The sequence below is a fragment of the Corylus avellana genome, chromosome ca4, assembly GCF_901000735.1.
Source record: "Corylus avellana chromosome ca4, CavTom2PMs-1.0".
In the NCBI taxonomy this organism is placed as follows: domain Eukaryota; kingdom Viridiplantae; phylum Streptophyta; class Magnoliopsida; order Fagales; family Betulaceae; genus Corylus; species Corylus avellana.
Window position 1 is genome coordinate 2,906,991 of NC_081544.1, and position 64,043 is coordinate 2,971,033.

General features: G+C 36.5%; 3 protein-coding genes across 3 annotated transcripts; all 3 read right to left on the reverse strand.

Moving 5' to 3' along the window:
• Positions 1-4,204: 4,204 nt before the first annotated feature.
• Positions 4,205-23,150, reverse strand: LOC132179553 (DNA repair protein REV1). Its single transcript, XM_059592291.1, has 24 exons — positions 22,896-23,150; positions 22,205-22,349; positions 21,708-21,823; positions 21,524-21,600; positions 20,811-21,328; positions 20,477-20,614; positions 20,150-20,282; positions 19,966-20,054; positions 19,697-19,747; positions 19,406-19,612; positions 17,705-17,824; positions 16,139-16,231; positions 15,490-15,549; positions 15,292-15,378; positions 14,979-15,062; positions 14,790-14,862; positions 14,117-14,185; positions 13,797-13,898; positions 11,617-11,901; positions 11,444-11,517; positions 9,858-10,435; positions 8,565-8,625; positions 6,668-6,836; positions 4,205-5,640 (listed from the first exon to the last, which is right to left on the reverse strand). Exons 1-23 carry the CDS (start codon positions 23,123-23,125, stop codon positions 6,783-6,785), a joined length of 3,444 nt encoding a protein of 1,147 aa, XP_059448274.1. The 5' UTR covers positions 23,126-23,150; the 3' UTR covers positions 4,205-5,640; positions 6,668-6,782.
• A 5,351-nt stretch (positions 23,151-28,501) lies between these two features.
• Positions 28,502-34,186, reverse strand: LOC132179333 (geranylgeranyl transferase type-2 subunit beta 1-like). The gene is made up of 10 exons (XM_059592037.1): positions 33,998-34,186; positions 33,535-33,588; positions 33,233-33,383; positions 31,623-31,739; positions 31,184-31,250; positions 30,920-31,068; positions 29,530-29,663; positions 29,306-29,404; positions 29,094-29,169; positions 28,502-28,724 (listed from the first exon to the last, which is right to left on the reverse strand). Exons 2-10 carry the CDS (start codon positions 33,586-33,588, stop codon positions 28,630-28,632), a joined length of 942 nt encoding a protein of 313 aa, XP_059448020.1. The 5' UTR covers positions 33,998-34,186; the 3' UTR covers positions 28,502-28,629.
• A 2,318-nt stretch (positions 34,187-36,504) lies between these two features.
• LOC132177257 (F-box protein CPR1-like) lies at positions 36,505-37,395 on the reverse strand. The gene has a single exon (XM_059589507.1). The coding sequence runs from the start codon at positions 37,393-37,395 to the stop codon at positions 36,505-36,507; it is 891 nt and encodes a 296-aa protein (XP_059445490.1).
• Positions 37,396-64,043: the final 26,648 nt, after the last annotated feature.

Genomic DNA, 64,043 nt, shown 5'->3' on the forward strand with positions numbered 1-64,043 from the left:
CTATATTTTATAACTCTTTTCATTAAAAATAATTTTATGATGCAATATATTTCTTAGTTTAGATACCATTCAATTTTTTAAAAAATTTTCAGACAATTATATATATTTAAAGTTGGAATTATCCTTTCTACTAGCTCATTATATGCACTTTGTAGAAACAAATTGTGCCAATAATAATAATTTTTTTATAATCTGTCTCTTTAATTATCTCATGTACGAAATATTTTATAGTTTATATAAAGCATATTTTTATATAAGTATTTGAATGTTTAGTTATAAATCAATTGTTAAAAAGTAAATATTTTTTTAAGAATTATTCATGGGCCCCCTTATGTAAACGTTATAGTTTCATCCATATTCCAAGGAAGCCCTCCACATGCATGCTGTAGAAGAGCAAGAAAAAGAAAGAAATGATGAACAAGCTCTATAACTGTTATACAGCTCGATGATGTTGCACTAAAAATCAGTTTCTAGATCAGCATTTAAAAAAAAAAAACTTAAATGGTAATCCAAAAGCTGATTTCACTGCTACGTCTTTTCAATTGTATGACAATCATATCGTACAAAAATCTACTAAATAGAATTACTCATAATATATGAAAAATGACATTAATTGAAGGCAAATATAAGAGAATGAATATTGATACTTCATTTCTATTCTATTTCTCTATTTTGTTGTTAGCTGTGGGGCTTCAAGGTGTTGGGATGGCTTGGAGCAAATTAATTAGAGAGGATCCAATGCAATGGGAGGCAATTATAATAAAATAAATAGCTTAATTTCCTTTGACTTTGGGCATTACTTGTTGGCTAGTGCTAGAAGGTTGTTTATCCATAGCTTCGAATTCGAACTTGGAAAAACGTAAACCCACCCCTGGCCTTTGGACAATTGAAACAATATTGTTGGGAGCCAAGTCAATTTGTTTGGGAGTTTTTTAGGCATATATGCTCAAGTTGCTTTCTTGACGCTTAAAGTCTCTTCAATATATATTCCCTATACGCCAAGGGCTTTATATATATATAATAATAAATTGACCTTTGCCACATTCTTTAGTTTTGCGTCCTAAATGCAAGCACAGGAGCCATCTCCCGTCTCACTCTCTCTCCTGAAAAATAGAAGATAATTCTATAATTTTTTAATTACCAAAATATAGATACCAAACTGACGTGGATTGAGTTCATATATTAGAGATGATAGAAACAATTAATTAAGAAAAATGGTATACAAGTACCAATGAATGAGCTTTATATCACTTTGATACTTGTCTCTTTGTAAAAGAAATATTGGTACCCATAGAACCTCTCATTCCGTAAACCATCGTTGTTCTTAATATAGATGAGATTTTATCCCACATCTCTTGATTACAAGACGATCATAAATTTCATTAACAAAGTAATTAATTGATTGAATGAATTCTTTTCTTATTGGCCTTCGAGGAAATAGCATAGATAAATAATGTTGTAGACTCATCTAGGTCTCACACAAATTCAATGGTAGATTCATCCACTCACGTACAGTACAAAGATGGTTGAAAGAATGAATTTTATCATTTCTCGTAAATAATTGTTACGCGTAATAATTTTCTCCATCTCTTTGCCGCGCCACATCCATCATCCATGCTTATTGTTATTAGGTCCATATATATATATATATGCTTTGGACTCAATGTTACCCTATGTGTAAACTCGCGCGTATGAAATTTGGTTGATAGAAATTGTTGCCATCCTATTCCAGAAAGGAGACTTGCCCATTTGCATTTAACTTCAAATCCTTACAATGTTGAGGATGCAATCCCTTTTTGTTCTTGGTTGACATCATGACATGCATGCACTTATTATGATAACAAAAGAAAAATATGGGCTACATTGTTACACTGATGAACACAATCCACTGAAGAAAAAAAAAATTAAACAAAAAAAATAAAAATAAAAATAGAGGCTGTATATATATATATATATATATAGAGAGAGAGAGAGAGAGAGAGAGAGAGAGAGAGATTGACTGAGACCAAAGCTGAAGCAATAATATTCATCATGACTTTGTTGAATAAAGCCTCTTTGTTTCCTGCAAAACTGATGAGCCTTTGCTTAGTGGCCGCTTCCCCCACGGCTGGGTCCAGAATAATCTTTGCTTATAATTAAACCACCCATCGTTGAAGAATAAGATTGATCTTTGAGAAGTCTCAAGCCGTCGACATGGGTGGAATGAGAGAGCAAGAGGATGATGATGAAGATGATGAAGAAAATGATGTTGAAAGCGAATGCAAGAGAATGTCCCTTCATTGCCTTCTTCATCATAATCTCTCGGAATCTTTAGGGTTTTGAAAATGGTAGGGAGGAAGTGAAAGGGGAATCGAATATATATAAGGGTGCTGGGGAATTGTATGTGTTTTGTTCTTTTGACTTTGGGTTATAGTGGGGTAGTTGGAGGGGGAGCTACGGTGTTTACTCGGAGATTTTTAGTTTGGTGTTTGAAAACGTAAAGCACAAGGGTCTGACCATTGAAATGCTTGGGTAGTTATATGTATGTGATAAAATATTGGAATATTTTAAGTCAATTGATCGTGAAAAGGTGAGTTAGTGGGGTTTTGTTAGGCTACAGAAATCCTTTTTTTTTTTTAATGTCTAATATTTGATATTCACCTTTGTTTAGCTCTCTATCCCTCTCTGCTCGTGTCAAACAAATAGTTAATTAGATGCCCTTTTCTCCGACTGCCTACTTTTTATGGCCAAATACAATGAAGTTTCTCTCCTTTTCCCATTATGAGGAAGACTATGGTTTGTTCAAATGAGTTTACCTTGCCTCTAGTGAAAAGATAGTTGAAGATTCTCCTGTGTAAAAATAAACGGTACAAATTGCCTCTAATTAAAAAAAAAGTAACTAAAATTCCCCTCCAATCTTGTAATCTCCGTTTATTTATTTATTTTTTTTTTACTGGGGGCAAACAAAACTATGTTCAAACACAAGTGCCCCTCCTTTTCCCCCTCCCCCCATTTGAATAGTAAAAAGAAAAAAGTCACCTCCTCAAGCTCATGTGTAAGGTGCAAATGACATTTTATCATGGAAAATTTTGGTCGGTTCCTACTTGAGATTAACAACATATTCTTGGTGGGTCGTCTCTAGCTATAAAATTGATCAACACTGCAACTTGTTAGAATATACCGAAAATATAATTTTTCCGTATATTCTAACACAACTCACTAAATCCATTACCATCAAACTATTGGTATTTTAATGGAAACTCAACAAAAACAAAAAAGATCCTCTGCAATCCCTCAAAAAACAAGACAACCTAAAAGTCAGACTAGACCTACCCAAGCAAAACTAAAAGATAATCTCAAAAAAAAAAAAAAAAACCCAAGACTCAGCTGGAGTGTATTTTTATACAATGCTGCTATCATTTGAAAATGTCATAATCTTTGCTCTAGGAGTTTTAGGGTCAATTCACGTGACGTGTCCCAGATGCCAAAAGATTAACAGAGGAAGGGCTCTTTGTCTCGTGCCTAATTTTTGAAGTCGTCTCGTTGGGATTGGGCCAAATTCGGCGGTCTATTTAGGCTAAAGGTTTCAAACTCCCAGTATCAGCAAACCCTAACAAGGGGAATGTTTTGAAGGAAATTCACAAAATCAATCTTTCCGTATCTCCATAAGAAAGCGATCCCTCTTTCTTCTCTGTTCTGGTCGAGCATTAAAAAGTCCATATTTCCACACTTCAACACCTGCGGCTTCACCCCGATATTGAAACAATTGATTATTGAAAAACTTGAGACAAATCAACTTCCTTTCTCCAAATTATGTTACGGCATTTATTTCTAGCAGGCATCAAAACACTAATAAGTCAAATGGATACACGAGGAATTAATTTATATGATAAAGACTTTCAAATTTTACAGAAGTAACCATGGTATATACAAGTCAAATACATGAAAGGAACACAGCTTTAAAATCAAGAGATGCCCAATTCATAAGAAGAATAGGACTAGGAGCCAAAATTTTTTTTTTTTTTTTTTTTGTATGAAAAAAATAGCTTTTACTTTAGAGCCAACAAGTGCATTCTTTAGTTTTTCACATTTCAAAGTCATGTTTGGCTGCAAAAATACTATATTTTGTTTTACATAGTTTAATCATACAAAAACTAGTTTTCTATAATGACAGGTAGAGTCTCTGCTTTCCCAAGTCCTTGAGACAATCAAGGATGACGATATATATTCAAAAAAATATGACCATTGACAAACTCAACCTTGTTTTAAACAAAACGTATGCAATATGCTAAAAAACTAGTAATGCTATACTGTATTAAACGAAATGAAGTTGCTGTATACTGATGAAGCAAATGAATCCAAAGAAACTGATCAGAAAGAATGTGAAAAAACAAAGTAATGTTGCACACGGTCGGGTTGTTGTTTGAGTATTCCAGGAATGGCCTCGATAACCAACAGACACAGAATTCTCTTATATTTGTGCATCAACTCATACTAGTGACCGCTTGCAAACCACATTGCGCATTGAGCTGTGTTGCTTCTGATTGTCATGCTCAATGAGTGAACATGGAAAACACCTAGAAAGCTAATGCAGCATAAGTTACCCCATCATGAAGTAATGGCAAAGCAATCTTTCAACCGCAGCAGCACCAATTCAGGCCACGACATTCCATCACAAGTATTGTAAACACCAATTGTACATCAATCAAATGACTCACTGAGAGCGAGCAGTTGAAAGTCCGTTTGTTTAGTTGACATCTTAAATGCTTCACATCAGGAATGAAAAAAGCTGCCTTTAGAATGAGCATTATGAGAGAAGACATTGCCCCCAGGCCCAGCTGAACTAGATGCAAATGATACCCTAAACCCAAACTTCCAATTGATTGCATCCAGAACAAGCAGTGAGATCCCTAACCAAAGCAATCACCCAGTTAATGAGAACAAGTGGAGGTGAAGAAACTATCGAGTACCCAATTCCACCTCTAACGTTGAAATTCATTTAGTACCTGCACACCACTCTACAAATATTCAGCCCACCCAAACCAAGCTTGAATTTTCAGCCATGACAATCATATATCAAACACACGAATATTCAAACTTCAATACAGGTTGTAGACTTGGAGTGGGAGAGGCGGTGGTTACCGGAATTGAGTTTCAAAGACTTCCACTGCCATGCATTTCAACACCAATAGAACTGCAAGCCTCAAAAACCAGATAAAAATAAACACCTCAGGCAAACCAAGATGTTTCTCAATTAATGCACGTTATGAAGGAGATGATCCAGAATTTCCGGTGATGCAGAACATGTCTTTACTTAAATACTCACGTGTAAGAGCAATGACAAACTTGCAACTGTTTTCAAGATCTCGGTAAAAGAATCTTATGTGGGAAGTCCCTTCCCAGGGTAGTTTAAGTGTAGGCACCCATCACTAATTTAGTCAGGCTTCCATCTTTGTCAGCAAATTCAACAAGTCAAATGTATTTATGAGTTAGGTCGTGCGCCTGTCAAAATTTGGTTTGCCTTGGTTGTGTAGTTATCAAGCTGAAAGTCGAGACTAATATGGCTTGTTTTGTAAACGAACTTGTGCTACAACTCTCACTGATCCAGCTCATAGATTCGCAAGCATAACTATTACATATAGGCCTTCTATGCGTGGCTTCCTGTCATCCAGATTCAATAATCATTACACTTGGATTATTCTTTTCCCATAAACCAATAGAAACAAAAAGCAATCCTACACATGGTAATTTAAATTTCAATGCATATGAAGGAAGAGCCTAAAGATCATAAATTTGTATTATTTTAAACAATCATGCCTTCAAAGGTCGAGTAAAATCAACTATTAGGTCTTTTGAATTTTAAATACACACCACTAAAAAATTGACATGAGCTATGATTGATTAATTTTAACAACTGAGCCAATCTAGCAAGCGTATCAACTTTGACGAACAGAACTCGAACATGAATTTTTGGCTGGAGCTTAGCTCGAGGTCTCTGGATTTTGACTGGTCAAATGGTACTATTAAAATCCAGTTTGCACCCTCAAACCTTAAACAGAAAATATTGACGGTCAAGATCACATAATTACAGATGAACCAGTGATCTTCCTATTAGGGAAAAAAAAAAAAAAAAAAAAAAAAAAGAACCAACAGTTTTGATCTAAAAAAGGAAAGAAAAAGTCACAATTCTAGAAATGACACAATAATATAAAGGTTCCATGTCAACTTGAAATGGGAGGCAAAACTTATAGCTTGACTATTAAAAAGTTTCTAACAACTAACAAGTAATAAATTCAATGCAAGAAAGGGAATTTAAGCACATCCAAAATATGCAAAAGAAGTGCAAAAGATTTCAAGAGAAACATACAATTCAAGTAATAAGCCTTAGAGGACAGGAAAGACAAAAGTAACTGACTAAAGTTTATGGGGGGGTTAAGACATGAAGATTTTGATGTAATAAAATGTAAGTCACAAATCAAATGGAGTGACCAAGAAAGATTCATTAGATTCAAGTAGCCAACACCAAGTAGTCTGGATGGACATAATCTAAAGGATCAATCTTGGGGTGCATTTTGACTAAAAAAGCACAATTTCTAATGGTTGCATAATAAAATTCCAAATTAGCCAATCTTTGAGAAGAGTAGCAAATCTATTGCTCAGGCTATAAACTATAACCAGAAAATCTTACCATTTCCCATGGATTTGTATGGTGGTTTAAAGGTATTTATCACTCATGATGCACAGCCCACCCCTTGGACAGTGGAACAAGTCCAATAAGAAAAAATGTAACACATTAAGCAGCACTAATCCTTCAGTGATATATGCAAGTTTCCTCCATAGTTTTCTCCAAATGATGCCTAGAAGGTTGAGTTCCAAAAGGGGAAAAAATCAGAACCTTGAAATATCATCTCACAATTCAATGAGAAAATAAGGGTCAGACACATGAATAATTAAAAATAGAGTGTATATCTATGTGCGCGCGAGTGAGAGAGAGAGAGAGAGTTGGCTTAATATAGAGGAATTATGCTTCAAATTCAACATCAAAATGTGGTTAAAGTTCCTAAACAGAAATTCAGAGGAGATGACAACACACAGAAGCCAAAATTAAGATAACAGCAGCTAACTACTTTAACAGAGTTAATGAAGATGTATATTTAGCAATAGATAGGAATATATGTTCCAACGAGTCTAGAGCAGGACTTAATGTATAGGTCTAACCCTCACCACCAGGTAATGATACATATCAGACAACATCACAATATGGAATGATGGGGAGATGGATTGTCCATAGCTGAAAGTTCACCTAATAGCAAGGAAGCTGCTTAAATAGTTAGAAGTTGTCTATTCCTACCAGAAAGTAGATTACATCACACAAATTGTTTGAAGCTCTTTAGAAAAGTTCAATAGATCCAGTCAAAAAAGAAAGTTCTTTGAGGCATACAATAAATCCAAATGTTGGCTGTATCTCTGAGGTGCCTCAAGAGGCCAAAAACAGAAAATGTAAGGTCAATATAACAACTATTGAACCTGTGATAACCACAAAACATCAACGTCCAAGTAATCTACATTTGGTACACATTCGACAGACATTGCAGCTCTTTAGTGTTCTGGAAATTTGTTAAAAAAAAACATTTTCTTCTTATTTATTGCTTATAAATATAAGACAAAAGCCACAGATTAGCAAAAATAAATGTTATAGCATAGGAAAGGTATTTGGAAGCACATAGATCCTAGCAGCCAAAGACACAAATGCCTTTACATACCACTTTTTTCTCCAACTAAGGTAGAAAGACAAATGTGCAAGTTATATCTATGCTTGTTTCACTTATCATTTATGGCTTAAAAATAAAATCATTCTTGCATTTAGGATTAATTCGTTAGTCTTCAAATATGTAAACCTACACCTATCACACCACATTTTGGAGTATGTGGTGTACTGCTCCATTACAATACCTTATTATCATGAAATGATATAATTGGTATCCCAGATAACATTGTTCTAAAATCTACAAGTTACCACAACACTATTTTAGAGAGTTCCACATTGATCAAGTATGGAAGGACCTCGATATGGGTTTACATACTAGTTGGTCCTCTCTAAACCAAAAACTCAAGCTATTAGGTAAAAAAGGCCCAACTAGAATATACAATATCAGGTCAACTAAAACAAAAACTAGGGGCTTAAGGTATGTTTTACTACCCTGTAGTTTATGGTAGGATTCAATTTAGTACCTAGGCTACTAATTTCAAGTCTGTAATTTTTTTCCACCATAGAACAATAAAAGCCTAATGCTCTGAACCAGCAACATAGACAACTTCTTATTTTATCTTTTTATAAAAACAGTTGAAATAATTTATAAATTACTCTAATAAGCTGCCTTTTCATTATTTGTATAAACAGGGACAGCCATGGAGGCATGGAAAAAATATGAACAAAATTCAGAAAAGGAAGCATTGCACAAAATCCTTGTTTCACATCTTGGGCCTTTGTCTTGCAGTCCATTTCAAAAAAAAGTAAATGTAATTTATACATAGGACATTCTAGATAAAACCAGAGCAATAAACAGGAAGGTCAATGTACTAACCTGAAGGTAAGGAAAGACATCAGTGTACACGTGCAGGAAAAGTTCTGATTTCATCGCAAACCTGATGCAATATTTGAGTTCCAATCAAAATATTTGTAGAAAAGCAGTCTAAGATGCTTGACAAAAGATTCAGAAACAACTAATCAGGAATATAACATCCAGCAAAGAACACAAAAATGGCGTCATGGTGTACACTGTTACCACAAAGGGTACAGAAATAAGAACCGTAATATAAAATGATACAATTGTTTTCTTTATTCATAAGTTACAACAAATGAATAAAAATCAAGAAAGAGTATCATCCAAGCCAAAGACGTGCACAACAGAGATACTATAAATAAGATCCTAAGATTTAGAAGGCCACAAAAAATTGAAAAAATCCATAATACAGTCACAGATTTAAAGAGATGAGGATGCAAAGTATCTTATCCTCCCTTGACGAAACCAATCACAATCTATTGAAGTTTTATTTGATCATCAAGCAAAGAAGCGGATTCCAAAAGAACAAACAGAATACAAACTGAATCTGGTACAAAATAAAACACTTTACTCCCCAAATTATTTTTTGATAAGTTACTACCCAAATTATCATGTACAAGATGAGCATATATTCATTATTTTCAAGAAATGTTAAATGACATAAAATCCAAGAATGGGAGCCTTAACTCTCCAAATACTCTTCCAAGGAAAAAGGAACTAGCAGGAATGGATAACACATGGTAATAGGACCTTACTTCAAACTTTCTTCTTTTGGAAGGGATCCAACAAATTCTATCCTCTCCCCGCCTTACTGACAGAATACAACAACTCAAAGAAAGAAGAGACCAAATCCACCTAATCATGCACTGGTCTAGTAAAAAATATATTCCATTGAAACTTTCCATTTTGAAATTGCATATGATCTGCCACCCACACATCCTTACAACGTGCAATCTTAGTCTTATTCACAATAATTTCATTCCAATTATTGCACTTTCAATCCATTAAGATAGAAGCACTATTATGCATTATGAAGCTCAAATCTGTGTTTCATAAACAGCTCTGGAATACACAAGATACCATGTCACAGAAGCCTCAACTATAAACCATCATGACTTCAGGTCCTTGCACATTTTTGTCGCCCAAGGACTTAAGAATTCCCATGCAACAAGGACCCAAACCATTCCAACGCTCACCCAAAGAGGTTATACAAATCAAATTAAAAGATAACAAGACCAGCATCAGTTATAGTAGCAATGACATGGTTAAAGGATATATCTAAGAGAGAGAGATTTAGCAAGGCCAAGGACAAACCTTTTAAGAAGACAAAAACAAACGTAGATTTCTTCAATATCAAATTCTATCTTTAGTTTAATATACTGCTTCAGAAGCTCACGCAAAATGTGAGCAGCTTCATCCCAACCATCCTGACTTGCATCTAGTTGGTGTTTAGGTACAGAAATTGCACGTTGCAGAATTGGAGATAAATTTCCTGTTGAGCCTGCTTCATAATACATCTCTGCAAGAATGTTTAATATCAAGCAATTGCTGACTTTGAACTTATCAACCCACTGTGGAGGAGTTCCAGCCCAAAGATTGTTATCCAAGACAGAATCCTTTGATCCAGAGTGGTTCTCAGTTGTCTTGATACCTTTTGATTCCAGAGGGACTTCTGAGAGAACATTTGAAGAAACATCTTGCCTCCTGTGTGCAGGAAGAACCTCAAGTATGTCAGCTTTCAATTCTTCAGGCAACTGTTGTAACACTGTCACATCTACTTGACTTAGAGACGAGGGCATCAAATCAGTTTTTTCAAGACAAGAAGCAGGAATAGCCACACTGTAGGATTCTGCCCCAGAAACAAGGACTGCCGGAACTTCCTCAGATATATGCTGCTTTGCCGAGCAAAAAGTAACAATAGAGAATCACTATATACGCTAAAAATAATAATGTAGAATGCTTGTAAATAAAGCAAACGTGAATCTAATTTTCATTTTAAAACAACTGCAACAGTAATACTTGGTAGCAATACCCCTCTTATGTATGGAATAAGGAACTGAAGTGTCATTTTTCTTTCATTCATTTAATGAAACTCAAAAAAATAAATAAATAAAAATAAAATAAATAAATAAAAATTGGAAACAGGAAGAATAAGAAGAGTTGCCTGATATTTAGCAAGGCAATATTCAAAATTCAACCCAATGATTCAACTCAAGCAACATCTTTGGCCTTTTTAGCATAGTATTTTAATTTATTGAGATTCCTTGGGAGCTTTAATTAACACCGTATTTAAAATCTCACAACCCAGTGCCTTGCATCATTGACCAAAAGAAAATTTATGTCCTATTACTGGACAGAAGATAGTCTTCAAAGCATGCCCTTGTATCGTATCCTTCAGCTTCTAATTAGAATGGATGGACATAAATGAAATAATGTTGCAACTTTATAAGATAATAAGAATCAAGTAAGAAAGTTGCCTTGGAGTTTCTTCCTATAGACAAGGTGAAATTTGACCCACTTTAAATAAAATAAAATAAAAAATTTACTGTCCTGCTATCGACAAAAACATTGAAGAAGAAATTGATGACAGAAAGGACAAGAAAGAATCCAAAAGATAAAAAAAAATCAGTGAAAACTTTATTGTGGCATTTTAAACTAGAAAGCTGCCAAACGTATGATCTTATAAAAGGTGGATTAACAATTAAAGAAAGTAAAATTAAAATTGACATGAAATTAATAGAAGGCTCAAAGGAGTGTAAGCAATAACTGACAATTCTTTCATATAAAGTTGATAATAGCCCGTTACTGCAAGGCATTATAAAGAAAAAATTGTTGGAGAAAGTAGCCACTAGAAACAAAGAAAATATTCATACAGAAATTCAACAACAAAAAAATGTTACCTTTTTTTCTACTGGTATTTCATTATGGAGAACCGGATCAAAAAGGAGAACTGCCTGTCCCTCATTCATTGCACCTAAGCAAACAAATTCAACATGTGTTTTTAGGAACTCAGAATTAGCAGAGCACCAGCTATTTGATATTCATGGATTGGAAAAGAAAAAGAAACTCTCACCTTCAACTCGCGCATGTGAATGAGTGCTCGAAGAACCGCTAATGCTTACACTTTTGCCTTTATTTTTAGCAATTAAATCAACTAACTTTCTGCCATATATTTCATTCAATTCTGAAAAGAGTTCAGGAGGAAGACTCTCTAAAACTCCCATATCAAGATGACATAAAGGTGGCAGCTCCGAAACCTGGTTCAGACAAGCTTCACTATCGGACATATTATTGTCCATTTCAATAGAAAGGCCAACTGAATTAGCACATGTCTGACCCGAAACTCCATCGCCTTGTCCTTCACAATCAGTAAAATGGCACCATTCACAGGTGAGATACAATTTTATTCATCTTCAATCAATCAAATATACCAAAAAAAAAAAAAAAAAAAGTAGAAGAAGAAGAAGAAGAAGACAGATACATAAAAATATGTAAGACTAGGAAAACAATTGCAGCTGTTTTATCAGTAAGCATAAACTTTTTTAGCCTGAAGCTGGAAATAATGTCAAAGTGCCTCGTTTATACGTTCTGCAGTCAATATGTTCCAGTAATGACAATGATTATATAATATCTTGTTCACCCCTGCTCAAGTATAATCCCAACAAGCTGCCTTTGATGATTGGCTACGAACCTAGTTTGGAGAGGACAAGGCATCTTATGAATTAGCTGCTTGTGATGCAACATTGGTAGCTATTATCTAGTCAAGCATTTCAGCACATTATGTTCGAACTTGTTTCAACTCTTGTCATAACTTATATTTTAAATTTTTTTTTTTAAAAAAAAAAATAATAATTGTACTGATATTATTTCATCCAATTGGACCTAACAATGATCAATAACATAAGGCCGATACTTTAGAACCAATAAAAGATATTAAAAATGTTCCACAACTAGATTAGTAGATATGAAACTCCTATTTCACAAGGAAAAAGGGAAATAAAGTTTTTTGAGAGCTAATCCAATCACCCCCTAAACCACCAAATGCTCTCTTACTCCACATATGTGCATGTAGAAATAAAATATATATGAGAATTTACTTTGTTGGATACCCAGAGAGATCTGAATGACACCCGTTTGCAGTTTCCTATTGCAAACTTTCACTAATCAAACTCTATTAGTGAACCTCACAGTGTCAGTTTGTTGCACACTAGCATCATTAAAAGAGCCATGCGCACTTACGGGAAAATGCCTCACGGAGCCTAGGCGCAAAGCACAAGCAACATGCGCCTGATCAAAGTAAAAGTGCACATTTTTCAAACACGTGTCAAGTCATTTTGTTTTTTGGATCTACTAGATAGGCATATTACCATGCAAGATCTTCATTTTTGAATCCTCAATGACATATAACATAATTGTTAAAAAATAGATAAGAACAGTATTTAACTACTCATCTTCAAGCTGCCCTTTTCTAGTTTTTCTGAGTTCTTGGTTTATTTTCTTCTTTTCTCCTTAATAGGAGAGTTCTATGGAATAATTCTTATTTACTAGGATTGCGCCCCATTACGCTACTCTAATGAGATTGTATTACTTATAAAAAAAAATACAAAACATTATTGAATTGCTAGACTTCTTAAATTGATAATTGAGACGTTGAATTTACACTAATAGAAACCATAAAATTTGATACACAATACAAGGACAAAACAATTTAAATTTAAAAAAAAAAATTGTTTTGTATTTAACTACTCATCTTCAAGCTGCCCTTTTCTAGTTTTTCTAAGTTTTTGGTTTTATTTTCTTCTTTTCTCCTTCATAGGGGAGTTCTCTGGTATAATTCTTATTTACAAGGGTTGCGCCCCATTGCGCTACTCTAATGAGATTGTATTACTTATAAAAAAAAAAAAATACAAAACATTATTGAATTGCTAGACTTCTTAAATTGATAATTGCGACATTGAATTTACACCAATAGAAACCATAAAATTAGATACACAATACAAGGACAAAACAATTTAAATTAATAAAAAAAAAAAACTCAATGCTCAGTTTATAGGCAAAGTAGAAAGCAAAACACAATCATGCAACTCATTTTCTCTGTTGTGCCAGATCGGCATCAGATTTTTGGAAATACAATGCTTAGCAAGAGAAACACAGAAACAAATGGGGATTGTGGTTTAAATATTAATAACATTACTAGCCATACCATAATAAATTGTCAAGTATATCAGGTTTAGAATAATAACTTCAAATTACCTATATTAAACCTGTCTTTGGCTGTACTATCGTTACTCCATAGTTCTTTTGTACTTGCTGAGGCAGAGATGAGCCATGACTTCAAAGAATTTCTCTCAAAGGCTTCAAACAATGAAGTAACAAGGTTCACCATCAGACAATAAAGTACTACAGCTACCAAGCAGCGTGGCTTGTTGGGGGAGTGTGTGTGTGTGTGTGTGTGTGTGTGTGTGTGTGGGCGGGGGTGGAGGGGTTTAATTTACTCTTAAAACAGGCACAACATACAACATAACGGCTGATGTGATAAGAAAATAAGGACAATATTCAAAAACACAACATACCTTGCTTAGAATTATCTGCACTTTCAAGCCTGGAAACTTGCAAGCCAAGACCCCGAATCTCCTTGACATCTATGTAAAATCAATAAGCAGCTAAACATGAAGATGTTTTAAACTTTTAAATGGAGAACCATCTCCTACAATAAAACTAACCTTGAAAATCATTTATGTACTATCAAGGAAGATGCTAGATTAAAATTACGTTCAGCAAGAACCTTTTAAATGGAAAATCATCTCCTACTGCAAAACTAACCTGAGAACACATGTTACTATTATCAAGGAAAGTGCAGCAAAGAGGAGTAGTTAACCTATAATGGTCAAGATCTGGTTCCAACACCCAACCCGTACAAGTCCATACGTGACAAACACAGTGACAGACCAAGGCCAGTCACAACTGTTAGATAGGAATGCCTTTGTATACTTCTATCGAGAAAAAACAAATGCTAACTTCACTCTTCCTATATTTGGAATAGATTACAGTTATATTGCAAGAGGCAGAAGCAAAAATGGAAAGAAAAAAGACGCACACTGGGGGGTGAGGAAGAGTGAGAGAAGTGAAAATTCTGTAGTTCAATCAAACAATAAGTTCTATGTAAAGAAAAGAAATACACCATAAGTTTTTCTATATATACTAAAGAACAAGAGAAATATTTTAAATATGGGAAAGCTAACTTACCTAAATGGAAGGTCCCAAAAAGCTGCTTTGATATCCTTTGAAGTACTTCCACATCATCAGTAGCAACTGGAACCTATTATAACATCATTGACCTTTAAATCCAAATCCCCCAAAGCCACAACCATTTATTGATGCCAGCATAGATATGATTGCACACATAGATATGTGAATAAAAATATGTATTTCTACCGTTGTGGAGTGGCTCAGGTTTTCACATTCTCCACAGCCCATATACTTTGCAGGCTCCTCAGCATCTTTTCTTCTCTTTTTTATCTAGATCAATGCATCACATAAACCAAGAAGTTTCAAATTAATTAAATTCCATCAATTAGAAGAAGCTCCCAAAATATCTAAAGCATAATAATCTCTTAAGGAATTATACCAGTCAATTTGAACCCACTCATGAACCACTCAAGTGATTAATAATTTAATTTTTTTTTTTACACTCAAAGTGATTAATAATAAATATATGCAAATGGTATATTTAACAAAAAGACAATACCTTCAGGGTAAAAGTGCGCCCTTTCACTCCACAACCTTGCAAGCGCAATGAAACTTCCTTGCAGAGGTTTGAGAGGAAGTTTTGACACTGAAATAACTACTATGTTATTCTATCCATTCAAACCTCTTATAAAAAATAAAAAAAAATTAAAAAAAAAAAACCAAACAAACTAGCTTGACAGTGCATCAGAATACCAACATCTTTCACATCTTTAAACCTCACACCCCAATTCACTTCAGCACCGATAGACTTGCTTTCCTGCAGATCACATTATCTGATAAGCAAGGTTGAAACGATGGTAAATGAACAACACAGAAGAAAAGAAGATTGATCTGAACAAGAAAGCTAATTCAAGTTGATGAGCTCATGTTGCTATCGGCACCTCTTTTCATCCAATCACAGAATGAAATTTAGCGTGATAAAAGTCCATTGTTGCAAGGAGGTGTTTAAACTATACAGTGGTCCATGAAATTCTTTGCTGAAGCATTAGATGAAGATAGGTGACATACAATCTTATAAGCCATTGCAATCTATAATAAAAAAAAAGTTCAGATAAGATCAACTTAGTAACTAATAGGTGTATACGACTAGGAAAAAAAACTAATAACTATGTACTTACTAATTGAATTTTACAGCCAAGCACTGCACCTAATTAACGGAAAATTTTTGAAGAAAAAAAATGAAAGAAAGTAGATAACATCCATTTGACAAAATGCAAAGAACTTACATGACAACCAACACATATGTTTGAATTGGTACTTGGCTATCTCAAGCATAAACTAAAGAGAAAGCAATTATTTGAACTAAAAACTATGTAGTTAATTATAATCATGTTCTTTGCTAATACCTGTATCACCCCAACCAACCGATTATCTACTCCTCTGCTATAATTCCACAGCATCTCTCCAGTTTTCGTTCCAAAGTCCTTTTGAAGAGAGTCCTGGAGATGCCAAAAAGGTGTGAATAGTAATATACTTGAACATCACCATATTTAAATAATATAAGTTCGAAATAACTCACTCACAATAATAGGAAAATAATAACTTTAAATCATATGAATAAAGCTTTGAGGTTTGTCTGACAAGGTATTGCAAAAGACAGGCGATTAGGATACAATCCCTAACAAATAGCTTACTGAGACAATTCCGAGGATTATTCCTTCCAAAGATAGCCAAGGAGGAAAAATGATTTACCCATTATCCACAGACTTCTAGGAAGATAACTAATTCATGAAGTGTTTGTGCGTACCGCGAAAATAATTATCAGGACATTATCAGCTTCAGGTCCGCATAAGTTCTGACATGAATATTTAAAGAACAGCATAAAACCCAATCAAAAAGTATAAGGCAGCATTTTTCTTAGGGTGAGAAGTAAGGCAAAATACTCTGCAGGCCAAACTGAAGCAAACGAGCATTTTTTACATCAAACTATGGAAACAAATCTAGATGTCAGTTTTGACATACTAGATAAAATCTCAAATCTTCTTAAATTGCTCCATAAGGACTTGAATTTGCATTATCAAGAGGTTCCCTCTTCCCAGGGTCAGTAGAACCTTAAGAATTCAATGCTAAACTGAATAGAAAGTCCCTTTTTAAATCCCTTCCTTAATTGAAAAGAAAGTCTAAGAATTATACCTGATCTAAGAATTATACCTGATATGAAACAGATGTTTACTTCATATAAACAACAATTATCACCCAAATTTGCTTATTATACTTGTGCTAACTCTTTTCTACATTTTCCCGAGTTCCTGAGGCATATATTGAATATGGTATCCCTGTCCTTTTTTCTAATTAGGAAGGGAAATAAAAAAGTGATTACAACATCTTTTTCTGCTATAGTTTAGTAAAATTTAAAATATTGATCTTTTCTCTATATATCTGAGAAAATTTAAAGGGACATCATATTTGAGAATTTTGGCTATTATTTAATTAATAATCCATAAATTAATTTCAGTTAAGTCAGAAATTTGCACTAGCTTTTGTAGCAATCTCCTGTAAGGATTTTAATATATCTATGTTTCTATCAAGTTATCTAAGGTCTTAAGTACTCATTCACTTTGCATCTCTTTCCTAATACCACAATTATTTGAAAAGATTAGTCAAAATGTTGTTCTCACTTATTAAAAATTTAACAAAAAAAAAACATACTGATTTGCAAAGGTTGGCTCTGAATGTTTGTAAGGTTGTTCATACATATTGCAATATCAATGTTGAGCAAATTTGACTAGTCAGATCATGACCTGGTCAAGATTATCGTATAATTATGTACGTCTAGAATTGAAGATAGACCAGAATAAGAGATGCTCCATTTTGCAACTCGAGGAAAGAAAACAAATAATGTAAACTTCATAGATAGGAACATAACCATTTTGGAAATGAACCACAGAAAATATGCCTCGTATAGAAAAGACCTTGGAAATCATACGCAGCTGTCCACAAGTCCAAACATTTTGCTTCTTCAACTTCTCCTCCAAAACATGCCCAATTCCTGGAAGTGCCTTGATTGGAAGTTGACTTAAATAATCATCCGCCTGACATTTTCAAACAACATTAGGCAATATGGAGGTATCCACAACATTCCTGGACTTCTATATATAGCTTTAAATGATATTTGCATATAGGTACAATATTAGCCAACAAAAAGTCACCATGAGCAAATGGCACCAACTGGAAAGTTTTGACAGAAAAGAAAAAAGAAAAATAGAAAGTGTAAAAAATCTAGGTCACCCTTGCCACCCACTTTAAGATGTTAAAAATAAAAAAGATTTATATAGTAATATTTATGTAACGACAACATGGTATGATAAAAGGACTAAAGACATTAGTTCCATAAAAAGTTTTGTCTCTAAATCATCATTCAAACATGTTGAAAAATGATTTTACCTAGAAGACCAAAAGAAGCACATCATAGGAGTGTTAGAACAAGTTACGAAGTATCAGTAACAAAATACGCATTACAAATCAAATTTTGAAAGTCAATCTTACAGATATTAGAGGTGAAGTTAAAAACAAAGCAAACATCAACAAGCATGATTAAAGACATAAAAAGTTAGGGGGAAACCAGAAAAGAACAGAGCTCGGAATGCAACATGCCCATCATATAGCAGCAACATAAATCACACCAGAGAAATTCAACTCATGAAACAAAAAAGGGTAAGCCAAGTTTTCAGGTATGCTCTAGAATTTCATAAGTATTGTATCAACAATAAGTTCCCATGGGGTTTATTCATCATAAATAAAAAATAAAAATAAAATAAATAAATAAAAAAAGCTCCCATGGGGTGTTAAGGACAAAAGTAAAACGTGCAACCAATGGAAGATTAAGGATCCTCAATAGTTCAAAAGAATGTCAACCCCCATCATTTGCAGTGTGGATAGATAATTGCAGTGAGACTTGAATTAAAAAAGAAAAAGAAAAAGGATAAAAAGAAGAACAGTGCACTAGAAAAGATGACCTAGTTCGACTGATCAAAGCAAAATAGTGACTCATGGAAGGTCCACAAAAGGTAATTTCATCAATTTTGGTGACATGTGATGCAACAATTATAGTCAACTCTTCCAAATTCCAACTATAGATCCTCGATAGTCAATAGACTCAACACGGCCATTAAGAAAATAGACAATGAGTTGGTTGAAGAGATGCAAACAAGCATATAGAACATATACAAATAAGATGAGGTGAAGTTTATGAAGATGGGCGTCCTTGGACCACAAACTTCATTGGGATTTTTTTTTTTTTTTTTAAATAATTATTTGTAAAGAGAGCAAAAAAGAGGGAGAAACGTCAAATATCGACAACTACCCGGCATAAAACTTCTACATATTATGAGCTATGGGACTATAAAAAAAAAAACAAAAAAACAAAAAAAGATGAATAAATGAACAAACATTTCTCAGAATTTAAAAACAAAATTATGTTTGAACTAGTTCCTGAACAGACAACTAGAAGTTTTCAATTCACGATTCACCAAAAAAAAAAAGGAAAAAGACACTGAATCCCAACAAAATAATGAGGGTGTAAAATTTCATGCTTTGCAAGCTTGAAAGTTCAAAACAAATTATAAACATGAAAATTCAACCCCACCCCCCACCCGCAAAAAAAAAAAAATTACCCTTTCAGGAGGAATGCAACATTGACCATCTGGTTTTGCAGTTCTAGTGGCAAGACGAGCCATAAGCATATTTTCAGCAATCCCAGCACTTGCAGTGCACCCGGTAGTCTCAAGAATCTCTTTTCTTATTGTTGAAGCAAGAAGCTGGGGATCCCCCTCTGTGTCTGTGTCTGTAACATCTAAAAATGCTTCATCACAGCTTACAGCCTACATTCAACAGCAGTAAAAATACTTACAAGGTGGCAAGTGAAAACTGATGTACACTGAATGAATGCATTTTTTCAAGCAAACCTGCACTTTGTTGCAGTGCTTATGCAAAATGTTGTAAAACTGATCAGCTACCTGCAAATTATCCAACAGATAATACACTTCTAATCAACCCACTCAACAGCTATTTAAAAAAATTAGAGAGGGGTGAGAGAGAGAGAGAGAGAGAGAGGTAAAAAGATAAAATGATACACAAAACAGAAGATGAAAATAGAAAGGCAACTTCTTACCCTCTGCCCGCAATTCATTTGAACAGGAAAATTATATGCTCAAAGGTATAGTTTACTCCTTACCTCCTCATAAGCTTCAAAGTTATATGGAAAAATGACCAGGTGGGGACAAAGAGCCTTGGCGTCTCTAACAAACATTCCAGCTCTAACTCCTGTAAGAATAAGAATATGACTTAAATACAGAATAAAAACCCTCCAAGACAAGGGTAAGACTAATTGAGATAGAGAGAACTTTGCATAAACCAACCATAATCTCGAGCAGGGTAATTTGCAGATGAAATTTCAGCAGTCCCTTTCGGGTTGTCTGAATGGCATACAGCTACAGGTTTATCCTGCATTTCAGGATGGCTCCTGATGACCACTGAGACAAAGAAGCAGTCCTGAAAGAGCACATTAGCGTCATGGAACAACTATAAATACAGGATGGAACAAAAAAGTACATCTATACTTGCAGGATCAAAAATCACATTACTCCAAAATTAGTATAGTTGACAACCACAGTATATCCATCACAGAAGGAAAATGATAAATATGAAAAAGCCACAATTACAACAGCCAAGGGAATAGAGATTACCATGTCAACATGTATAACAGCAGTCTTTGGAGCAGAGGCTTTAGTATTGGAACTTGTGAACTTAAACCCATTAGAAAAGCTGGGAAAACGCTTACGGTATCGATTTCTCCAGGTTCCTATGAAGTGTAGCCTTGAGTTCTGCAGATAGCAAAACATGGTAAAAGTACAACCAGAAAATGCCCTAGGGAGATACATACAAAATCCATAACTAACTCGAGGGAATGTTCTGTTTGATATTCATTTGAACACATCAAGCAAACAAACTTATCAAAACACATATTTATTGAATAAACAACCATATCTCTGACAGGAAATTTTGTTTCTATTTCAGTACCTTGAAATAATTTTCCACAAAATTGGGATCCTCAAGAGTTGAATGATGCTGATTAGAAGGCCCACCAACTGTTGAACTTGGTGAACCTTTCATATTATGAATGTCCATGAAGTTGCTGCTAACCAATGCCGAGGGTTGGTAATGACTTGACTGCAGTTCATTTCTTACACTGCTCTCATCTTCCACATCAAAATTACTTGGTTTTGTCATAGTCACTTCGGAAGGTTTGCCACAACTGCTAGCTGGCTCCTCAAGTAATGATACATTCGAGTTCTTATTCATAAGATTATTAGATTCTCCACTAATTAGCCCACTGTGCTCAACGGGTTCACCCACATCAGAAAAAGATGCATCAACTGATGTGCCACCTTTAAAAGATGAATCTTCGGCTTCAGGATTTCCTGGACAAACAGGTGCACAAGGCAAAGCATCCTGGGACTGTGGGCTGCTTTTCAGAGCAAAGAAGGCTGACAGCTTTGGTTGGTTATTAGCAAGCTGGTCAAGTTGGTAAGGAACCCCTGGTCAAGACAAAATGAAATCAATAGCAAATGAGAAGAAAAAGAAATCTTCAGACCTTGGAAACTGATAATGAGGAATGATGCATTGAAAATTTCAAACCTTAACCATATTGAGGGGACTGAACTATATTGTTCAAGTGTCTAACCATGTTATGTATCAATAAAAGTCTAAACCAACAAAATGCATAAACTTACAACTCAAAAGTTTGTTTGCAGCAACAGAATCCAAAATCCACATGGGTTTCACTACTGGGAGCCCACCACTAAAAGATCTGAATTGGAAGTACAAACAATAACAATAAAATTGAATTTCTCCAACAAAAAAAAAAAAAAAAAAAAATCCAATGTAATGAGTTTAAAAAAGAAAACTAAGATAAACCTCAAGTTCTTAATTTTACTATCGGGGAGATTACTGCAGATAATATGGGTTACACGACGTCTTGAAAAGTAATTCTCTAATCTTCCACCATGCTTTAACATGTAGCCTCGCAGTTCCTGAAATAACTTGCTATAAATAAATATGAAAAATGCCAGAGTAACAATAGCCCTTGCTTTCTATTCTATAACATTGAGGATAACAAGAAATAATAAATTCAAAATTTAGCAACTTCCACTATTTGGCTTCTAAATCCCACCTCATCCCACCAATGAATAAGAAAACCTTAACCTATTTAATTTTACTATAGAAGAATTATATAATCATTTTCCTTTCATGAAAAATTATATAATCCATTAATTCAGATCATGGCCAGAAGAATTTGAATATAAAGTCTAAAGTGGATAACTTTTATATCTGTTTTTATTTTCATTATTCCTGCTGTTATTTCTCAGCTACCAGGCAGAGCTCCAAAAATAATTACTGGACAGCAATTGAACCTGACTGGAAGGAACCGTGAAACCATCAACAAAGATGGAAACTCCATGAAATATAGGCTTCCCGGAACCCGAATCACTATGAGAAGAAGCTGAAGCTTCCACATCAAACTGGTTCTGAAGTTTCCGATTCTTCTCCACCATATAACTACATTGCAATTGTCAATAGAACTGTAACAAGTTGCAATCTACAACACACGCACATTAACACACATAATCGAACACAAAAACAGGGAGTACAGGACATGATTATTAAAGAGGTAACTGAGGACAATGGCCCAACATAGAGCCGATTAGCATAAAAGAATCCATGTAGCTGACCTCAATTAAGGCTAGTTGAGTTCAATAACTGAAAAGGAAGAACTCAAAAAGGAAAAATAAAAAAATAAAACAAAAACAAAAAGAATGCAAAATATATATATATATATATCACAAAGCTACATCTATTTTATTTAAATACTAAACAGAAGAAAAATGGCAACCATGTTGTACTTGGACGTTGTGCACTAACTACACCGATGTTTAGCATACAAATTTCCCAATTATCCTCAATCATTGAATCCAAAAAAAGTATATATATATAATTAAAAAAAAAATATATATATATATATATATACATCTAAACTATATCAGAAAATCTACATTAAACGATTTTTTTTTTTTTTTTGGAAGAATTGAGAAGAAAAAAGAGCACCTGCCGAAATCGGAGAACGGTGATTTGCGGAAGGAGGAGGAGCGAGAGGAAGAGATAGAATTGGCGCCCCAGGCCACGCCTAGGGTTTTCTGGCTAACCTTCTTCTTCTTATTGCTATCATTACTGTTACTGGAACGGTTTGAAGAGGTCGAATTGTTGTTATTATTGAAGCCTCGCTTGGATCTTTGGCTGCCGGACGAGTTAGCAGAGCGAGACAAATCCAAACTCATTTTCTTAGAGAAAGTGTGTCGAGGAAGGTTTATACAAACAAACAGTCTCGTTCAAATGAAGCGGCAAAATGACTTCTGTTTATATACATTTATGCGATGGAGCACCGACTGGAATACTGGATTGGGTTGAAAATGGGTCGGGTTTCGGGCGGGTTCTCGCCGTACACAATCGCTCGTGACTCGTGAGCTTTCCTCATACTTCACACTAAATTTATGTTGCTTATTTAACGTATTTTAAATTATTTTTATTTTATTTTTGTTATGTGTTTAATATAATATAAACGTGATAAATAAGTATGGAGTATTAATAATAATATTACTCATCATATTAATTGCTCTTACAAATGATGGCTTTAAGTCGTTGACCCAAAACGGTTGCCACCGTTCTTATCATTAGTATTGGATAATATTTTAAAAAAAAAAATGGTTAAAAGTAACCTAAGAAAAATAATCTTTATTTTTATAGGCGGTTGTTCATTGATGTAATCTTTTTGTTTTGCTCATCTTTTTAACTTAAATTACTACTTGTGTATCTTTTTTGTTGTTTTTTTTTTTTTTTTTTCAAAGAAATCTCGCTTTGCCAAAGAAAAAAAAAGGAAAGAAATCAACTAACAATTAAAATATGCAAATAAGAGAGACGAGGAGTCAACGGTTTGTTTATGTGTAGTTTAAATGTTATCTTAGTGAAGCAAAGAAGGCAATCAAGTCAAACTACGTAATTTTACTCTTTCACATGCTCCTCTTTTCTCCTAGTTAGTAACTGTTGATCACGCTTGTTAATGAAAAGCCTAAAAAGATAGCCATGAGATTTAAAGATTACCGCCACGCCTCCGCCGGTAATCTCTCTCCGGCGTATTTCTCTCCATCCGGTGGATTGGTTGGTTTTTTAATGTTTAAAAGATAGTTACGTGTTTTAGTTTTAGTTTCTTAAAATGTATTTAGATGAGGTGTCAACATTTTAATAAAAGACAGAAAAACATAATGGTTTTTTGCCAAGACCGAAGCACCTCTATATCATTTATTAACCACTAAAGGAATTTAGCAGTTGTTGATAGATCCAAATTTCGCGCCTTCGGACAGGGCCAATGATCACCTACAAGACGAGGGATGGGGTCGTCCACTCTAACGCTCAAGTCAATGTTTCTGAGCTTGAGGAGAGAAAGTGTGGAGAGAGCTTCTTTAAAGGTAGGATGAGCTTTGTACCTAAGTGTGGTAAAAGATAAGACCTTATTTCTGGTTTATAGAACTTCTAGAGCTCTTGTGACGATAGGCCTAATTTTGGGCTTTATTGTCGGGCTTATTTCTATACCCATCAATTATTATGCAAAGGTTTGTGATTGAGATTACGATTTCACAAGAATAATCTGCTTTTTTAAAAGATATCTTTAACATTATAATTTAAAAAGCACATGATCTAAAATATGAAGAAAAAAATATGTGATTTCTATAAGCAGGTCATGGGGTACTTATTTGAAAAATCGTGGACGTAAACCAAAATCACGATTTTACGTAACAAATATTTGATAAAAAAATATATATACTTTTAAACATGTTTTACCAAACAACTTTGCGATTTTAAAAAATGGCAATTTAAAAAAATGCAATTTTTAAAAACAAACTTATTGAAACCATAATCACAAACTGACCATAAAGATCAAAACATTAATACCCTAAATTGGCAAGCCATGCGACAACATCAATTCAAAATGAGTCAACTGATACTTAAGCTTATGTGCAAACAATGTGACGATAAGGGAATTTTATAGCTGATACGAAATTTATTCTAAATAGTTTTCATTCTTGGCAAGTGCTACATTATATAAGGAGGGAAGCAAATATGACCGCTCATCTCTCGGCAAAAGCGGCTGTCCAACAAGATGTAGATAATATATGGATGGACGAATATCCTAGTTTCCTTCATGATACAATCATCTCTGAGAGTTTTTTGATTTGATGTTTCGTAATTTTCTGAAATTTGTATGTTATGATGATTTATTAATGAGAAAATCTGAGTTTCACTTTTAAAAAAAAAAAAAAATGACGATATTAACAAAATAAGCAACAACAAAAATGATGCGGATGATTTATTGACAAAACAAAAGAACACAACTGCTTAAGGACATATATACTTCATATGAAAAACCGCTTCAAACTCTCCCTAATCCCTTAAATCAATCTAGTACAATTGTCTAACCTTATACTTTCCTATAAGAATTGAAATTGCCATTGCCATGAGCTTTTGTGAGCCGCATCCTTTCCCTTGAAGAAGTCTCCTACTCTTGAACAACATTTATTTCACTGCCTAAAACTAGGCTTTCTATGCATGTTTTCATAATCAACCAAGACAATTTTTTTTTTTTTTTTTTTTCTAATTCAAAGAAAAACGTATCTACGGGTCTTGAGATTATATAAGGCCAGCTCTTGACTACTTGTCACAACTAGAAACTCGCTTTTGCTCCTAAAACTAATGAATTTCTGATACAACAATTCCCAATCCCCTAAATTAATAGTATATTGTTTAGTCCAAGACTCTGATACGCCATATTCTTTCATCAACCAAACGCAACAATTGACTTGAACCCAATTGTTCAACTCTATTAGAGAGAGCAATCCATCCGAAACCACGAGAGAAATTAAATCGAATTGTAGCATCTTATTTAGAACATTCGGAAATTTCATAACCCGAAATTTCTCATCACCCATATGAAACAACAAGACCGCATATTCTTCAAAGTTGGAATACCTTTTATATCCTAACCAATGGGTAGCCCCATTCACGAAAGCCTGTGGCAAAAATATACTGGTACCCTTATATATAGTATAGTGAAAGTCGTCGAGGCCATTTATAGTCTCCCAAGCTCTTGTGCGGAGTTTAAACAGTTTTGCTATAGGTGGAAATGTCTCATCACCGTACACCACTCTCAGTACCTTATAATCATTACTTATATGGTCGTAACCGAACCCGTGAAATACACTGTAGTAGCTGGTGTTGGCTACATTGATGAAAGATGGAAGAAGAATCATAGACATTCTAATTGTGGGATCCGAGATTCCATAGAATCAAGGGTTCAAAGGGACCAGCCCGTAAATTGTAATCCTGCCAAATCCAGCAATGCAATGGCCTAATTATCAGCCTACCGCCGCCCAGTTTTTTCACGCAAATTGCAATAATCATTCCCATTCTTTCTCCAATATATCAGCCTACCGTGCCAAGTTCACTGCCGCCCAGCCCACCGCTGTCTAGCTCACCGCCGCCTAGCCCACTGCCCAGCTCACCCGCACCGCACCGCCCACTAGCCCACTGCCCAACTAGCCTTGCCGCACCCAGACCGCCCAGCGAACCCCGCCGCCCATCCCACTTGCACCTCTCAGTAGTGGATGAAAGTTCTTTCTTTTTTTGGACTATTTTAATTTTTTTAACTAACAAGGGATTCTAAGTAAGGCCCTTAAAAAATCCTTTGTATTTAAGGGTGTCTGCAACTAGATGCTTGATGTAATTGAAAATTCTAAGTTTCACCTGCATTTTTTTTTTTTTTCTTCCAGAGCACTTGCAATTTAATAGTTGCATATGCACTATGGTATTTTCTAGCTGGGTTGTAGAATAAATTTGCCATTTTGCTTTCATTGTTGTAACTTGACACAAAAAATATTGTTGATTTTCAATGAAGTTTTAATTAAGGTCCTTAAAAAATCCTTTGTATTTAAGGGTGTCTGCAACTAGATATTTGATGAAATTAAAAATTCTATGTTTCACCGGCATTTTTATTTCTTCCAGAGCACTTGCAATTTAATGGTTGCAGAAGCACTATGATATTTTCTTGCTGCTTGTGGAATAAATTTGCCATTTTACTTTCATTGTTGTAAGTTGGAACAATAAATATTGTTGATTTTCAATGAAGTTTGATCTCAGTCTTGAAAAATATTGGGCAAATACTGTTGGTTATAAAGCAAGCTAAGTTTGATCTCAATCTTGAAAAATATTGAGCAAATACTGTTGGTTATATAGCAAGGTTCGACATTGTTGGTTATACAAAAAATAAACCAAACATATGTAGCCATATACAACATACAACTTACATACATTCGTTATGGTCACCATAATCTCACAAAAAAGATCACTCCACACAAACCACAACTTCAAGGAATTTCATAGGGGTTGTTGTCTGCACCAATATCAAATAGATTCAGATGAATAAAAAGAACTACCAAATAGTATTGAGATAGAGAATATCACTTACCGGTGGTGGAAATCGGCCTGGGTGTAGTGGCAGTGGACTGATGTTGTTCTTGTTAATTACAGGAACATTGAGACGACTTGGTGTAAGGAGGAGGAAGAAAGTTTTTTACCGGGAAGAAGTTTCTCGCTGAGGAAGAGGGGTATTGTGAGACATGAGAAAAAATTGGGTACATTGTAAGGTGTTTCGAAGGGGTAAAATAAAAATAAGGTGTCCTCCAATTTTTCAAACCGGCTATTATGACTCACTGAAGCCAGTCTGTTCATCCAAGCCGTACTTGACGAAGAGGCACCAACCCATAGGAGAACAGTGCCGTGAAAAAGCATGTCGTTTGCCAAACACCCCCTAGGTTGGTATAATCTAGTGCATTCAAACTTTTTTTCTAATTTATAATACGTTTAATTGTCACTCATTTAGTGGAGGGTTGTGTAACCTCCACATATAAGTTATTCTCATTCCCGAATTCCAAAAATTATGAAGGAATCTACTTGTCAGAACAATCATGATCGGCAAAGAATTTACTTTTTTAGACCAATTATGAAGCATCTTTACTTTTCAAGGCAAATATGGTTGGCAAAATATCTACTTTTTCATACTGATTATAAGGTACCTTTACTTTTCAAGACAATTATCAAAGAATCTTTACTGATCAAAATCCTTCAAACCTTGTCTCAATATTTCTACTTCGTAGTATTTCAAAAATCTCTTTCAAATATTTGATTGTGGATGACATGGTAGTGCCACATGAACAGCCACATCAGCTTGCAAGGCACTTGTATTACCTCTAACAACACTCAATAATGATAAGGTTTTTATTTACATAACACCATGTCTATTCTTGAAATAATATTCGTAAACTTAGTATGTTAAATAAGATGAGAAAAATGTTGGCTTGAATGGCGGATTTTATACATCATGTCAATTAATTACAACTTAAAAATATTTATATTTTGTGATGAATCTATATTGAATTTTAATTAAATGGTAGTTTTAAAAAGAGAGTTTATATAACATTATTCAAGGGTCAGTTGAAATTGCCACATCACAATTATGGGATAAAAATGTGGTTTCTAACATTACTCATTGAAGATACGACGAGTGTATGCAATTTTTAGAAACTAGGTCAATCTACAAGGGAATATACCGAAAACAGCATTGGAGAAGCTTTATATATGTAGCAATACAATCTTAATGTTCCTTATGTTATCAGAGAAACAAAAAAGGTACCAAATTGCTTCCAGTGATGTTATAGAGGATGACTAAAGAGAATTATTTGCCGAAGAAAATTCTGTTTACAACATCAACAGGCAGTGCATAAGCTGGATCTATGGCTCTCAATCCTGGATATTCAAGAAGTGAGAGTCCTGCAACAACAAATATGAATTGACTTTAGATTTGATAAATAGACATCAGGTGAAACGAAAATGGATGCAGAACAGTTGCACATAATGAGTCTATGCTTTTCCCACACAATCTCACCCAACCCTCCCTAATCCCTATAGATTAAATAGTAAGAAAATAATAGGTATATTATAAAATCATGTGCCGTATCAGTTTCCAGCCATAAAGATCTCCCATTTTTAAGCAGGTTCTATTAGTCCTTAATGAATGAATGAGTGGGAACATGAAATGGTGATCCAACTCAAAGTTCAAAGATTTAACACATGCCATATGCATAGGTCAGAGACAGAAAAATGAGAAGCCCAAAAGGCAGTAAGGCAGCATTTAGTTACCAGCCACCCCAAAGTACGTATGGTAGACATCCACAGCATCGTCCGGTCTATCAGATATACCCCCATTTTCCATATCCTGAGATTTTCGATAAAGTACAATATCTCAGAGAAACTTAAAAGAATTCAAGCAAACATACAGAAATAAACACAGGACTAAAAGCCCAGAATTCCCAACAGGTATAATCTGAATCTACAGAGTAGCCCATTCAGACCTGGCAGTCTAAGATGAACTGAACAAGCTTTTCCTTATTGATCCAATGAACCCTATCTATCATGATCAAGCTAGAAAGAACCCACCACGAGTAGCAGACCTGAATTGATGCAACAGAATCAGTGAGGAAGACTACTAAAATGTCCCATGTTTGGAAAACTAAGTCTCAATCAAAAGAATAATTATTATAAATAATAATAATAAATAAATATAGTATACACCCACATCGGGAAGTTTCTCAGGACGGCCATTAAGACCTCCAGATTTAACTTGCCGCTCGCATAACCACCACCCAAGAAGGTCCTTGTCAACATGATGCAATGATCCTGTTAATGCAAGTGCACCCACACAACAGAAAACTGCAATCACAGTGGACACAGAAGAATTTCATTAGAGTCCAAGGACTAGATTTGACACCCAGACAAATAAAAAGCATAATTGTACACAGGATATTAAGAACCTAACACTATAGATATGGCAAATTACCACTAAGGTTTGATATGCAGACAATGCATGGCATAATTTCAAGTCTAAATTTGACATGCAGAAAACTCAAAAACATAGCTGTTGAATTTTTACATTTACATAGCTTATGCAGGAGAACACTAATATCTACCACCTATGTATCAACTTCAGCTTGAATTGACTGATGTTCAACACTGTTAAGTGTAATGAAAGGTGACACGGGCCAAAATGAAATGAATAGTTTCAAGCATTTTGAGCGACTCTCAAATATCCGACTCTAATGAGAAGTGAGGCACTTGGTAAAGGAAAAGGGCAAAAAAAGTCCATTATTTTACAGTTGCAGCTTAAAGTTATAGTGGAAGCACAGTTGAGATTTGCCTGTGAATGGTGTCATGCAGATAGGAATCACATATTTTCTAGTGTTTCTTCTATTTCATCACTTATACTTTTCTTTTGATTACAGCACCAACTACTAATCCATGCAGGACAGGGTTATAAAACAAACCAAGCTACTCAAGCTTCACACAATCTCAGTTGGGTATGGAGCACTCAAATAACTTACGTATTGACCTCTGACCTAAGAACTGAACTTATCTTAAAAAGATAAGGTAGTCAGCTCTAGCATAACCAGCTCAAGAAGCAGCTAAGTCAACATTGCTCGTGAGATAAACAAGTGACTTGGACAGACAGCTCATGTACAACTCTTGACAATAAGAAACTGTTTTACAGCAACCTCCACTTCGCAGACCTTTCTGCAATACTTGTAATCTATAGGCAGAATGTGAGCCTAAGCAACCTCCACTTTAAATTTATTCAGACAAAAGCATGGATTATTGTAGATTACTGTTGGACCAAAAAAAAAGAAAAAAGAGAAGGAAATGGCTTCCATCAAGCATGGAGGTTTGAACTAACAAGATGCAAAATTTAAAAAATTGTCAGCGATTGAATCTGAGAAAGGAGTAAGGATCTTCTGAGCAAAAGCTAAACACACTTTTTTTAATAGATGCAAAATCCGAACAATTGTTCCACCCTAATACGACCAACAAAGAAATAAAGACCGAGATGATAGTAAAACACACACTTGGTTTATCAAGTACTAGTCTGAAAGTTAAACTTCACACAAAGATTATGCGTTATATATCTAACATACTTTGCCCTGCATGGGACTCCCCACCAGGTGTGCTTCCAAATCCACCATCCAAATTTTTGCAGCTTACAATGTAGCTCACAGCCTTCTCCACATTGATTTTATTCAAACAACGTAATATTGAGAGACAACAAAGAGAAATATAAGAGAACCTGTAGGAAAAAGAATTGGTTTGGTAAAATATAATTGCAAAGATGCTAACTTCCAAAACAGTGACATGCCAAATAACAAAGCAGAAGGGAATATCTGCCAAACAACAATGAATACCGTGTATCAACTTCACCCCACATGTCCCCTGAAAAAGATCCATCTTCATTTTGCAGCCCAGCAATATCTGACTTAAATATTAAGAACCACAAGAAACAGTAGATATACACTGCTTTATATTGTTGGTTTAAATATTAAGTTTTGCCAATGCTTAAAATCTCTTATACAGAGCCTATCTATGTCTTTGTTACCTACCTGAGCAGCAAAAGTGGAAATTCCACCCAACATTAAATATCAACAAGATAAAAAATTTGAAACTATCAGTTAACTAGCATGGATATCTGGATGTAGAAAGAGTTGCAACAGTTATAAAAACTACAGCTACTACAAACTTTTAAAGAAACAAAAACAAAGCACTATTTAATATGATATTATATAGAAGATCTCTTGTCAAGTTTGAACAATTTTAAAGTCCACCAATCAGTATACCAAAGGATACAATTAGTCACCTTATCAACGTCAAGAACATTTAGCTTGTCAAAAAGGGCTAAAATCTGTACGGCGCTCAGAGTATACAGTATGTGAGGGTCATGTCCAATGTTACCACCAAACCCACCTGCAAAGCCAAGTGTCATCATCTGCTTCATTACTATAATCATCTACATTTTTCATTTTTTTACAGGCATTAGAAAGCTTGTAGTTTAATCATTAATTAGTTGCACTTATTGAATGGTTATAGCAATATGAAAATTCAAATATTGGAAGAAGAGCAATCTTAAGGGGGAACCATCAGACAACGAATTCTAACTCATGAAACGTGCAACGGAACACAACTTGACAAATTGTCAAGTGTAATTAGAGGGGAAGAATGGGATTGGTTGCCGGCTAGATCTGAAAATTTGGTTAACATTCAAAGCAAGTTAACCATGATAGGGAGGGAAAATAATGATATCCCTATATGGTTAGCTTCAAATCAACTAAATACACTAGCATGGGGACGTGGGAAGAGTTGAGGGTGAAGCAGACTAGGGTACACTGGTGGAAACTGGTATGGTTCTCAATGGCAATACCAAAGCACACATTCATTTAATTTTTTGTTGTGGTTTTAGTAGGAGGATATAGAGGACAGTAATGCAAAGATGCCTCCAGGTTGATATTCCTATGGATTCGAGATATTTTAAGGAAAGACATTGGAGAATGGCAGGGTAAAAAGTTGAAGGCTGTGGTGTGTAAATTGGCATGGGGCTCGGCAGTGTACAACATATGGAGACCTCGAAATGATGTGAATTTGGAAATCATTTGAACTCGGAAGAAAATTTGTTATATAAAATTTGTTATATAAAATTTGTTGGGAGGTTAGAACCAGAACTATGGGAAAGGGTAAATTCAAGATGAATGAGGAGAATGTGGCCATTTGTAGTAGTTGGAATATTCCATCAACTATTCTGAGTTAACAGGACGTTTTTGATTTGCTGTCGGTCTCTGCTGTAGCTGATTTCTGGAATTTGAGGCAGGGATGGCCTCTTCTGGTGCTGGTTTCTGGAACCTGTGTAATAGCTAGTTTTTTGTAGCTGTTGCGCATTGCTGGTTTATTTTATTAAGGTATCCTGTCTGACCTGATTGTTGGAGGATTGTTTGATGGTTTCTGTCTGGTTGCTGATGAAGATTCAAGTGGCTGCAGAAACTGTAGAGGGAGCAGAATGTTGCTGTGCAGAGTAGTTGCTTGGCAAATCAAAATATGCAGAGGCAGCAGAATGTGCTTAGTTGCAGTTTTCTGTTTTGTTGAAAATTGTATAGAGTTTTTTGAGTTGGTTTTGCTCCCTGTTGATATGTCGACTTGTTAATGATTTGTATGTTTCGTAATTGTAATTGGTTAGTAGTTGAAGAGTTGTATAGCTGCTGGTGATTTTTTTGTAGGCTGAGTGTCAGCTGAATGGTACATTTAGTGTATGTATTGGAATTTTGGCGTTGGTTTGTAAGGTGCCTTGTTGGCATCTAGAGTTCTAGCAGCTTTTATGCTGGAGTGTGTCGTATACTTTGTTTTGTTGTTAATAGAAATTCATTCATCCCACAAAACAAAACAAAAAAGAAGAAGCACCCATTTAGAACCTGATTCGTGCTGGCATTCCATGACCCATGAAACAACCTTGTCAACATCTACGTTGTCAAGCTTTCCTAGAAGATCCAGAGTTGTCAAACCCCAGTATGCCCCATTCATTCTCAGATGTTCCATCACAACAGATACTAAATCATCCTTTCTCTGAGTACCAAAAAAAACAAAAAAAAGAAGCAAAACAAAAAAACAAAATTTTTGGTAGAAATGATAATAACAGAGTCATGTAAGCAATTCGAGATGTACTTGAATAACCTAAAAAAATGTGTGTATATATATATATATATATGAAGCACACCTTTTCTACTGATAAAATGTATTGAACATGTTTCTCAGCTGCAAGCTCCCCCATCTGCCAATTGTTAAGCACATTAACTCCAGGACTTTACAATTGGAGAAACACTAAGAATGTAGAAGTAATTAGCAATTCAACACCTTTTAAATTATATAGAGTAAAGGGTTCTTTATCTGTTCTGATCTCATACAAAATCACCCAATCAAGTTCTTTATTCAATGTGCCATTTCCTCTTACATTTCACTGATGACAGACAAGATTCTAAATGCCATTTTTCCAATTAAGGGTTCTTTATTCGGAATTAGGATATCCCTCTCGCTGAAACTTTTTTCCGCACAAAACCCAGTAACAAAATTGTATAGCGGTGCTGTGGGTGCGGTGTGATTCGTGTGTTGGAAGTAAGGGAAGACCTGTACCGAGCGTCGAAGTGGTGTAGTGTGGATTGAGAGTATAGTTGTGTGCATACCGTGGAGGCGTTTGCGACACCGAGCGGTGGTAGCGGTGCGAAGTCGTGGGATTCCCGCGGAGGCTCGAACGCGGGCGGTCTGAACGTGAGTAACACCGTGCGAGGAGGTGGGATGTTCGCGGAGATTTGTGCGCGTGGTGGTGGAACGACTGTGAGTTCTTTGTAGAAGAAGAAGAAGGTCGTTTGGCTACAGGTAGGTTTCTTCTCTTACTCTGGTTTAAGAAAGTTGCTTGTTTGGCTGCGCGTGTTCGAGTGTCTTATTGTGAGAATAGGCTATCTTAATTTCGGTTACAGAATAGCATAATTCCAATTTAGCCGGGGCCGACATTACTCATCAGTGATGCTTTTGGGAACGTAGAAAGTTATAAGCTGCCTACTTTGCTGCTCCTCTCATGGCTGTTGCCTCTTTGGGTTGTGGCATTGTCGAGGTTTAACAATGTCACTGTTCTGCTCACTTGGACGGCTATTAAATATTTTGTGGAGTGTAATTTTGAATGTCATAAAATAATTTGACTTCTCTCACTAGACACCAATTGGTTTTCCGATGAGATGGTCAAAGGCCCGATCCAACAAATGATATCAGAGTCAGGGTCATAGGTTCGAGTCGCGGGAGCGTCATGTTGAGGGAGGGATTGTTGAGGTTCAATAATGCCCCATTGCTCTGTTCACTTGGATGGCTCTTAAATACCTTGCGGGGTGATATTCGAATGTCATAAAAGGATTTGGCTTCCTTCATTGGACACCAATTGATTTTCAGATGAAAATGGTCAAAGGTGCGATCCAACAAAAAACTTTATGGCCGATGCTTTTTGGTTGGTTTAGCAAGAATTTTAAAAGTTAAATTGCGATTTTAAATGTCAAATTATAATTTTGTTAAAAATTTAATTGCGTTTAAAAAAAAAATCTAGTTTTCAAATTATACATTTTAAAATTGCATTTTTTGAAATCGCAAACTCAAAGTTGTCTTTATCGGAACTGGGAAGTTACTTGTTATTGAGAGATTATATTAGAAAGATCATTGACTAAGAGCTTATTTGAGATTGCGTTAGACAACTTAAAAAGTACGTTTAATACTTAAAAAGTTGTGCCAAACAAAAGCTACATGTTTGGTAAAAAAAAAAATTCAAAAATATGACTTTTTTATTCTAAAAATGGCCAAAATACACTTTTGGTAAAAGCTCAAAAATGTAGCTTTTGCCAAAAAAACACTTTTTGATTTAAAATTTATATTTCTCAAACATAATTCCAAACATATTTTAAGAGCCTGTTTGAGATTGTGTTTGAGAAATAGAGCTTTTAAGTCGAAAAACACTTTTTGGCAAAAAATTAAGTCATTTTAAGCCTTTTAGATCTTTAAACTTAGCCTATTAAACTCACATTTGTCTCTAGAGCAAGTAATCTTAGGGCATGTAAAAATTACCTCCTCTAAAGACAGACAACAATTTAATAGATTGAATTGAATTTTTTTTTAGGCCCAATTTAAATTGTCAAGCAAGGTGTGATACCCGCTTTTTTCTTTACAAAATTCTTTATGTGAAAACAATTGGTTCATGTGACCCACAAAAGAAAGAAAAAACGACAAAAAGGATATATGCTAGCTAGTTGCAGGATTCAAATAAGGAAATGCTAGGTGTTCTTTTAGTATTTTCTTGGTGTCCTCCCAATTGTGATATGACTTTTAAAATTATCTTTGAATTTGATATTATCATTATTGAGTTTCAATCTATTAGTGATTTTAAAAGTCACATCACAGTTGGGACGACATCAGAAGAATACTAGAAGAACTCCTAGCATTTTCTATTCAAATAATACTAAAAGATTTTATCGGAAACATATATCAAATTGAAATGTCAACAATGAAAAGATATTTACAATGAGCAGTGATTTATAGCATTTTATATTTGAAACAACAAAAAAAACACACACACAAAGAAGACACTGTTATTTCATGGGAATATAAGTTCATCAATAAATATCTAATAAATAGTTGAAAGGAGTATTTGAAAAGGAAAAAAAAAAACACCATAAATGCATCTTTCATCAAATAAGTAAAAAGAATAACATATTATGTTATCAAAGTAAAGAAGATAATCAAGTAAAAGCAGATGGTCTTGCTCTTCGATCCATTGTTCCTCTCCCTTTCACAGGTTCACAGGTGTTAATTGTTGGTCACCATTGCTAGTAAAAAGCCTGAAAAGATAGCCAATTTATTGTTACAATTTATTGACCACTATAGGAATTGCATTGGTAAACATAATTGTTATGCACAAATACATATAAATCAAAATTATTTATGTTTTACCTGGCTGGCCACATTGAATGGTCAAATGAAAAGAGTTTATTAATTACAAAACTTGCATATTAATTAAAGTTAACAATTGATATGTAGACTCATGCTCAAGCAATGGGACAATCATATGAACTTAAATAACCAATAAACAACAAAAATAAATAAGAGATATAATGTTTCTAACCTTTTCTTTCTAGCTATTCTCTTTGTGCTCTGCTTAGCCATCTTTTTGCATGTCTTCCTTTTCTATTCTTTTCCTTTCTTTTCTTTGAGTCGCATCACCGGCCTTCTTTAAACAAGTCTGACATGTTTGTAAAGCATTTACTTGATTAAGTAAAACAAGACTTTCAACGAAAGTACTCGTGGTAAAAAAAAATCCATCGTCTTTCATTCTTAGATTTCCAAGACTGGTGAATATGTCTGTCTCGGGATCATATAAGAATGGCTTTTCTCGCTCTGTTCCCAAAATCTTTTTGTTGTTCCTAAAAGAGTACATCCGCTCAAAGCACCAACCCTCTAAATCAAGAGTATATTGTTTACTCCAAGACTCTACTACGCCATATTCCTTCATCAACCAAATGTTGCAACTCAAGGAAGCATGTCTATGCTTTATAAATAAAGAAAGCAATCCATCAGAAACCTTAAGAATAGCATCATCAGACCGAAAATTACTTAAACGATCTGGAAGCTTCATCACTCGGAATTCTTCGTGACACATATGAAACAACACAACCACAAATTCAGAAAAGTCACGAGATTCAATCGGCATATAACTTTTATGACACCCAATCCAGTGACTTGCTCCATTCACTAAAGCCTGCCTACCTCTATATGCAACATACTGAAAATTGTCGACACCCCCAACAGTCTCCCAAGAACCTGTGCGGAGTTTGTAAAGCTCTGCCCGAAGCAAAAAAGATTTGTACGCATGAAACACCATTCTCAGTACCTTGTAATCATTAGTTATATGGTCAAAACCAAACCCGTAAACACAGTAATAGTTGTAGATGGGTACATCAATGCAAGAAGGTTGAGGGAGAGTCATAGACATTCTAATCGCAGGGTTCCAAAGAATTAGGGGCGCCAAATCATTGTTTTCTTGGCGCATAGTCTTAATAAGTATTAATCCTTTACAATCAATAGCTCTATAACGTCTACCTCCAATTTGGCATGGATGTTCATGTTTTTTAAACTCACGGAATGAACCATCGGTATGGTGTATTTTCGTTTTGCGGTAATAACCTTCATATAATAGGTGAACATAATTGTCGGTGCTCTCACTGTGTTCCACGTGCATGGAAATAAATGTAGGACTGCTGATGAAGGATTTCCATGATTTACAAACACATTGGAATCTTAAAAGCGATTTCACGGGTAGTCTTACCAGGATTTCATTATGAAGATCGTGTGGAAGAAGCCGGTTTGACATCTCTGTGAATTTTTGCTTGGCTTGGAGAAGACGAACTCAGGAAGGAAAGACGTACGCACGCCGCTCTATCTTTTTTTTCTTTTTATTGAAGGAGCTTTTAATTTGATGGCTGAGATTTAAAGAAGTCAATCTACGGTTGAAATTGAGGGGGTGCGTAAGGGGGGAGTGAGTGGAGTTGGTGCTCTGCTCATTAAATGCACCATGGGGATAAGTTAGAATTATTATTATTATTATTTTTAAAAAAAAAAAAAAAAAACAAGAAGTTAGAATTATTATTAGGATAGAATTATGTTAAATAATGATAGTTATAGTTATCTAAGTTAATTTTTTAATTATTTGTAATATTGTGGTGCAGAAGTTATTTAGTAGTAGGTTTCTATTGTTCTTTGTATGATCGTTTATCTCTAGGTATTTAGTTTGATTCTAGTAGTCTTGTAGTCATTTATTTAAAGGGTGATAAATTAATAAAAATTAAGCAGAAAATTAATTCTAAATTTTGTGTTTGAAAAATGTTTTTAAGTCCTCTTAAAATCCAAATAGTCTAGATTCCATTAAATACTATATAAAATCTATCCCCGCTATCCCTGGCCTGTTATGTATTCACGTAACATCCAACCCTATATTCTTCCATGGTATTGAGATTGAAAGGTGTGAAAGAGAAGATTTGGCTTCGCTTGAGAATTCACGCAGCCATAAGAACACAAAGTAGATTTGGCTTCTTGTATCATATACTCTCTCTTTTCTTCTAAGAGAGAATGGGTAATCAGAATTCAGAAGCACAACGGATGAGAAAGAGAATATAATATAATAAAAAATAATATTTTAAAAAAAGTAGATAAGTGAATAAAAAATATGGATAAATGAAAAATTGGTCATTGTGGTTGACCTAAATTACAAAAGGGAGTGATTTCTAATTTATGCCAACTACAGAGACTTATAAATTATTTGTTATACCACATGGAGTGATTAATTTGTAATTTAGGCCCCAACGACCACAAGAACCAATTTTACATTTATCCCTAAAAAAATATGTTGGACTGTGTATTTATTTAATAAAAGTGAAAATTCTATATTACGACTCCAAACGACACCTATTTTGAATGTATAGGTGTTTCACACAATTTATGCGGAAATAGATCTGACCTAACAATTAATAAACAACCAAAAATATATGAAACAATAAACAATAAACAACACAGATATTTTGATTACGAAGAGGAAACCAATTAGAGAACTCTCTAATTGTAAAACCTCTTCGGGGCAGCCAAACCCAGGAAATCAACTAACTCAGTAAAAGAATAAAGGATTACAAGACGTTCACACTTACAAAACCTTTGCAATTGACACGATCTTGTATAAGACAAGCGACCCACTTGCCTTCTACCGCAGTAGCCCTTTCCAGAGACAGCTGGCACAATCCTTCTACGTGATCTCCCTTCACCGGAACTCCGGTTGACTTCGCATCAACAATCAACAAGTAAACACAAATGATCACTCTAAGAGAGAGAATAGACTCTACCCTCTTAGCACACAAAAGCGAATTCTAGATGCAGAAATTCGTCCCTCTCTCTTCCTATAGAGGTGTATTTATAATAGCCCCATCATCCCTAGACCTAGGAAAGAGTTTATATTCATTTAAAACTGTTACAGGTACGCGGCGTCTGGACGGGAACATGTGCCGTCCGGACGGGACAACAAAACACAGCCAGAAAGTGTTTTTAACACATGGCCGTCTGCAATCTCGTCCGGACGAGATTGCAAACGAGCCATTCCGCCCAACTTCGTAGTCTTCTCTTTATGGCCCGTTTTGACCTAGTAAACATTGGAATTAGCTAAACCTCGTGAAACATGACTTTGTAGATCCTTGAGTTATCTTTCCAACGCCGTAAAGATTGCTCCAATCAGAGGCTTGAAACTCAAGATATGACATTTTTAGTAAAAGTCGTCCGGATAGGATTCAGACGAGACTGCAGACGAGGCTCTCGGGAATTCTTGTTTATCGAGCTCGTCCGGACGGGGTTCAGACGAGACTGCAGACGAGGCTCTCGGGAATTCCTATTTATCGAGCTTGTCCGAACGGGGTTGCAAACTAGATTGCAAACGAGGCTCTCGAGGAAAATAGAATTCTTCGAGCATCCGAACGGCACTTCTTCTCGTCCGAACGGTAATTGAATGGATGATGAATCTTGGCACTTTTGGTCACTATTTTGCTTACCGAATTAAGTCAACAAGAACTTACAAACTCCCCCTTTGGCAATTCGGTGACAAAATCAATCGGACGAGTCACTATCATCTCCCCAATTTTTATACTCCCCCTTTTTGTCACAAATTGACAAAAGGTAACATGTTTCCTGAAACACTCAACACAAAAACATCAAGGCATATGTGGAACAGGAAAAACAATAATCAAACACTCATGATCACATATAGGAAAATGCATGAAGAAGACAACAAGATCATGAATAACAGAAACTCCCCCTCAATATAAGACTTAATAATCAACAAGAAACTTTAAAAAAAATTTCTCCCCCTCAAACGTCAAATGAACACACATGATACACATATCAACAACTCATGTATTTTAGCAATGAATATCCCAAACATACTCCAAATATGCAAAATATACATGAGACTAGAAATGGCAAGAAACTCATATTGTTTAACCCAAGCCAAGAAAAAATGATCCATTCAACCCATGCTTGTGTGTTGTGTTTGTAAGCCATTTAATGAGAGAGAAAATACCAGTTTACAAAAGAGGAGAAAGTTTCACCAACACGAGGTTTTGACAAGTAAATTCAATCAAAATTCAAACCTTATCATACTAGGGCCTAGCCACTCTCATCCAATACAATCCTCTTTTGAAAAAATAGCACAAGTTTGACACAGTGAAATTAAATTCCATAAGGAACGTGTTCTTTTGATTTTGTTTCGCTATTTTTATTCTTTTTCTCTTTGAGAGAGTGTCTTTAAACAATTGGTGCTTTATACAAAAGAAATAATGCAGGAATTTTTAAGCCCTAGGTTCAACTAGCATATGGTCAATTTGAAAAAAAAATGACTAGTCAAAAACACCTCATGTAGTTACCTATCATACCTCACTTTTTAAAAAATTTCCTCAAATTAAGCTTAAGTGTGTGTAAGAATTAAGCATAGGTAAAACGTACCACATACGCTCAAGCTTTAGGTAACCACAAAAACAAGTCCATTGAAACAATTGTTTATCTCATGCATATTTAGAATATTCCAAGATGTAAGGAATTAAATCCATGAAAGCAACATGAGAAATTCATGGACTATCTGGGTACATAAGACAAAAAAGAGAAAAGAAAAACAACCAAATTAAAATATTTTTGTCTTTTTGATTTTTTTTTTTAAATGAACTCAAAACAGAACATGTTAAAAAAACCAAAACACAAACAACAAAAACAAACAACAACAAAAATTTAAACAAAACAAAACAAACACCCAACAAACTATGACACTAGGACACAAATATATATATATATATATAAGCAACGTCTATCCTAGGCGTGCAATGTGCCCACCTAAACTAGGTGAGTCCAATACCACTCCCCTTAACGGGTGAACGGTATCAACCTTCTTAACCCAAACTTTCTTCATTTTGGGAACAGAAGTGCGACTCTTGTCCAAGTCATTTAACTGGGTGATAACACCCCTTAGCATGTTGAATAATTCCTCATGACTATCCCTAGAATGCAAATAGTCTCTTTTTGACTCATGATTATTCAACTGAAAACAATTAGGGCGAATATGTCCAATCTTACCACAGTGATGACATGTAGGAATGAACCTTTGAGAAGGTTGGTTCCTTGGCATATGAGCACGTCTCAGTGTAGAACGAGACACATAGGAATCAGTTAGAATTCCCTTACCTTTCTCACCACTTGAAACTGGAGGATACATTTCCTTCTTCTTAGTCAAGCTTTCTTCTTTACAAACTGGTTTCACAAAAATTAACTTTGAAGGAGAAGAAACATTAATAGAAGAAACAGCAGATTTATCAAATCCCAATCCAGTTCTATCAAATGAATGTTTCTGATTATGCAACATGTGATTTAGCTTTTCACTAGAGAATGTTTTCAGATGATTTCTTGATTCATTAAGCTCATTCTCTAAGGATTTCACTTTGGCAATTAACATGTGATTTTCAGACATCAAAGTATTATGAATAGCATGTAAATCAGTTAAAGCAACAGAAAGTCGATCATTTTCAAGATTAACATCTTTGAGTTTCTGCAAGTGTTGCTTATTTAACTTCTTCAATTTAATGCATTCCACATACAGATCATTATAAGCATTTTGCAAATCACCCTCCTTTTCTGATTCATTATCACATATGTCATGTTCACTATCTAGAGAGTTAGACTCACTAGCCTCATGTTCACTATCATAAGAAATCCCAAAGGCTACATAATTAGCACAATTTTCAGCTTTTTCCTCATTGTCTGACTCATCACTTTGAGTCACATTAAAGGCCTTGCCTTTTGAATTTATCAAATTTCCACAATTAGCACGAATATGACCAATACCACCACATTCATGACACTTACGACCACGAGATAATTTATCTTTATGATTTTCATCATTTTTGCCTTCATAATTATCTCTAACCTCATTACTAGGATTCACAAAATTTTTTGATTCCCTACTTCTAAAATTTCCATTGTTTTTGAAAAATTTTCTAAACTTCCTAGCAATAATTGCTATTTCTTCATCGTCTCCAGAATCCTCATCAGAATGAACTACAGATTTACCTTTAGCAGCCTTGATCTTAAGAGCAAGATTTTTTGAGCTTTTGGGCTTAGGTAACATGAGTTCAAATGTCTGAAGAGAACCAACAAGTTCCTCTACTCTCATTGACTCTAGATCTTTGCTCTGTTGTATAGCAGTAATCTGAGGTATAAACCTCGCAGGTAGAGATCTTAAGATTTTCTTTATTATCTTAGCATCACTCATTTTCTTTCCAAGATTAATAGTAGAATTTCTAATAGTGCTAAGCTTAGAATAAAAATCATCAAATGTCTCTTCCTCTTCCATCCTAATCTCTTCAAATTGAGAAACTAACATCTGAATTTTTGAAGCTCTCACAATTTTAGTTCCTTCATGAGTAATTTCCAATGTTTCCCATGCTTCTTTAGCTATTACACATCGAGAAATTCTTGAGAATTCTTCGATGGAGATAGATGCGAAGATGGCATTTAACGCTTTGTCATTTGCAGACGAAGCACTCTTTTCATCCTTTGAAAATTCGGCAATTGCCTTATCAGGATTAGTCCATCCAGATTCAACAATATGCCAAATGTCAACAGATTTGAGATATGCTTTCATACGAATTTTTCAAAACGTATAATTGGATCCGTCAAAGACGGGAAGTGAGTTAGGTGCAACTGTGTGAGACATATTATGAGGAGTCTAGGATCTCACTCAGGAAATTAATCCAAACAGAGTGAACCTGCTCTGATACCAATTGAAAATTCTATATTACGACTCCAAACGACACCTATTTTGAATGTATAGGTGTTTCACACAATTTATGCGGAAATAGATCTGACCTAACAATTAATAAACAACCAAAAATATATGAAACAATAAACAATAAACAACACAGATATTTTGGTTACGAAGAGGAAACCAATTAGAGAACTCTCTAATTGTAAAACCTCTCCGGGGCAGCCAAACCCAGGAAATCAACTAACTCAGTAAAAGAATAAAGGATTACAAGACGTTCACACTTACAAAACCTTTGCAATTGACACGATCTTGTATAAGACAAGCGACCCACTTGCCTTCTACCGCAGTAGCCCTTTCCAGAGACAGCTGGCACAATCCTTCTACGTGATCTCCCTTCACCGGAACTCCGGTTGACTTCGCATCAACAATCAACAAGTAAACACAAATGATCACTCTAAGAGAGAGAATAGACTCTACCCTCTTAGCACACAAAAGCGAATTCTAGATGCAGAAATTCGTCCCTCTCTCTTCCTATAGAGGTGTATTTATAATAGCCCCATCATCCCTAGACCTAGGAAAGAGTTTATATTCATTTAAAACTGTTACAGGTACGCGGCGTCCGGACGGGAACATGTGCCGTCCGGACGGGACAACAAAACACAGCCAGAAAGTGTTTTTAACACATGGCCGTCTGCAATCTCGTCCGGACGAGATTGCAAACGAGCCATTCCGCCCAACTTCGTAGTCTTCTCTTTATGGCCCGTTTTGACCTAGTAAACATTGGAATTAGCTAAACCTCGTGAAACATGACTTTGTAGATCCTTGAGTTATCTTTCCAACGCCGTAAAGATTGCTCCAATCAGAGGCTTGAAACTCAAGATATGACATTTTTAGTAAAAGTCGTCCGGATAGGATTCAGACGAGACTGCAGACGAGGCTCTCGGGAATTCTTGTTTATCGAGCTCGTCCGGACGGGGTTCAGACGAGACTGCAGACGAGGCTCTCGGGAATTCCTATTTATCGAGCTCGTCCGAACGGGGTTGCAAACTAGATTGCAGACGAGGCTCTCGAGGAAAATAGAATTCTTCGAGCATCCGAACAGCACTTCTTCTCGTCCGAACGGTAATTGAATGGATGATGAATCTTGGCACTTTTGGTCACCATTTTGCTTACCGAATTAAGCCAACAAGAACTTACAAAAAGAGTAGTTAAAATAGATAATTCTACTTTCTTTCTTTTTTATTACGTATTTTAGCTAATTTTTCATTACGTATAAGTGACTTTATGTCTACTTTAATCAAGGGCTTAGAGCATTCACAAAATCTGCTAACTCGATTTGTTGTGAGAGACCTAGAGTTGAGGGCCATCCAGGTGATAATACTGTGCTAGGGGGTATTCAATTTGTTCTAAACGATGCATGCGGCTCTCTACATTTAACTTTTCTCTAAAAATCTAATAAAACTTCTAAAAAGACATTTAACGAGCTCCTTACATTACTTCAGATTTAATTCATAGAAAAGAGATTTAGAGCTTGTTTAAATTTACGTTAAGATGCTTAAAAAGTATTTTTAGTACATAAAAACTGTGTCAAACCAAAAATTGATCAATTTGCTAAAAAAAACTCAAAAAGTATTTGTTTGACTTTTTTCTCTAAAAATAATACCAAAACACATTTTTGCTCTTCGTATATGAGTTGAATGTGATGATCAGCAGAGTTGTCTCTGTGGAAACTGATAAGTTACTTGTTAGTGGGCTGTGGCTTTGTTAGAAACCCTATATTTGATTTTCTTAATAAGTTGTATTAGTATATTTAATTTTATTTCTATAATAGGCTGTTTGTCTAATAGGCTAAACCTTAGATTTTCTTACCTAAATAATTCATGCTTTATCCTATAAATTCAATGTAGATGTCGTATGGCAATTCAAAAAAAAATAAAAAAAATGTAGATGTCGTATGGTAATTCATGGAAGAATACACATAATTTCCCCGTAGAAATTGGAGGTTGATCAATCCCTTCAAAGTGATCAATTGGAGGTTCAATTCCTTTGGAGAAATTGATTTATCCCTTTTTCTTTTTATTTTCTAATTTTTAATCATAGAAACCCTTGAAAACGTTAACATATGATGTCTGTATTTTTTTTTTTTTTTTTTGACATGTCCACACAGGGGAAGGGGGATGGGGGATTCGAACTAGTAACCTCTGTTTCATGAGGTGTGGTTCACAACCGATTGAGTTACCCCTTAAAGACATCACAACCGATATGATGTCTGTATTACTTTGTTTTAAGAGATTATAGTTATTTGGAGTTAGCTACCTACGTTGTACTCAAGTACAATTTCAATTCTAGAAATTAATTATTTCCATTTATTCCATTTTCTTATTTCCTTTATTACTTCAAATTAGACTTAAGCCTTCAGAGGCACAAAGAATTTTGTAACAGCAAAGAGTTCAATTATCACATCGAAAGCTCGAGAGGGCAAAATTTATTAATCTTGAAAGTCTTAAGAAGTGCAAAGAATTTTCTAAGCTTTATATATTTCTGTCCAATGTGTTCACTTATATAAACATGACAAAGTGAAATGGTTGAATTTTCACTAGGTATAAATATTAACATGACCATGATTTGGTAATTTGGTAAATTTGGATCGGTGGATCGGAATTGGGCTTTTCTGAAGCATGAATTGGAAAAATATGTGGCCAAATGAGGAAGAAGAAGCATATATAGCAGCAAAACATTTGGTGCATGGCTGCACAAAATTTCTTTTGAGTCGCACCACCGGCCTTCCTTTAAACAAGTCTGGCACGTTTGTAAAGCATTTACTTCATTAAGTAAAACAAAACTTTCAACGAAAGTATTCGTGGCAAAAAAAGATCCCTCGGCTTTAATTCCTAGATTAGTGAATCTATCTGTTGTGGGATCATATAAAACCGGCTTTTTTAGCTTTTCTCCCAAAATCTTTTCGTTGTTCCTAAAACAGAACATCGGGCCAAAGCGCCAACCCTTTAAATCAAGGGTAAATTGTTTAGTCCAAGACTCGATCTACTACGCCATATTCCTTCATCATCCAAGCGTTGTAGCTCAAACAAGCATCTTGTTGCTGTCTATGCTCCATTAAATAAAGAAATCCACTAGAAACCCGAAGAACAGAATTATGCAAGTTTAAACTACTTAGACGATCTGGAAGCTTCATCACTCGGAGTTCCTCGTGACACATATGAAACAACCCAACTACGTATTCAGGATCGCCAGATTCAATCTCCATATAATTATAACTTTTATGATATCCAATCCAGTGGCTTGCCCCATTCACTAAAGCTTGCGTACCTTCATTTGCAACATACTGAAAATTGTCGACACCCCTAATAGTCTCCCAAGCGCCTGTGCGGAGCTTATAAAGTTCCACTTCAGGTGGAAAAAATTCGTACTTACCTAACATCATTCTCAGCACCTTGTAATCATTAGTTGTATGGTCAAAACCGAACCCGTAAACACAGTACTGTTTGCAGTATTTGTCGATGGTTGCATCAATACAAGGTGGAGGGAGAGTGATAGAATTGCAGGGTTCCAAAGAATTAGGGGCTCCGAAGTATGGAGATCTGGCCTCTTGTAGTGCAAAAAAGTATTAATCCTTTACAATCAAGAACTTCATAATCTCTAGCTCCAATTTGGCATGGAAGTTTAAGTTTTTGAAACTCACTGAATGAACCATTGATATGGTATAATTGCATTTTCGTATAAGGTAATTCATATGTACTCGAATGTAATAGGTGAAAATAATTGTCGATGCTCTCACTATGTTCCAAGTGCTTGGCAATAAATTTATCTACGACTTCTGATGAAGGATTTCCATGATTTACAAACACATTGGAATCGTAATAGGGACTTGACGGGTAGTCTTACCAGGATTTCTTTTTGAAGATCGTGTGGAAGAAGCCTCCTGTTTGACATCTCTGTGATTTTTTGCTTGCCTTGGAGAAGACGCACTAATTAAGGAAGGGCTTTTAAAGACGTACTCACGCCTATAATGGGCCAAGGCTGACAATGAGTCAAAAATAAAAGAGCCGACATAGGCCAAAAATAAAAGGGGCCGACTTGAGCCAAAAATAAAAAGAAAATGAGCCTACTTAGGTGGTTATCAGATCGGCGCACCGAACCTGACTGACACGTGATGTGCGTAATGTGGTCCACTTGGTCAGTTTCTTCTTCTTCTCCTTTATTTTATTTATTTTATTTTTATCTGGATCTGGTGTAGGTGCATGTAGCAAAAAGAGTGTAGGATCTTAGGGGCGCAATCCACTATGGCACATACAATTGAAACTCTCAGGCTACGATCCGGTGTAGGTGGGTGCATGAGACACTTGTGAGCTTGGTCTGGAGAGACAGCAAGTATCGGCGACTGTAGGTATCGGCGCCTTTGGATCGTCGAATTCACAACAGAGGAGACAACATGACCATTTTGGATGGAACTCTGGTGGTTGATTCAGCTAACAAGCTGTTTGTGGGCTGCGAACCGTGGACAGCCGGCAATGCTGCGGCTGCTCCTGGAGTGGCTTGCTGGCCGGATTTGGCATCTACGGCAGTGGGTCTTCGATCGGAGTGGGCTACAATGGTGGACATCTCGCCTTGTCGGACAGGATTTGTGGAGAAGACGATGGCCGCGGCGTGCAGGGGTGCGGAGGTTGTGGGCGGCGCGGTGCGGCAAGATGAGTTCGGTAGAGGCGCTGGCCAACTGGAGGCGGTGTAGTTGACTGTGGGTGGCAGCGCCTCAGGGTTGAGGTTTGGTGGTGGCAGTGATCGGGGACTATAGGTAGAGGATCCGCGGCTGGATGTGGTAGAGAACGGCATGGCTGGGCGGCGCGGAAGCTGAAGATGTGGTCGGCGACTAAGGAGATTAACGACAATGGGCAGATCGGCAGCTTCTCAACACAGTGACTGGCTGGTGAACGATGATGGTGGGCTGGAGCGTGTTGGGGATGAAGCGCAAGCAAGAGACCCAGTCGTTGTGCCCGTCCCGTTCCTTAATGGTGTACTTGCACTCGCCAAGGGTATTCCAAAGCTTAATTGTGTGGTCGCGGGAGTCGGACACGATCTGACGGTTGTTGATGGAGAATGCCACGAAGAGGACGTCCTTGGTGTGACCCACAAAACAGTGGGCGGAGACCCCGGCCCGGATATCCCAAAGGCAGAGCTCAACGTCCCAGGGAGCCGGAGAGAGCGAACTGGCCGTCGGATGAGAGGACGACGTCCAGGTGGCTGTGGCAAGTGGCAATGTGTAGACATGGGAAGCAGCCGTGTGTGCTGCAAATCTGCTTTTTTTTTTTTTTTTCTTCAAGAAACAGACAATAAATTGAAGAAAAAATATATAATTCACAGGACCATTAGATCGACTAGCGTAAGCCAATAGCTCTGATACCATGTTGAAATAATAATGATGCAGAATATTAAGCGAAAGCAAGAGAGAGAATGAACACAAAGACCTTACGGGTGGTTCAGTGTTTAGACACCTACGTCCACCACTCAGCATACCCCTAAGGGTTACATTGTGCTCATTAACTTTTTGTCTACAATACAAAGGTTCCTATTTATAGGGTAATGTCTAAATACAAGTTTGGTAATCAAATCCCATTGATTTGATTACAATCTCAATATATGATTACAATCAACCCATAAATAGAGAATATTTCAATATCAGAATAATTATGGAATATTATGGAATATTTCAATATTATATATTTTCCATATATTCTAACATGTTACAAAGAAATGAAATACAAAAGAAACATTTTCTTCTTGCTCATCTTTCCTAGCTTTGACTCATGTGAATATCCTCAATAGAAAAATTGAAACAATTAAAAGAAAAAAGAAGATAAATAAAATAAACAATTCCTTTATTTCACAATCGAAGGTGCTTAGGCTGCTTGTAATCACCAATAATAGACTTGATTAATAGACCTTGGCTTGTTATATTGAGTTGCACATTCTTGACTAATCCCCCAAACGCAGTTATTACCTCAACGTTTTGTGTCCCGATCATAATAGTAAATCGGAAAAATTTTATGAGTTTTATTTTTAGGATTGTTGTCCCAATCAAAATGACAATCGTATTGTGTAGAACCACTAATGTTAGGTTTAAAGCTGAAATAGAACTGCTCGTTCGTTTGGAGAGTTTGGTCAATGGTACTGAGGCCTTTGTCCAATGATTGACAGCTAAGCCTAAGCGTAAGAGCACTCGTCAATTCATTTCTTATTGTCACGAACACTCCGGTTTCTGAGTACTTGTTAATGCCTTTAACGCCACTCTTAAATCCACTCATAAACATAACCCACATTATTATTGTTAGAACACAAGATAATCTGGGACTCTCACATTCAAAACCTGTAGATAATTCCAAGTAGTTATTATTTGTAATTAGGTTTCATTATCATCTCTTATCTCTTATCTCTGTATATTTGAATTTCATCTCTTATCTATTCTCTTCAGTAGTTATCTCTTCATCTTTGTATATCTAAGTTTCATTGTAACAAGGACTCTTGTATGATTATATATATCAATACAAACCACCAAGAGTGGTATGCAATTCAAAGCAATTCAAGTAGAGTTTATTTAGAGTTCGTTTATGGTATCAGAGCATAAACAGACTAACGTCTAGCTTAATGACAGAAGCCGAAATATCTTCCATCTCCATAAGTGCACCACCATCACCACATCTACCTTCCAATCAGCCACCACCACCTATCAATCCATTACCACCTGTCAATCCACCACCTTTGAATCCAGCTCCCTTATACACCATACCAAATATGTCTCATACTCTCTACATCAAACTATCCAAGGATAATTTCATCTCATGGCGCACACAAATTCTGGCTTTTCTCCGAGGCCAAGACGCTTACGGTTTTGTGGATGGCACAACTCCACCACCGAAGCAAACAATTCCCAACCCCAACACTGTAGCAGACGCGCCGGAGACCATCCTCAACCCTGACTACATGCAGTGGGTTCAGAAAGATCAAATGATATTGAGTGTTCTAATTTCCACACTCACCGAACCATATGTGGTTCATGCCGTGGGATGTGCTACTGCCCGTGACCTTTGGGTAGCCTTGATCAACATGTTCGCTTCGCAATCTTGTGCTCGAATCATGCAGACTCATTATCAACTTGCTACATCAAAGAAAGGTCAATCCTCCATCACTGAATATTTTCAAAAGATCAAGAATCTGAGTAATACTCTTGCTGCTGCCGGACAACCTCTCAATGATTTTGAGAGCGTATCTTTTCTTCTTGCTGGGCTAGGATCTGAATATGATCCTTTTGTCACATCTGTTACCACAATGGTAGATCCCTTATCTATGGATGAAATATATGGCCATTTATTGGCTCATGAGATGAGGATTGAGCAAAATATGCCCACTGCCGAGATGCTTATTCCCTCTGCAAATTATTTAAACCGGTTTAGCACACCACGTGGAAGAGGATTCCATGGGAGGAATGTGTTCACTGAAGGACGTCAAGCATACCGTGGTCGCACTGCTTTTCCAGCCCGTGGACGTGGGTCCTTCTTCTCCAACCAATCTGCTCCAGCCCGTCATGTTTGCCAGTTGTGTGGCAAAACGGGTCATCTTGCAGCTCGCTGTTATTCTCGTTTTGATGCCTCATTCCAGAACGAATCAGCCACTTCTACACATGCTCTCTACTCCTCTCCATCAGTCAATCCAGATGAGGATTGGTATCCGGACACGGGCGCATCTCATCATCTAACTCATGGGACGAACAACCTCAATCTCACATCGGAGGAGTATCACGGCCCAGATCTCGTTCGCATAGGCAATGGTTCAGGTTTGTCTATTTCTCATATAGGATCAGCAACACTATCTGTTCCTCGTCGTATTTTTTTGCTTAAACAAATTTTACTTGTGCCTAAAATTTGTAAAAATCTATTGTCTGTTTGTCAATTTGCTCATGATAATGATATATTCTTTGAATTCCATTCATCTTATTTTGTTATTAAGGATTGCCGAACAAAGATTCCTCTTCATCACGGCCAACTTAAGAATGGTCTCTACCGATTCCTGAAGTCATCTCCCCAGTCGTCAATAAATCATGCCTTAATTGGTGAACGTACATCTGCGACTCACTGGCATCAACGTTTGGGTCATCCAGCTTTTCGTGTCGTTCGACACATTTTATCTAAATTCAGTCTTCCAGTTACCAAAAAAAAAACGCTCTTCCACCTTGCTCCGCTTGTTCGGTTGCCAAAGGACATCAACTACCGCTTTACAATTCCAGCACTAAATTTTGTAATCCTTTAGATTTAATTTTTTCGGATGTTTGGGGACCATCCCCTGTTATTTCAATAAATGGGAATCGGTATTATGTCTCATTTGTGGATGCATTTTCTAGATTTACTTGGCTCTTTCCAATTCAAAATAAATTTGATGTTATGTCCACCTTTCTTAAGTTTCAATCCATGGTTGAGCGCTTATTCAATACCAAAATCAAAAGTGTACAATCAGATTGGGGAGGTGAATTTCGTCATTTTACAAAATACTTTCAATCAATTGGCATAAATCATCGTCTATCTTGTCCTCATACTCATCAACAACAAGGATGTGTTGAGCGCAAGCATCGTCATATTATTGACACTATCCTTGCTTTACTTTCCCATAGCGGTGTTTCAAAACAATTATGGGATGAAGCATGTCAAACAGCATGCTATCTCATTAATCGTCTACCTACACCTGTGTTAGAATACAAGTCTCCATTTGAAAAATTATTCTCTTCTCCTCCAGATTATAATTTTCTCAAAATTTTTGGGTGTGCCTGTTTTCCCAATCTTAGACCTTACAACACCCATAAATTTAATTTTCGTTATACACCATGGATATTTTTAGGGTACAGTACTAAACACAAAGGTTATCGTTGTTTTCACAAAGAATCGGGTCGTTTTTATATTTCAAGAGATGTAATTTTTCATGAATCTCAATTCCCCTTTCTCAATTCACCATCTAGAGAAACATCCGATTCCTCCACTCCACTACCCACTGTTCAAATCTTTTCACAGTTACTGTCTCCTTCCACTCAATCCACGTCAATTTCTCCATCCTCAAATATATCCTCTTCTATGGATACACCTTTCATCCCTAGACCCGAGACTCACTCATCACCACAAATCTCATCATCCTCCACGGAAAGTCCTCCAATATCACCATTATCATCACCGAACACTTCATCTAGTGAAAATGCTGATTCTATGTTGAGAAATGATACTACCTCACCACCTGCATCTACACGAACACATGCCATGGTCACAAGAGCACAAAACCAAATTTATAAGCCCAAGCAACTTATGGATGGGACTGTACGGTATCCCCTTCCGAAGGCTTTTCTCTCGGTTTTAGACACCAACCTAACTGAACCTAAATGTTTTACTAATGCTGTGAAATCTTCAGAATGGAGAAATGCCATGCAGGTAGAATTTAATGCCCTTCTCAGCAACAATACATGGACTCTTGTTCCTCCAAGCACAACCAATAATGTGGTAGGTTGTAAATGGGTTTTTAAACTCAAACGCAAAGCTGATGGAACGATAGAACGACATAAAGCCCGGTTAGTTGCAAAAGGTTTTCCCCAACAGGCAGGCATTGATTTTGGAGAAACCTTTAGTCCTGTTGTGAAACCAACCACAATTCGGACTGTCCTCTCAGTGGCATACTCAAGGAGCTGGCCCATCAAGCAAATTGATATACAGAATGCGTTCTTACATGGGTTTTTATCAGAAGAAGTATATATGAGTCAACCGCCAGGCTTTGCTCATCCATCCTTACCACATCACATCTGCAAGTTAAACAAAGCCATTTATGGATTAAAACAAGCCCCACGTGCTTGGTTCTCACACCTCAGTACCAAACTTATATCTCTGGGTTTTGTGGCCTCAAAAGCAGATTCTTCTTTACTTATCTTTAAAACTGAGGAAGTTACTATGTTTATTTTAATCTATGTGGATGACATTATTATTACAGCTTCTCATGTGGCAGCTATTGAAGAATTGCTTCAACAACTCCGAATAGATTTTGCAGCGAAAGACCTTGGTGATCTCCATTACTTCCTTGGAATTGAAGTTCAACAGCTTCAGAAAGGGATGCTGCTTTCACAACAGAGATATATTTCAGACTTGCTGAAACGCACAAACATGCATGAAGCAAAGCCAATTTCATCGCCCATGTCATCCTCAATCACTCTCTCGGGTTTCAAAGGCGATCCTATGGAAGACGAATCCTTATACCGGAGCACTGTTGGATCACTTCAATATCTTTCCTTGACACGTCCGGACATTGCATTCTCGGTGAACAAAGTTTGTCAATTCATGCACAAACCTACGAAACTTCACTGGCAAGGAGTCAAACGAATTCTTAGGTATTTTAAACACACTATTACTCATGGGTTACTTCTAGCCAAAAATAGTGTCTACACAATTGATGCCTTCTCAGATGCAGATTGGGCGGGGTGCCCAGATGATCGAAAGTCCACTGGTGCTTATTGTGTGTTTCTCGGATCTAATCTTATCTCATGGAGCTCAAGAAAACAACCTACTGTCTCTAGGTCAAGTACTGAGGCCGAATATAAGGCTGTAGCTAACACAGCAGCTGAAGTCATGTGGATCAAATCTCTCCTTAGAGATCTTGGCATTAATCTCCCAACCACACCAACCCTATGGTGTGACAATATTGGTGCCACATACCTTGCAGTCAATCCAGTGTTTCATGCGCGTACCAAACATGTCGAAATTGACTTCCATTTTGTTCGAGATCGAGTGGCCGACAAAAGTCTTCAAATTCGTTTTATCCCTAGTAAAGATCAACTTGCAGATGTTCTCACCAAACCAATTGTGGCGACTCGTTTTCAATTTCTATGTCACAAGCTCAACGTTCATGCTTCCCCGTTGCACTTGAAGGGGGATGTTAGAACACAAGATAATCTGGGACTCTCACATTCAAAACCTGTAGATAATTCCAAGTAGTTATTATTTGTAATTAGGTTTCATTATCATCTCTTATCTCTTATCTCTGTATATTTGAATTTCATCTCTTATCTATTCTCTTCAGTAGTTATCTCTTCATCTTTGTATATCTTAGTTTCATTGTAACAAGGACTCTTGTATGATTATATATATATCAATACAAACCACCAAGAGTGGTATGCAATTCAAAGCAATTCAAGTAGAGTTTATTTAGAGTTCGTTTAATTATCAATAGCAACTTTACATTTCTACCAGATGACATGATCATCTTCTTTCTTCTTTCTTTCTTTCTTTCTTTTTGATCGCCGGTTTGACTTTCAAATGCTCTCCTTCATGCATGGTATATATAGTGGGGAAAATTATAGGCTAAAGATGGTAAAGTTAAAAAAAGAAAAAGAATATGCTATTATTTTGAACCAAATGTAAGGTGTTCAAGTAGATAACATTTAGATTTGCTACATATCCCAAAAACACATATGCTCTTTTAAGCCTTTATGTTGGGACACCCTTAACTAACTAGAGGAGATGAGAAAATATAGAAGAAAAAAATATGAAAGATTCTTAACAGGAGGATCCCGCTCATATTTAATTCCATTATTAAGGGGAAGACCAAGTCAAGAGAAATCAGGACCACCCAGCGACCAAGTCAAGGAAAAATAGAGAGAAAATACAATCCCTCACCTCCCCCTCAACTATCACCGACCACTTTTTAATGTACGCCAACAAGCATCAAAAAGTGACATTAATGGATTCGTCAAACTACCATCTCATATCAAATAGGCCACTCTATCAACTTTATTTAGATGTTAAAATAGATAGAAAATTATCACATGCACCTATCTTTCATCCCATAACACCCTCATTTTTACTTTTTAAAATGCCATAATTATTGCTCATAAGCTCATGTTGTTTGTTTATCAACTAGGCTTAATTGGTTGAATAATAAGAGAAATATGAGCAACTTTTAAATGGTTTCCACGCATTGTATAGTGCTAAAAACTATGGGCTAACTATGATAAAGTTAAAAAAAAAAAAAAAAAAGAAAAAAAAAAAGCAAAAAACGCTCATGCCACTAAGGTAATGTTTCTTGTCATTTTTGTTCATAGGCTCCTGTTAATTGTTGACGTAACCAATAAGCAAATGCCAAGAAATTAAAAATTCCTAGCGTTTTCAACCTAGAATTCCTTGTATCTAATTACAAAACGTCAGGAGTAGTTTCTAGAGGGAGGTTTCCTGTGTATTTTTTTTTTTTGAAAAGACACCTTCAAGCTTATATTTTCAACATTTGACCTTTTTGAATTACTATTTCATTGCGATTTACACTAACTCTCCACTAGATTTAAATGACTTTGATAATCTGGAAGTTTCATCACTCGAAGTTCTTCGTGACACATATGAAACAACACAATCACAAATTCAGGACTAGCAAGAGATTCAGTCACCAGATAAATTTTATTGTATCCAATCCAATGGTTTTCCCCATTCACTAAAGCCTGCCTATCTTCATCTGGAGTTTGTGTATCTTCATTTGCAGCATACTGAAAATTGTCGGCGCCCTTAACAGTCTCCCAAGTGCTTATGCGGAGTTTATAAAGTTCCGCCTCAGGTGGAAAATATGTGTACTTACCTAACATCATTCTTAGTACCTTGTAATCATTAGTTGTATGGTCATAACTGAACCCGTAAACACAATAATATTTGTCGATGGGTGCATCAATACAAGGTCGAGGAAGAGTTATAGACATTCTATTTTTTGGCATATAGAGCTTAAAAAGTATTAATCCTTTACAATCAAGAACTTGATAACCTCTACCTCCAATTTGGCACGGATGTTCAAGTTTCTGAAACTCTTAGAATGAACCATCAGAATGGTGTACGTAATTGGCATGTAAAAAAACAAAAGAAAAAAAGAATGGTGTAATTGGATTTGCATACACCATTTTTCATATGTACTCGAATGTAATAGGTGAACATAATTGTGGGTGCTCTCACTATGTTCCAAGTGCGTGGCAATAAATCTATGATTTCTGATCAAGGATTTCCATGATTTACAAACACATTGAAATCTTCAAAGCGATTTTACGGGTAGGCTTACATTTCATTCTGAAGATCACGTGGAAGAAGCCTGTTTGACATCTTTGTAATTTTTTGCTTGGCTTGGAGAAGCTGGAGTCAGGAGGGACCAACCAACAGGAAGAACCCTAGTTTGTGTTGCTTCTCCAAAAACTCTCTGTTCATTCGCGGCTCTCTGAGAAAAAAGATTCTAACATTATTCTTTTTCTTATGTGGTTCATTGTATTCAAGGAGCTCTAGATGGTTGAGATTTAAAGGGATTGAGATCTCCTAGACCATTGGATTTAAAATGAAGGGTCGCGATTTCGTAATATGAGAATCTTCAATTTTGAGTAATTGGAGGGGATGTCAATCCGATTTGAGATCCCCTCCAATTACTCAAAATTGGAGATTCTCATGTTACGAAATCGTAACCTTTCATTTTAAATCTAATGGTCTATAAAATTATTTAAACCTCGGTAAAACAAAAGTCAACTTAAAATCAAAATTTTATTCATCGGTTATACAAAAGCAGCTAGCATTGTATAGATCATTGGATTTAAAATGAAGGGTCACGATTTCATAACATGAGAATCTCAAATTTTAAGTAATTGGAGGGGATGCCAATCCGATTTAAAGAAGTAAATCAACGGTTGCAATTGGAATTGAGATCCTCTAGAATTTCTTTTAAATATAAGATTCTCAAATTCATAAATTATAGTCGTCTATATCATCTAAACGTCTAAAAAAAAATCATGTTCAAGCATTTAATGAGGAAGTTACTAAATCTATATTTCGTTGGGAATAAGATCCTCTCTAGTCCAAAATGGACTAGAGAATAACTTTTTTTTTTTTTTTTTTTTGACAAAAACATAACATTTCATTCAATAATACCACGAGCATAAAGCTCTTACATCACAGAGCAAAGCTTTGAAGCAACCATAGCATAAAGCTATAAGATTACCAGGTTAAGTACAAGATTCGAAACCAATCCACTAACCCATGACTAAAATCAGATTTAATACTAGATTTGTGACAGACAGACTCAACCAAATGCATAGATAGCAATTATTCCTCGACCCTGAGAGCGGAAAGACTCTCACGCCGAAACTCTTCCTCCTCGACCTGAAGGCCAGGATAATGATCACATCCACAACTCAAAAGTTTGGACCAAAACTAATTAACCCGAAGGGGACATAGATCGAGTGAGACAGGAAAGAGCCCTATTACAAGTCGAACAAAACAGGGAAATTAAACAATACAGGGAAAAAACACACGCCAAAACACAAATACATCTTAAAGAAGCAACAAAATAGGGAAATAAAACAAGAAAAGAAACAACACACTCCGATCACGCACACGCCGAGAACCGAAAACTGAAGGGGTGTTGGAAGCTCATCGCAGCAGGGACGCGTCGAAAGACCCAACAATGGATGGTGGGCGGCGAACAGGCGCAGAGAAGACCGGCAAAGCAGGACCTGAAAACAACCACAAACAAGAAAAAAAGGGAAAAAACAACAAAGAACCACCAAAACAGGGAAAAGGAGCACAAAGTGGGAAGATGATAGCCGGAAGGGAGCCAGACCCGTGCAGGCCGAAAACCGCTGCGTAAGGGGTGTGGGAGCTCAACACGGTGGGGACGATGCGCCGAATAAGCACATTCAAGCCCCTTAATTTGCATATGTTAATTCCTTAGCATTGTTATTTGTTTGATTTTTGTTTTGTTTTTGTGTTTTCAGGTTATAAATAAAGATGCAATTAATTCCATTGATTTTGGGCTTAAAAGCACACGTTGAGATGATTAAGCGTAGCCAATCATAACAGAGGACTTATATGTTGTGGTTAAGTTTAATCAAATAAAGGAAGGGATTAATTCGGAATTTCTCAAATTGGAGTCAAAATCGGATTGGATTCAATTTTGGATTCTGCATATGTCTCGGTATTTTGGCCATAACTTTCAGCTCAAATATCAGATTGAGGTGATTCAAGCGGCACTGGAAAGCTAACTCAAATTTCTACAAATCATTGTGAAATAGTATTTTCCTAATTCGGAGCGCCGCATTGCCAAAATCGCCCCGCAAGATAGGAACGCAATTCTGGGCGAATCCTATTCCGATTTGGACTTAGGTTTTCTTTATCCTAATTGGACTTGGACTTAAATCTCCGAAATTTATAGGATTACTAGGGCTTCTAGGACTCTCCTAAGCCCTATAAATAGGCCTCTAAGCATTGAGAAAAGACACACCGCTTCTAGAGCAAAAATTCAGTAAAATAGTCTGTGGAGCTTAGGAGATCATGAGCAGCTAAACCCAATTGTGGGGTATTGATGTAGCCCTTTCCAAGCACAATGGTTTGATTGTATTTAATTTCTAGTCTTTCAATTTATGCATGTTGATTGTATAACCCTGAGGATTGCTACAGTTGATTTCTGTTCTTCATATTAAATGCAGTTGTTCTTTAAATTCCAAATCAATATTAGTAGAATTCTTATCTTGTCTTAGAAATTATTTTACTATTATTGAACTCAAATCATTCTTATTTTCTGTGATCATAAGAATGATGGTTATACAATGGTATTTAATTGGCATGCAATCAATAGGGTTAGATAGACCATACCTAGGGAAGACGGATCGTACTACACCTTAGTTTAGTGTAATTTAGGTAGACGGTCCGTGCCAACCGAAGATGGGTTATGCTATTCCATTGATTGTATGAGATTATTTTCTTGTTAAAATTATAACATGCATAGAATGAATTATTAGAGTTAATTATGGTTAACCATTGATGTGCGGATCGTGGTGAAGTCAATACCCTACTCTCTCTTTCATAAATTTACTCCCTTTTATTTCCGTTTATTTTATGCACTTTAAATTCTCACAACCAATTCACTCTCTTTTAATTAAGTTAATTTTGATCTTTTAATTTTGATAATTAAACCCCTGCAGTCCTTGAGGTTCGACACCCTCAATATAGCCCTATCCTACGGGATTCGTTCTATTGCGAGTGGTAATTTTATTATTGATATTTTTGGTCACAAAAATACCACATCAATTTTTGGCGCCTTTGCTGGGGACTGCTTAACGGTTTTATTGTCAAATTTTAGAGATTAACTTTAGCTTAATAAATTATTTTCCTGTTTTAAGTTGCTAAATTTTAATTCTGTTTTGCGTTGATTTTATTCTTTTTCAGAAACTGCAAACAGGTCCGTAAGCTGCCTTCTCTGTGACTGCGATCGAACGCACCCTACCGTGCGATCGAGCGCACTTGCGGCATCCTGCATCCAGACCCTAAGTGCACACTAAGGCCGTTTGTGAGCTTGTTTGTTTTCTGTTTTAGCTTAATTTTTTTTTTCTGTTTTCTTTTAAATTTCTGTTTAGTTTATGCTAGGTCGTCGTTCTTTATCTTTTCCATTAATTTCTTGCGACCTTGAAATTGAACGCACTCTTAGACGAATTAGATCCCAAAAGAACTCTAATTTGCTAGAAGAGCGTTCCACTGAGACCATGGGGGGCGGTAACCACGTAGCATTGCAAGATCATTATCTTCCTACCACTTACACTACTCCCACATGTCTTCGGTTGCCGGAAATTACGGCAACCCATTATGAAATTAAGCCTAGCACTATACGCAGTTTACCCTCCTTTTTAGGGCTTAGCACTGAAAATCCTTATGAATTCCTCGGTGATTTCGAATCAATCTGCGAGACCACTAAAATGAATGGATTCACTGAGGATGCCCTAAGGATGCGTCTTTTTCCTTTCTCCCTCAAGGAAAAAGCCAAACATTGGTTCCAGTCCTTAACTCCCAATTCTATCACTTCTTGGGCGCAATTGCAACAAGAATTTCTTAAGAAGTACTTTCCCATAGGCATGACCAATGATACTAGGAGAGCCATTACTACATTCTCCCAGTACGAGGGAGAGGATTTTCATGAGACTTGGGATAGGTTGCAGACCTTGCTTAGATCATGTCCACACCACGCTGTCCCAAAATGGCAGCTAGTGCAGTGTTTTTATGATGGCCTGACTGAGTCCAATAGAAAAATGGTAGATGCATCCTGTGGGGGGACATTCATGTTGAAAAGTGAAGATGAAGCATGGTCTATGTTTGAAAACTTAAGTAACAATTCTCTTCAGCAGGTTTCCGCAAGACGAAGGGCACCAGCACCTAAGGCACCCAAGACGGAGAGTTTGTATGAAGCCGGCCATTCTCCAAACATGGCCAACCAAGTAGTCGAGGCTATCACCAAGAAGTTGGATCAAGTTCTGTTGACTGCTGGTTTTGCTCCTAATACTGCTCACACACACACTGAAGCATGTTCATTCTGTTCCAGTCCTATGCATCATGTCAATAACTGCCCTGTTACTGGAAATTATACTGACATTTCTAATGAGCAGGTTAATGCAACTTTCTCCAGGCCGGGTAATGATCCGTACTCCAATACCTACAACCCCGGGTGGCGAAATCATCCAAATTTCTCATGGAAGAATTCAAGCAACTCATCCTCAGGGCCACACAATCACTCTCAATCCAACAGGCAGCCCTACCAACCTCAGTCCACTTATCGGCCTCCACAGCAGCACTACCAAGCTCCCTCCGAGTCTAATTTTGAGGATCGGATTGTAAAAGCAGTAACTGAGCTGACCAGCGAGATCAAGCAGTCAATTAAATCTCAAGAGGAAATAGTCAACTCACATTCTCAATCCATTGCCAAGCTAGAAGCTCAAGTTGGACAACTTGCCAACACCATCAACAGAAGAGATGAAGGAAAGCTTCCAAGTCAGCCAGTGGTAAACCCTAAGGGGCACTATATGGTCGATGAGGGCACTTCATACCATCAGCAAGTTCAAGCCATCACTACCTTAAGAAGCGGCAAAATAGTTGACAATCATGTGGAGGAGAAGAAAGATGAACATAAGGAGGTTGCACAGAATTTGCAGAATGATAAAAGCAAGCCAGTAAGCAATGAGGCTTCGTCATCAGCAGCATCCACTCCAGAGATCCCCTATGAGCCACCAGCCCCCTTCCCAGAACGTCTCAAGGCACCTTCTCACTTTGGGAAACAAGGCGAAAAAATACAAGGAATGATGGAGATGTTCAAACAGGTAAAGATCAATCTTCCCCTTCTTGATGCAATTGCACAAGAACCTGCCTATGCCAAGTTCCTCAAGGACTTGTGTACTCAAAAGCGGAAGATCAGAAACCACATCCCCAAGAAAGTTCTTCTGACTGAGCAAGTAAGTTCTCTGATTAAACACAACACCCCTCCGAAGTTCAAGGACCCCGGGGCTCCTACAATTTCATGCATCATCGGAAAAAGAGAGATTGATAAGGCACTCTTAGATTTGGGAGCTGGAGTGAATTTACTTCCCTATTCAGTATATCAGCAGTTGGGCCTTGGGGAGCTGAAGCCCACCACAATGATTCTGCAACTAGCTGATCGGTCAATCAAGAAGCCTAGAGGGATTGTAGAAGATGTGATTATCCAAGTGGATAAATTTTTCTTCCCAGTCGACTTTATCGTGCTAGATACCGAGCCTGTGCCCAATCCTGAGAAGATGGTTCCTGTCATCCTTGGGCGTCCATTCTTAGCCACAGCAAATGCATGCATCAACTGTCGAACTGGAGTCATGGAAATCTCATTTGGCAATATGAAAGTTCGGTTGAATATCTTTACTGCGTTTCAGCATGCTCCTGATCAAAATGAGTGTTTCTTTTTGGACAGCATTGAAGAATATATAGAAGACTCACTACCCAGTCTCTTGACAAAGGACCCAGTAGAAGCTTGCCTGAATTATTTCAACATTGAAGAATTCAACACCGACCAGTACATTCAAGAGGTCCATGAATTGTTAGAAACAGCCGCCAGTGCAGATTTCCATCCATGGAGAGTAGTAAAGGAGCCCCTACCTGTGACATCAAGCACTCCTCCTGTTCCATCCCTACTGTCTCCACCGAAGCTTGAGTTGAAGCCCCTGCCAGAAAAGCTCAAATACGTATTTCTGGGGTCCAACAACACCCTGCCGGTCATCATTGCTTCCGACTTACAAAAAGACCAAGAAGACAGTCTGCTCGCAGTGTTAAAAGAATATAAAGAGGCTATTGGTTGGACCGTGGCAGATTTGAAAGGCATTGACCCCTCCATCTGTATGCACCGGATCCATTTGGAAGAAGATGCTCGACCCTCCCGTCAGGCACAGCGCCGGTTGAATCCCAACATGAAGGAGGTAGTAATGAAAGAGGTCGTCAAGTTACTTGATGCAGGCATCATCTACCCCATCTCAGATAGCAAATGGGTGAGCCCAACTCAAGTAGTTCCAAAGAAATCAGGCATCACCGTTGTTGAGAATTCTGCTGGCGAATTGGTTCCACAGCGCACAACCACGGGGTGGCGTGTCTGCATTGACTACCGGAAGCTCAATTCTCATACCCGAAAGGATCACTTCCCCCTCCCATTCATTGATCAAATTTTGGAGCGTCTTGCTGGCCAGAGCTACTATTGCTTCTTAGATGGCTATTCCGGGTATAATCAGGTAGCAGTTGATCCCCAAGACCAAGAGAAGACGACGTTCACATGTCCATTCGGCACCTTTGCTTACCGACGCATGCCCTTCGGCCTATGCAATGCACCTGCCACATTCCAGAGATGTATGATGTCTATATTCTCCGACATGGTGGAAAAGTTTTTGGAGGTATTTATGGATGACTTTTCTGTTTTTGGATCTTCTTTTGATAAATGCCTCCATAATCTGTCACTTGTGCTTCAACGTTGCAAAGAAACTAACCTGATTTTGAGCTGGGAGAAAAGCCACTTCATGGTCCAGGAAGGTATAGTTTTGGGCCATATAGTGTCCAAACGAGGTATTGAGGTGGACCGGGCCAAAGTTGAGCTCATTGAAAATTTACCACCACCCACTTCAGTGAAGCAGATCCGTTCTTTCCTAGGGCACGCCGGCTTTTATCGTCGTTTCATCAAAGATTTCAGCAAAATTTCAAGGCCCTTATGTCATTTGCTTGCTAAGGACACCCCTTTTCACTTTGATGAAGCCTGTCACCAGGCATTCAAGCAGCTCCGGTCCCTATTATCCTCTGCTCCCATCATGCAGCCGCCTAACTGGTCATTGCCCTTTGAGATCATGTGTGATGCATCTGATTATGCTGTGGGTGCAGTTTTGGGACAACGGGTAGGCAAGCTTCTTCATGTCATTTATTATGCTAGCAAGACATTGATAGATGCTCAAGTCAATTACACAACCACTGAGAAAGAATTGCTAGCTGTGGTATTTGCTCTGGATAAATTCCGCTCATATCTTCTGGGATCAAAGGTCATAATTTTTTCTGATCATGCTGCTCTACGACACCTGCTGGCCAAGAAGGAAACAAAGCCTCGGTTGATCCGCTGGATTCTACTTCTGCAAGAGTTTGACATTGAGATTCGGGACAAGAAGGGTACTGAAAATGTTGTTGCTGACCATTTGTCACGGATATCATTTGCGACACCCCAGCCGGTTCCAGTTCATGACTCGTTCCCAGATGAGCAACTCTTAGAAATCACCCCGAGAAATCCACCGTGGTATGCCGATATTGTCAATTATCTAGCAACAGGCCGGATTCCCTCTCAGTGGTCTAAGCAAGATAAGGACCGCTTCTTCAAGCAAGTCCGATTCTATTATTGGGAAGATCCAGAGTTGTTCAAGTATTGTGCTGACCAGATCATCCGACGATGTGTTCCTGAGAGTGAATTTTCCAGCATTCTTACCTTTTGTCATTCTCTAGCTT

What these genes read in the sequence shown, in the direction of transcription:
- LOC132177257 (XM_059589507.1), bottom strand. Translation starts at nt 37,395, where the DNA reads ATGCGCCAAGAAAACAATGATTTGGCGCCCCTAATTCTTTGGAACCCT.
- LOC132179553 (XM_059592291.1), bottom strand. Translation starts at nt 23,125, where the DNA reads ATGAGTTTGGATTTGTCTCGCTCTGCTAACTCGTCCGGCAGCCAAAGA. An exon ending in CAAAGACAGGTTTAATATAG is followed by an intron (nt 11,902 to 13,796) that starts GTAATTTGAAGT and finishes CTGATTGTGAAG; the next exon opens with GACAAGGCGATGGAGTTTCG. An exon ending in ATGTCTTTCCTTACCTTCAG is followed by an intron (nt 6,837 to 8,564) that starts GTTAGTACATTG and finishes TCAACCTTCTAG; the next exon opens with GCATCATTTGGAGAAAACTA.
- LOC132179333 (XM_059592037.1), bottom strand. Translation starts at nt 33,588, where the DNA reads ATGGGGGAGCTTGCAGCTGAGAAACATGTTCAATACATTTTATCAGTA. An exon ending in GGAATGCCAGCACGAATCAG is followed by an intron (nt 31,740 to 33,232) that starts GTTCTAAATGGG and finishes TTGGCTTTGCAG; the next exon opens with GTGGGTTTGGTGGTAACATT. An exon ending in TGGGGTGAAGTTGATACACG is followed by an intron (nt 31,069 to 31,183) that starts GTATTCATTGTT and finishes TTTTTCCTACAG; the next exon opens with GTTCTCTTATATTTCTCTTT.